At 49.4% G+C, this 66,938-nt stretch overlaps 1 protein-coding gene across 2 annotated transcripts; it reads right to left on the bottom strand.

Moving 5' to 3' along the window:
- Window positions 1–24,410: 24,410 nt before the first annotated feature.
- Window positions 24,411–59,139, bottom strand: SMC1A (structural maintenance of chromosomes 1A). Of its 2 annotated transcripts, none has more exons than XM_075324228.1 (25): window positions 58,907–59,139; window positions 52,785–52,973; window positions 50,850–50,962; window positions 50,518–50,721; window positions 48,234–48,472; window positions 47,158–47,416; window positions 46,929–47,069; window positions 46,756–46,838; window positions 44,957–45,164; window positions 44,668–44,853; window positions 44,403–44,582; window positions 43,694–43,840; window positions 43,465–43,602; window positions 43,260–43,376; window positions 43,077–43,183; window positions 41,736–41,877; window positions 40,076–40,221; window positions 38,311–38,464; window positions 37,773–37,883; window positions 37,529–37,685; window positions 37,048–37,202; window positions 36,825–36,976; window positions 36,671–36,740; window positions 36,463–36,573; window positions 24,411–24,881 (listed from the first exon to the last, which is right to left on the bottom strand). In XM_075324228.1, exons 1-25 carry the CDS (start codon window positions 59,013–59,015, stop codon window positions 24,798–24,800), a joined length of 3,702 nt encoding a protein of 1,233 aa, XP_075180343.1. In that variant the 5' UTR covers window positions 59,016–59,139; the 3' UTR covers window positions 24,411–24,797. The 2 variants fall into 2 exon arrangements, with proteins under 2 accessions (XP_075180343.1, XP_075180344.1); XM_075324229.1 differs by having other exon boundaries at window positions 37,773–37,871.
- Between the last annotated feature and the right edge of the window lie 7,799 nt (window positions 59,140–66,938).

Below are 66,938 nucleotides of genomic sequence, written 5' to 3'. Positions count from 1 at the left end.
TTCAGACCCTGACTGATTTTATATAAACCCTTTCATCCCTTGGCAGTTTTCATTTTTTTGTTTTCAGTTTTTCCTCCTCCCCTTCTTCCAAGAGCCATAAAAGTTTCAGACCCTGACTTATCTTATATTAATCCCTTCAACCCCCAGGCGATTTTCCGTTTTTTCCCTCCCTTTCTTACAAAAGCCATAAAAGTTTCGACGCTCGACTGGTCTGATATGAACCCCTTCACCCCCGGGCGATCATCCGTTTTTTCCTCCCCTTCTTCCAAGAGCCATACAAGTTTCGGAACCCGACTGATTTTCTATAAACCCCTTCAGCCCCTGGGCGATTTTCCTTTTTTTGTTTTCAGTTTTTCCTCCCCTTCTTCCAAGAGCCATAAATGTTTCAGACCCTGACTGATCTTATGTTAATCTCTTCACCCCTTGGCGATTTTCCGTTTCTTTGTTTTCGGTTTCCTCTTCTTCCAAGACCCATAAACGTTTCGGACCCCGACTGATCTTGTATGAACCCCTTCACCCCCCCGGGTGATCTTCCGTTTTTTCCTCCCCTTCTTCCAAGAGCCATAAAAGTTTCGGAGCTCGACTGATCTCATATTAATACTTTCACCCCCAGGCAAAATTCCATTTTTTCGTTTTCGGTTATTCCCTCCCCTTTTTCCAAGAGCCATAAAAGTTTCGGAACCAGGCTGGTCTTGTATGAACCCCTTCACCCTGGGTGATTTTCGTTTTTTTTTTCGTATTTCCCTTCCCTTTTTCAAAGAGTCATAAAAGTTTCAGACCCTAACTGATCTTATTTTAATCCCTTCACCCCTTGGTGATTTTCCGTTTTTTTGTTTTCGGTTTCCCCTCCCCTTCTTCCAAGAGCCATAAAAGTTTCGGACATTGACCTTATATGAACCCTTTCACCCCGGGCGATTTTCCATTTTTTTCATTTTCGCTTTTTCCCTCCCCTTCTTCCAAGACCCATAAAAGTTTCGGACCCCGACTGATCTTATATGAACCCCTTCACCCCCGGGCGATTTTCCATTTTTCGTTTTTTCCTCCACTTCTTCCAAGAGCCATAACTTTTTTATTTTTCTGTCAATATAGGCTTGTTTTTTGCGGGACAAGTTGTACTTTTGTTTGACACCATTCATTTTACCATATAGTGGCAAAAAATTCCAAGTGCGGTAAAATTGCAAAAAAAAGTGCAATTGTTTTTTGTGGGTTTTTTATTTACCTTTTGACTTCCCAGGTCGGTACGACTTCGTAGACACCAAACATGTATAGTTTTACTTTTATCTAAGTGGTGAAAAAAATTCAGAAATTTGTCAAAAAAAATTGCACATTTGTTGCCATTTTCCGCGACTCGTAGCGTTCTAATTTTTCGGGATCTGGGGCTCAATGATGGCTCATTATTTGCCTCTTGAGCTGGCGTTTTTATTTATACCATTTTTGCGTAGATGTGATGTTTTGATCGTCTGTTATTGTATTTTAATACAATGTTACGGCAACTATGTTTTATTTTATTTTTTTTATTTTTTAATATTTTTTAAAACTTTTTTTCACAATTTTTATTTATTTTACTAGTCACCCTAGGGGACTTTAGCCTGCACATCGCTTCTCCTGATCCTGTTAGCCGCACATGTCTGCTGATCAGATCAGCAGCCATGTTCGGGGATGACCGCAGTAACCGGAGGGAGGCAACGTAGGACGTATATATACGTCCTAGGTTCGTGAAGGCGTTATTGACCTTTTCTATGGATTAGTGATCAATATAAGTCCTGAATTACCCTTTGGTGACTTTTTTTAAGCTTAAAAACATGTATTTGGGGCAAAAAAAACTCAAAATGGGGCACCATTTACCTTCTCGAGCCTCTGTGTTGCACTCCCTATTGCTGAGTTAACTGAGAATCCATCAGTTGGCCCACTAAGAGTTTGTAACTCTTTTATCTGTCTTTTTCTGCACTCAACAGCCCACATCACAGTAGAATTCGCAGGGAAATAAAGAGACAGCAAAACGGTTTATTGCCTATGCACAGCAGATCTGAAGATGCCAACCTCGAAAGGGAACTGGGGACTCGTTTGGTTGGTGAGCCGCTGGTTGTTAAACCTTGGTCTATATATTATTTTAGACATTTTTTTATCACTTGCTCAACTTTAATTTCTTAATTCGGTCATCTACCTGTCACGACTTGTAGCGTCAGATCTGTAGGACATACAGTATTTTCCTATCTTGTACCGATGGGACTGTGAGATTGGTTACACCCTCATGGCTCGAGGGCTAAAATTGTGATATAAATTCTTTCTTTCTGTACTCCCGTCTCCGTAATTAATTATTTTTACTTGGAAACTTTAAAAGATGTGATAGTATAATTAGTGCGGCGCAGAGAAAGGCTACAAAGGACAACGCTCAGTCTGGAGGACTCCACATGTGTGCACTCCATGGAATGATCAATGATATCAATGCGTCCTGTGTAATGCATCATGTCTCCTGCGGAGGAGCTGTTGGGACAGTGACCACTCTTTAATCAGCAAATGATAGATCGGACTGGCCCACAGGTGAGCAGGGGATTTTCCCGGTGGGCCCCTCTGCATGATTAGGACCCCCCAACCTCCTATATGACCAGTACTTTGCCCAATCAACTTGATTCACTATATACATACAGTCGGCATCTAATCATTCATTTAGCAAACTACCCTGGTTTTTATATAAAAATTGTTAAGGAGGGTAATCTAATATTTTCATGTAGTTGAATAGTAGTGCCCCAGAGTCAATGTCACTGGTGGTCCCTTGGCAGGCCAGTCTGACACTGGAAATTTATTTTACAATCCTTGTGTATTGATAGTCACCACCTGTCACGCTAGGTATGGGGAAGAACCAAGCGCATGGTGTAAGGGAAGGGAAGGGAAACCCTGAGTCTAGGGAGAGGGAAGATCATGACCCCTGCCCAAACCTACTGCTGGGCCCTGAGGTCCCTCACCACCCTAGATAGGTTCCTCACCTATGCGCCGAGCAGGATACCTGACCCTAGGTATCCCTAATGATAGTCCCTGGGGTCCCTCACCACCCTAGATAGATTCCGCACCTATGCACCGAGCAGGATACCTGACCCTAGGTATCCCTAATGATGGTCCCTGGGGTCCCTCACCACCCTAGATAGGTTCCACACCTATGCACCGAGCAGGATACCTGACCCTAGGTATCCATAGTTCTGGACCCTGGGGTCCTTCATCAGCCTAGATAGGTTCTCCACTTATGCGCCAAGCTGGATACCTGACCCTAGGTATCCCTAATGATGGTCCCTTGGGTCCCTCACCACCCTAGATAGGTTCCACACCTATGCGCCGAGCAGGATACCTGACCCTAGGTATCCATAGTTCTGGACCCTGAGGTCCCTCACCACCCTAGATAGGTTCCACACCTATGCGCCGAGCAGGATACTGACCCTAGGTAACCTTAGTGCTGGACCCTGAGGTCCCTCACCACCCTAGATAGGTTCCGCACTTATGCGCCGAGCAGGATACCTGACCCTAGGTATCCATAGTACTGGACCCTGAGATCCCTCACCACCCTAGATAGATTCCGCACCTATGCGCCAAGCCGGATACCTGACCCTAGGTATCCCTAATGATGGGCCCTGAGGTCCCTCACCACCCTAGATAGGTTCCTCACCTATGCACCGAGCAGGACACCTGACCCTAGGTATCCCTAATGATGGTCCCTGGGGTTCCTCACCACCCTAGATAGATTCCGCACCTATGCACCGAGCAGGATACCTGACCCTAGGTATCCCTAATGATGGTCCCTGGGGTCCCTCACCACCCTAGATAGGTTCCACACCTATGCGCCGAGCAGGATACCTGACCCTAGGTATCCCTAATGATGGTCCCTGGGGTCCCTTGCCACCCTAGATAGGTTCCACACCTATGCGCCGAGCAGGATACCTGATCCTAGGTATCACTAGTGCTGGTCCTTTGGGTCCCTCATCACCCTAGATAGGTTTTGCACTTATGCGCCGAGCTGGATACCTCACCCTAGGTATCCCTACTGCTGGTCCCTGGGGTCCCTCACCACCCTAGATAGGTTCCACACCTATGTGCCGAGTAGGATACCTGACCCTAGGTATCCATAGTGCTGGACCCTGAGATCCCTCACCACCCTAGATAGATTCCGCACCTATGCACCGAGCAGGATACCTGACCCTAGGTATCCCTAATGATGGGCCCTGAGGTCCCTCACCACCCTAGATAGGTTCCCCACCTATGCACCGAGCAGGACACCTGACCCTAGGTATCCCTAATGATGGTCCCTGGGGTTCCTCACCACCCTAGATAGGTTCCGCACTTATGCGCCGAGCTGGATACCTGACCCTAGGTATCCCTAGTGCTGGTCCCTGGGGTCCCTCATCACCCTAGATAGGTTCCTCACCTATGCGCCGAGCAGGATACCTGACCCTAGGTATCCCTAGTGCTGGACACTAAATAGGGAGCAGATGGGATGAACTCTTCATCAACCCCACTAAACAACTATAGAAGACACAAGAAGGACACATAGGGGAAATGCATGAACTACTTATCATTAGATTACACAGGTGGAAGTTCAGCAGAACTTTCAGCAACAATACCACAGAGGAGTACAAGTCACCTGCTTGCAATCTCGGCTTAAAGGAACTGAAAATATCACCAGCACCAGTCCAAAGGAAGGAAGGGGTGTTTAAGCACCAAGGAAAAACTGATAATCAACAGATGGGTGGAAGATGAGCTTCTGCTGGGTCCAAAAGGGAGAGAGATGAATCAGCAGGAAAGCTCCCTATACCAATGAATACTGACAGCAGGAGCAATAGAAAGTCAGGGAGCATTCTCTGCAGACAAACGCTGTGACCTTCTATGGCCAGAAACCATATGACTGTCTGGCACATGTGACACACCACTATACAACATGGAGGCAAAAATTTGACTTCAAAGGGATGGATGGGTCAACATAGACTAATTTAGGACCGCTTCTTTAACAGTGATGAGGAGGCAGGAATTGGTCCGACCCTTCTAGGTGGCAAGAGGCACTTCAGCCGACATGTCGTAATAAGGGACATGCTCAGGTATTTTGGCATTTCTCAATCTGTTGAAGTTCTGGCATAAAGAGGAGATTGGAACAAAGGTTATCTCTCTCTAGAAATATCTGAGAAAAGAGGCGAAACAAAGAGACTTTCTCTAAGGAGAGAACGAGGTGAGTGAGCTGCCGCGGTCCCTCCTTATCAGTCTCCTCTGGAGTGCTCATCAGTGATGAGGGGCCGGGGGTTTTGGGTTTCAGGAGCCCCTGATAGCAACATAACTAGGTCTGAAAAACACATTCAATTGCACCCATCCTTGATTCCGCACCGCTGAAACCAGGTATCCATGTGAACGATTATGGATATTTAAGACAGAAATTAAAGAGTTGGTCTGAGATTAGAAAGTAATGCTATTCATGGGAATGGAGATAAGCTGTAATACCAGACACGGCCAATAAATCGGAGAGGTGCTGTTCCTGGAAACCCAAATAAGCCCCTAAAGTTACAGAAATTAATGTAACTCTATAGTGGTCAGAGCTTTGTTTTCTGATATTGTAAAAACCGATATGATAAGATTCTGGCTGTTTGCAGTCACCACTAGGGGGAGCTTACTGACCCTAAAACAATATGCAGTGAGCTCCCTCTAATGGTGACTGCAGATAGCCAGTTATTATTATTATATTCTATGTCTCACATTTACATTTTTCGCCTTAAAGGGAATCTGTTAGCAGGTTTTTACTATGTAAGCTGAAGACAGCATGCTGCAAGGATTAACACAGAGAATTCAGGGATGGCTGTCTTGTCAAGATCCAATTTTTTTGTTAATTAGCTATGTGTAGGCCAGCATCCCTGCACTGCTCGCTTTCCCCCCTGCAGGGACACCGACTCACTCACCACTGCAGCCGGCCCGCAGCACACTGCCTGGCTTCCCTGTGGTCCTCCACTTGGGTGTTCTCTGCTTCCTCCACCCAGTGCTTGTGCACGCCGCACAGGTCCTCCAAAAGTGCTCCTAGGGCATGCGCTCACACCACTGACCTTCTCTTAAAGTGCCAGCTCATCATTTCCTGGAATGCATCTCAGCCTATCGCTGAGAGGCACTGGGTACTTAAGGCACTTTCTCACTAGGGGAGGTGCCTGAGCAACATGTTTAGTTAGTTAGTGTGTGTTCCCTAGCCAGCTAGTTGTCAGGTCTCCTTAACTACTGTCCGTTCTTGAGTCAGTGTTCATTCCTCCACTCCTGTCCTGACAGTGCCTTGGTACCTGTCTGTCCTGACCATGCTATTGGCCTCAGCCGTCTTGGTGATACCTGTCTGTACCTGTCTGTCCTGGCCGTGCTATTGGCCTCAGCCATCCTGATGGTTCCTGTCTGTACTAGTGACTGTACTTGTCCATTCTGGCCATGCTATCTGCCTTAGGCTACTTTCACACATCCGGTTTTTGCTGTGTGGCACAATCCGGCACTTTGCAGAAAAAATGCAACCATTTTTTTTTTTGCCGCCGGTTGGGTTTTTTCCGCATAGACTTTCATTAGTGCCGGATTGTGCCGCATGGCCTTGCGCTCGGTCCGTTTTTTGCCGGATGCGGCATATTTAGCCCATGCGGCGGCCGGATGTAACGTTGCCTGGCACATTTTTTTGTCCGGAAAAAAAAAACGCATCGCGCCGCATCCGGCCGATGTGGTGCTTTTTCCAATGCATGCCTATGGACGCCGGATGCGGCAAAAAACGCACATGCATTTTTGTGCACTGCGCATGCTCAGTAGCGTGCAGCAACCGGCAAAAACTGGACGGGCCACATGTAAAAACTTATGCAAAGGATGCGTTTTTTTCACCGCATCCATTGCATAGGTTTTAGACCCAGATTTAGCCGCACTGCTAAAACCGGATGTGTGAAAGCAGCCTTAGCCATTCCGGTGACCCCTATCTACATTAGAGACTCTGCCTATCTGCACCTGTGTTCGTCCTTGCTCAGAGAGTCAGCTGCTATAGTCTCGGTCACTGCCCTGGGAATGGCACCTGGTGTCTGCCTCATGGTAGGCGCTTAGTAAAGCCTGTTATGATGAAGGTGACAAGAGCATTGGCAACTAATCTGGCCGCCATCCCCTTACTAACCAACACAACTAGAAGTAGCCGAGGGGTGCACTAACATCCTGTGCACCGCGAACCCAGCCGGAGAACTAACTATCATAAAGGTAGGAAAGATGAATAACTCTCTGCCTCAGAAAATAGACAAGAATAGCAAGCCCCCCACATTCAAAGACTGCGGTGATATAGGAAAAACACAATACACAGGTAGATGACAGGATTAGCAAAAGGTGACGCCCCTGCTGACTAAAATAGGAAAGGACAGGAAAGGGACTGATGGTGGCCAGAGAAAAACCCTGCAAAATACCAACTTCCTGATAGTACAAAAAAGGCCCTCAGATCGCTCGATCTGAACTCCGTTCTATACCAGGTTCCCTTGTCATACCAATGAACAGAAAACAAGAATTATAACAAATTGAACAAGCCACAAACACATGGACCCAAAGGAGCTATACTCCACACAGAACTGCAGGGAGTTCCCCAACAATCCAATGAGGGGGAAAATCCCTGGAAGGAACTAAACTGAAAATAACCACAACAAATGACAAACCCAGATAAGCAAAAGAACCAGACAATAAATAAAGAGCAAGCACTTATCTGGAGTGGATGAGATGTAGAGCAGGATTAAGCAGGCTAGAGATACAAAGAACAACTGACATCCGGCAACAGCCTGCAATCAGACCAGGATTTAAATAGACAGAGAGTTAGGAAAGGAAACACCCACTGCACAACACACCTGATCTCTGTCCAAACCTTTCCTGGCCACCAGAGGGAGCCTCCCAGCAGCCAAGACATAACTAACATTCACAACAAAAGCCCCTCCCACTAAAGGGTAAGGTTGGGTACCCCCTGTGGTCCAGTGGGTCCACTTCGGCTCGCTGCCTTACTATCTCTGCGGCCAGCATTACACTATGTTTGTTTAAGCAGCAGGACACAAGAAGCATTTATCATTGCTCAGACTACAATGCCACATGCACGGCAGTCCACTGATTGACACCTCACGTTCAATCTCTATAGAGAGCCTGGTGTGGGCGGGGCCAGCTCTCTCAGCTCTGCTACATGGCTAAATCTAAAAAATCTGATTATGTCAGAAAGGTTGCAGCCAGTAATCTAAGTGATACATCGTTGAATTCAGGATCTCTTTGCCTACATCATGCTGATCTCAGGTGAGATAACAAAAACTGCTGACAGATTCCCTTGAAGCAGGTCTTTCCTATGTAATTTGAAAGCATCATGATGTGGAGGTGTGCCGCCCCCGTGGAAGCAGCCGAGCTTCTCGGATCCGGGTTCGCGGTGGCTCAAGGGTCTCTGGACCCGGGGGTCGTGCGGCAACTCAAATGAAAGGGGGTATTTACAGGGGAGTTGATGTATAGTTCGTGACGCCACCCGTGGTGCATGGTAATTTGGGGAGTACCGCCGCTGCCGTTGGGAGTACCCGGGTTCATGAAGTGGGGCAGCAAGGTGTCGTAGCCCTCCACGGGTAGGGGGATGCCCTGGGACTCGGTGAGGGGTGCTGTGGGTTGCAGAGGTCACTCTCATACTCCCTCAGTTCATAAGCAGACGCTGATAACCGGGTAAACCAAGTCTCTGAGTACCGCTGCCGCTGCGGGGAGCTTGTCCGGGTCCCGTCCCCTATAGTGCTGCCTGGTGATCTGTGACCTGCCTCCTGGCACTAAGTTTAACTTCAACTTGGTGGCCCAGTAGTATGGAACTAGTCGGGCCTCGCTCCCCACTGTGGCTAAGTGTGGGAGCTTGCTCTCAGGGTTCATGCTTGGGATTTTCTGGACCGTGTTGGATTGGAAAGTCCTATCCCTCTCATTGCGCTAATGCCCCGATTCTGGAGCGGATGGGAACAGATCATAAAGGCTCCGTTCTCCTCAGATGAATTATCGGGTTGCTTGAAGCTACTCCCCAACCTAGGGTCCGTGTACCCCATCGTGCCTTCGGACCCGGACCGGTGATAGTGCTAGGCTGCCAGCTGTCCTCCTTGACAAGTCCTGACACCTTGCAACAATCTCCTGCGACCGGGGGTCCAACTCCTCTAGGCTCAGACCACCGTCTGCAACCTAAACAGCTTCTCTGGGAGCCACCACTCCCAACCTCCTCTGAGCTCCTCAAAGCTCGAGGGCTACTCTCTAACTGACTACAGACTACACTACTCACCTCCCCTCCCTGACCTCCCAGGTGGGCGACTCTATTCCACTCAAGCTGTCCACTGGTGTTCCTTGTGGGTGTGGTGCAGGGTGTATCTAGGATTTGATTTGCTGTTGGAGGTAGTAAAAGGACCTCCCAGAACCTACATGGAATCCTGTGCTGTCAAACAACCTGTCAGCTAGTGCTCAAGGAAACACAGCAGAGCATCTCCAAATGCAAGATGCTCTGCACAAAAGAAACATGTCACTGCCGGCTCTGTAGTTCAGGAAGGCGCAGCAGAGCATCACCTGTGTGCAAGATGCTCTGCACAGAGGAATAATGTCACTGTAGGCTCCATAATTCAGGACGGCGCGGCAGAGCATCACCTGTGTGCAAGATGCTCTGCACAGAGGAATAATGTTACTGCCGACTCTGTAATTCAGGAAGGCGCAGTAGAGCACAACCTGTGTGAAAGATGCTCTGCACAGAGAAATAATGTCACTGCCAGCTCCATAATTCAGGAAGGCAAAGCAGAGCATAACCTGTATGAAAGATGCTCTGCACAGAGGAATAATGCCACTGCCAGCTCCGTAATTCAGGAAGGTGCGGCAGAGCATCAACTGTGTGCAAGATGCTCTGCTCAGAGGAATAATGCCACTGCCAGCTCGATAATTCAGGAAGGCGCAGCAGAGCATCAACTGTGTGCAAGATGCTCTGCACAGAGGAATAATGCCACTGCCAGCTCCGTAATTCAGGAAGGCGCAGCAGAGCATCACCTGTGTGCAAGATGCTCTGCACAGAGGAATAATGCCACTGCCAGCTCCGTAATTCAGGAAAGCGCAGCAGAACATCACCTGTGTGAAAGATGCTCTGCAAAGAGGAATAATATCACTGCTGGCTCTGTAGTTGAGGAAGGCGCAGTAGAGCACAACCTGTGTGAAAGATGCTCTGCACAGAGGAATAATGTCACTGCCGGCTCCGTAATTCAGGAAGGTGAGGCAGAGCACAACCTGTGTGAAAGATGCTCTGCACAGAGGAATAATGTCACTGCCGGCTCTGTAGGTCAGGAAGGCGTGGCAGAGCATCACCTTTGTGAAAGATGCTCTGCACAGAGGAATAATGACACTGCCAGCTCTGTAATTCAGGAAGGCAAAGCAGAGCATAACCTGTGTGGAAGATGCTCTGCACAGAGGAATAATGTCACTGCCAGCTCCGTAATTCAGGAAGGCGCGACAAAGCATCAACTGTGTGCAAGATGCTCTGCACAGAGAAATAATATCACTGCTGGCTCTGTAGTTGAGGAAGGTGCAGCAGAGCATAACCTGTGTGAAAGATGCTCTGCACAGAGGAATGTCACTGCCAGCTCCGTAATTCAGGAAGGCGCAGTAGAGCACAACCTGTGTGAAATATGCTCTGCACAGAGGAATAATGTCACTGCCAGCTCCGTAATTCAGGAAGGCGCGACAAAGCATCAACTGTGTGCAAGATACTCTGCACAGAGAAATAATATCACTGCTGGCTCTGTAGTTGAGGAAGGTGCAGCAGAGCATAACCTGTGTGAAAGATGCTCTGCACAGAGGAATGTCACTGCCAGCTCCGTAATTCAGGAAGGCGCAGTAGAGTACAACCTGTGTGAAAGATGCTCTGCACAGGGGAATAATGTCACTGCCGGCTCCGTAATTCAGGAAGGCGCGGCAGAGCATCAACTTAGTGCAAGATGCTCTGCACAGAGGAATAATGTCATTGCCGGCTCTGTAGTTGAGGAAAGCGCAGGAGAGCATAACCTGTGTGAAAGATGCTCTGCACACAGGAATGATGTCACTGCCAGCTCCGTAATTTAGGAAGGCGCAGCAGAGTATAACCTGTGTGAAAGATGCTCTGCACAGAGGAATAATGTCACTGCCGACTCCGTAATTCAGGAAGGCGCGACAGAGCATCACCTGTGTGCAAGATGATCTGCACAGAGGAATCATGACACTATATAAACTGGTCACATAATGTAATAAAGCAGAAACGTTCAGTACACCACAAAGCGTGTGTGCTGTATTGATTTCCCGAGCTCTTGTAAAAAAAATCTTTTTAATTTGGAGTTCAAAAGGCATAGGAGTGTGTTTTGCTCACAGAATTTGGTGCTAAAATGGCAGTATTAGTAAATGAGTGCCAACGAGTATAAAAATATATTAAAAAATTAATTAGAATATAATTTTTTTTTTTTTTTTTTTGCCGTGTTTTATATTCCCAGTTCATCACAGGTGAGGAGATATTCACTTGGCTCAGATTGATAGTGCCACCAAAACTTGTGCCAACAATGATAATGATGCTCATAAAATGTTTGGGTGGGTTGCTCGACTTTCGGAGATTTGTGCCTATCATATCAAGGATCTATTTGCTGTCACAGTTATGGAATTTGATATAAATAGTAGTGGTGTAAGGTCAGGCCTGTAGGAACTTGAAAAGGAAGTTCTTCGAAAATGTATCGTTCATCCGAATATATTTAAGGATCTGCAAATTATTTTGTCACGGCTTTGTGATTAATTTCTTCACTGCAGGATGTTAAAGCCAACGAGTCCTTATCTATAGATAGAAATGTAGAAGAGGCAAATCTGGGCTTAAAGCAACACTTCAAAAACCCGATTTTGGGTTGTTTTTATTTGACTGACCTTTAACGTGAATTTGAAAGGTATTTTTTATGCAGAAATCTTGAAGATGTGCACGTTGTACACTGAGATAGAAATTTTGAAGTTTTTTAAACAAGAAGTGCTATAAACCCCTGAAGAAGCCGTAATGGCGAAACTCGGAGTAATTTAGTTGAATAATTTGGATTAGATATGGGATTTTAAAGCATTAACCTTTATAGGCAGATTAAAATTCTTTTGTCGTGGTTCCGCTGTGCGGAGCATTTTGCAAACTGGTTATGTTCTGCCACGCTCTCCTCAACTACGGAGCCAGCAGTTATATATTTCCTTTGTGCAGAGCATTTTGCATGTGTTATGCAGGTTGGTTTTCTGCACAAGGTTTCCATGCAGGTTCTGGGAGACGCTTGCTCAGGTGCTCCATGTTTTTGGAAAATTGCTCTGTTTCTTTACTGAGCAGGCTCTCCCAGAACTTTGCTAGTCATGCTTCATGGCTCTTCATTTGTGCTTTTGGGTCCTGATCTGGGCTTTTTGACCCCAGACTGTTTATTGACCCCTATCTGCCTGCTCTCTGTTTTTCTCGTGACCTCCTGGCTTCTGACCTCGGACCGTTACCTGACCACGTCTCTGTCTGCTCCCTGAATGCTATATGTACTCACCTGGAATTCTGGCCATTGGCCTGTTACTGGACTGCATTTCTGCTTACTCCCTGTGTCCTGTTGTGTCTTGGCTCCTGTTTGTGTTCTGATCTTGGCATCTGGACCCCAAACTGTTTATTGACTCCTCTCTGCCTGCTCCCTGTTTTTCTCCTGACCTCCTGGCTTCTGACCTCGGACCATTACCTGACCAAGTCTCCTGTCTGCTTCCTGAATCTTATATGTACTCTCCTGGCTTCTGACCTCGGACCATTACCTGACCAAGTCTCCTGTCTGCTTCCTGAATCTTATATGTACTCTCCTGGCTTCTGACCTCGGACCATTACCTGACCAAGTCTCCTGTCTGCTCCCTGAATCTTATATGTACTCTCCTCGCTTCTGACCTCGGACCGTTACCTGACCATATCTCTGTCTGCTCCCTGAATGTTATATGTACTCACCTGGAATTCTGGCCATTGGCCTGTTACTGGACTGCATTTCTGCTTACTCCCTGTGTCCTGTTGTGTCTTGGCTCCTGTTTGTGTTCTGATCTTGGCATCTGGACCCCAAACTGTTTATTGACTCCTCTCTGCCTGCTCCCTGTTTTTCTCCTGACCTCCTGGCTTCTGACCTCGGACCATTACCTGACCAAGTCTCCTGTCTGCTACCTGAATCTTATATGTACTCTCCTGGCTTCTGACCTCGGACCATTACCTGACCAAGTCTCCTGTCTGCTTCCTGAATCTTATATGTACTCTCCTGGCTTCTGACCTCGGACCATTACCTGACCAAGTCTCCTGTCTGCTCCCTGAATCTTATATGTACTCTCCTCGCTTCTGACCTCGGACCGTTACCTGACCATATCTCTGTCTGCTCCCTGAATGTTATATGTACTCTCCTGGAATTCTGGCAATTGGCCTGTTACTGGACTGTATTTCTGCTTACTCCCTGTGTCCTGTTGTGTCTTGGCTCCTGTTTGTGTTCTGATCTTGGCATCTGGACCCCAAACTGTTTATTGACTCCTCTCTGCCTGCTCCCTGTTTTTCTCCTGACCTCCTGGCTTCTGACCTCGGACCATTACCTGACCAAGTCTCCTGTCTGCTTCCTGAATCTTATATGTACTCTCCTGGCTTCTGACCTCGGACCATTACCTGACCAAGTCTCCTGTCTGCTTCCTGAATCTTATATGTACTCTCCTGGCTTCTGACCTCGGACCATTACCTGACTAAGTCTCCTGTCTGCTCCCTGAATCTTATATGTTCTCTCCTGGCTTCTGACCTCGGACCATTACCTGACCACATCTCTGTCTGCTCCCTGAATGTTATATGTACTCTCCTGGAATTCTGACCCTCGGCCTGTGACTGGATTGCATTTCTGCTTACTCCCTGTGTCCTGTTGTGTCTTCCTGTGTTCTGATCCCGGCTTGTCTGACTACCCTTCCATCCATTCTGCCCGTAAGTAGTGACTAGCACCACACTTTTGATATCTAGGCGAATTGTAGGATGCGTCGTCTTTTACTTTATTTTAGAAACATAAGAGATGAGTAGAATCCTGAGACCTCAAGAAGTTATCACTTGTACTCCCTGGAGTGTAAGCTGTAACATCGTTTGGTAACAGTTCACACAGAGTGGAAGAAACTATTAGTAAGTGCTCATGCCTATATATAATTATTTTTTTAGACAAAAATATTCAAATATACACACCTCAGGAGGTATCAGTATTTTCTCAAAGGAAACCAGGACATGGAACTACTGTGTTTCTCTGAAAATAAGACAGTGTCTTATACTATTTTTTGCTCTGAAAGATGGGTGTTACGAGTGACAGACAGTCATGTGGTTTCTGGCAATAGAAGGTCACAGCATTTGGCTGCGCAAAATGCTCCCTGACTTTCTATTGTACTTGCTGTCAGTATTCATTGGTATAGGTAGCTTTCCTGCTGGATTTTCATGTCTCCCCTGTTGTGAATGTCAGTTATGCTTTGGCTGCTGTGAGGGCTCCCTCTTGTGGCCAGGAATGGTTTGGACAGAGACCAGGTGTGTTGAGCAATGGGCGTTTCCATTGCTAACTCTCTGCTTATTAAATCCTGGTCTGATTGCAGGCTATGCCGGATGTCAGTTGTTCTTTGTACACCAGCCTGCTTCATTCTGCTCCACACCACATCTACCCCAGATAAGTGCTTGGCTCTTTATTTGTTGTTGGTTCTTTTGCTCTTATCTGAGTTTGTCATTTGCTGTGGTTGTTTTCAGTTTATTTGCATGCAGGGATCTTCCCTCTCAGTTGCTTAGCTAGGAAGCTCCCTGCAGTTCTGTTTGGAGTATTGCTCCTATAAGTCCATGTGTTTGTTGCTTCTTGAATTTGTAATGATTCCTGCTTTCTGTTCATTGGTATGACAAGAGCGCCTGGTATAGGACGGAGTTCAGATCTAGCGATCTGAGGGCTTTTTGTACTATCAGGTTTTTGGATTTTTGTAGGGTTTTTCTCTGGCCACCATCAGTCCCTTTCCTGTCCTGTCCTATTTAGTCAGTAGGGCCTCACCTTTTGCTAATCCTATCATCTATCTGTGTATTGTGTTTTCCTATATAACCGCAGTCTTTGAATCTGGGGGGCTTGCTATTCTTGTCTATTTTCTGAGGCAGAGAGTTATTCATCTTTCCCTCCTTTAGAATAGCTAGTTCTCCGGCTGGGTTCGCGGTGCACAGGATGTTAGTTCACCCCTCGGCTACTTCTAGTGTTGATGGTGAGTAAGGGGATGGCAGCCAGATTAGTTGCCAATGCTCTTGTCACCTTTTACCATTGATTTATGGTGGTCTTCCATGGTTCCGGATCATAACACTCCCCCTTTTGGACCCAGCAGGAGCTCAACCTCCACCCAGCTGCTGATCATCAGCATTCTCTTAGTGCTTAAATATCCCTTCATCCCTGGACTGGTGCTGGTGATATTTTTCAGTTCATTCTAGCTCTGGTTGCAAGCAGGTGGCTTGCTCTCACCTATAGTATTGTTGCTGAAGTTCTACTTGTGTTAAGTAGTTCATGCTTCTTCCCCCTGTGTGTCCTTCTTGTCTCTTCTATAGTGATTAGTGGGGTTGACGCAAAGCTCATCCCATCCATTCCCTATTTAGGGTGCAGCACTAGGAATACCTAGGGTCAGGTATCCGGCTTGGCGCATAGGTGCAGAACCTATCTAGGGTGGTGAGGGACTCCAGGGACCAGCACTAGGGATACCTGGGATCAGGTATCCTGCTCGGTGCATAGGAGTGGAACCTATGTACGGTGGTGAGGGACCCCAGGGACCATCATTAGTGATACCTAGGGTCAGGTATCCGGCTCGGCTCATAGGTGAGGAACCTATCTAGGGTGGTAAGGGAACCCAGGGACCAGCACTAGGGATACCTAGGGTCAGGTATCCTGCTCAGCGCATAGGTGAGGAACCTATCTAGGGTGATGAGGGACCCCAGGGACCAGCACTAGGGATACCTGGGGTCAGGTATCCTGCTCGGTGCATAGGTGTGGAACCTATCTAGGGTGGTGAGGGACCCCAGGGACCAGCACTAGGGATACCTAGGGTCAGGTACCCTGCTTGGCACATAGGTGCAGGACCTATCTAGGGTGGTGAGGGACCACGGGGACCAGCATTAGGTTTGGATAGAGGTCATCATCTTCCCCCTTCCCTTACCTTTCGCCGCTCACTTGGTACTTCCCCGTATCTAGCGTGACAATGGGTTAGGGCTTATTTTCAGGAGATGTCTTATTTTTTTCTCCATCCACTCTTATTCTTGAACAAAAAATGTGAAATTGCCCAGTTTTCTCTCCCTCGCCCTTAATGCCGGTCCTGCACACCAACCTGTCTCCTGTTCAGTTCATTTATACTCCTGTAATTAAGAGACCTTTGGTCACATGACTGTGAAGTCACCAAAGGTCCTTAAACAATCTTAACCTCGGAATACAAACTCTGGGGTCCTTAACAGAGTGGAGCCCTGAGAAATTGCGCAGTTTGACTCCCCCCATATCCCTGCTCTGACTGTAACTAGGGTTTATTTTTGGAGTAGGGATTACTGTATACTTCAAGCAGTCTCCAAAAATCCTGTAAAATCATGCTAGGGCTTATTTTTGGGGAAACACAGTAGCTGTATGGTTTGGATCAGAGATGACTCCGATTGTGGCCGTTTAACACCTTGGATGCCTCGGTCAATAGAATACATGGCATTTACGTAGTTATACATATGGAGGAAACTTCTTTTATCATCTAATGAACCATCCATTGCACGATCGTGGAATGCCAATGTGTTGATATGGCTGCTGGGGGTCTAACAATGTTCAGTTCCACCATCTCATTACATGTCTAAATGCCTGTGTGGTCAATACTAAGGACTAGTATATGACTTATTCCTTCCAAAGGACCTGGGAAGATTCGTTATGTGCGGAGGAAAGGCGATTCCGGCAGCTAAATATGAAAGGATTCTTTACAGTTAGAGCAGTCAGACTGTGGAATGCCGACCACAAGGGGTAGTAATGGCAGACATTATAATAGATTTCATATTATATACTATATCTAATATATAAAGCTGAGTGTGTGTGTGTGTGTGTGTGTGTGTGTATGTGTGTGTGTGTGTGTATGTGTATGTGTGTATGTGTGTGTGTATGTGTGTGTATGTGTGTGTGTATGTATGTATGTGTATGTGTGTGTGTATGTGTATGTATGTATGTGTGTGTATGTATGTGTGTGTGTATGTGTATGTGTGTGTGTATGTATGTATGTGTGTGTATGTATGTGTGTATGTATGTATGTGTATGTGTGTGTGTATGTGTATGTATGTATGTGTGTGTATGTGTATGTGTGTGTGTATGTATGTATGTGTGTGTATGTATGTGTGTGTGTATGTATGTGTGTGTGTGTGTGTGTGTGTGTGTGTGTGTGTGTGTGTATGTGTGTATGTATGTGTGTGTGTGTATGTGTGTGTGTATTTATGTATGTGTATGTGTGTGTATGTATGTATATGTATGTGTGTGTGTATGTATGTATGTGTGTGTATGTATGTGTGTGTGTATGTATGTGTGTGTGTGTGTGTGTGTGTGTCGGCTAAAGGAATCCGCACCGTCGCATTTACAATCACGAAATTTTGCACAGACACTCCATGTGACTCAGGGAACGTCATAGACTATGTTTGGGCGGGAAAATTTAACCCCGCGCTTTCCAGTTACGCTACAAAAATCCTGCAGCCATTAAACTGAATGGCGCTGGGAGCTGCAGGCTATAAATAGCAACTGTCAGTGGTTGCTATAGGAATAAAATAAACTGCTAGTATAAGACGCTTATGTGTGAGGTAATAAGATGTCGGTGGTGAGACAGATAGAGAGACAGATAGAGAGAGACAGAAAAAGACAGAGACAAACGGGGAAAGAGACAGGCGGGCAAAGAGACAGAGAGACAGACAGACAGATACAGAGATTGAGACAGACAGACTGATGGAAACAGACAGACAAGGAAAGAGACAGACAGAGACTGGGAGAGGGACAGAGAGACAGTTACTATCTCGTGCAACGCCGGGTACTACAGCTAGTATTTTATATAATAGCTTTTATTCCTTTTTTATTTTTTTATATAAGGGTTGGATGATTTTCTCACTACAAATGACATTGCGGGTTATAAATATTCTAGTAATGGAAAATGTAGAACTGGTGGAGAAAGGTTGGACTTGATGGACCCAAGTCTTTTTTCACCCTATGTAACTACATAAAGCTTACACTTACAGTGCCTTGAAAAAGTAATCATACCCCTTTAACTTTTCCAGATTTTTTTCATGTTACACCCACAAAATTTAATGTATTTCATTGGGATTTTATGTGATATACCATCACCAAGTATATGTGAAGCATAGAGGAAAGGATATCTGGTTTTCTTAATATTTTGAAGATGTAAGTCTGAAAATTGTGCCGTGCCTTTGTACTCCGCTCCCCTGAGTGAATACTTTGTAGGACCACCTTTGGCTGCAGTGACTGCGGTGAGTCTTTTGGAGTCGGTCTCTCCAGCTTTGCTCATCCAGAGGTGACATTTTTGCTCTTTCTTCTTTGCACACTCGCTCAGTGAGATTGGATGGAGACGTCTGTAATCAGCAATTTCCACATCACAGATTCTTAATGGGTTTTCGATCTGGACTGTGTCTGCGCAGTTCACACTCAGGAGTATGTTCTAATCTAAACCCTCCATTGTAGCACTGGTAGGATATTTAGACTGAGACTCTGCCCCAGTCTCAAGTCTTTGCAACTTCTAACGGGTTTTCCTCCAGGATTCCTCTGTATTTAGCTCCATCCATCTTCCCATCAATTCTGACCAGCTTCCCTGCCCCTGCTGAAGAAAAGCCTCCCCATAGTGGGATGCTGCCTCCACCATGTGTGACGGGGAAATGGTGTTTTCAGGGTGATCTGCAGTGTTAGTTTTCCTCCAGGATTGCTCTGTATTTAGCTCCATCCATCTTCCCATCAATTCTGACCAGCTTCCCTGCCCCTGCTGAAGAAAAGCCTCCCCATAGCGAGATGCAGCCTCCACCATGTTTGACTGGGGGATGGTGTTTTCAGGGTGATCTGCAGTGTACGTTTTCCTCCAGGATTGCCCTGTATTTAGCTCCATCTATCTTCCCATCAATTCTGACCAGCTTCCCTGCTGAAGAAAAGCCTCCCCATAGCAGGATGCTACCGCCACCATGTGTGACTGTGGGGATGGTGTTTTCAGGGTGATGTGCAGTGTGTTTTCTGCCACACACACAGCATTTTGGATTTAGCCCTCAAAACTTTGGACTCTTCTGACCAGAGCCTCTTCTTCCACATGCCACGTAGGGGACACAGTGAGAATGAGGAAGAAGCTGTTCTGGTCAGATGAGACCAAAGTAGGACTTTTTGGAAACGTTCACAGATTATGAATATTTTTTCAAGGCACTGTAGTAGGCTGGAATAATACAATGTAAAGTTTTTGCATTATTGTTGTAGCAATAAATATTTTTTTTTGTACATAGAGGTGTGCACATTTTTGCTATGTTTCTTTTTTTGCTCTATGCTTAAGAATATTCAAAGTCCCATAGTAGACCATAGGACAGAAGGGGAAAAAGGCTAAAAATGTAAATACCTAAAACTAATTATTGATATCGTCTTGTGTAACAGCTCAAGCTATAAACCTGGATGGTGAACACTGCAAAAGCTCACAGCGCCCTCTACAGACTAAAGATGGAAGTAACAAATCTCTGTACTGTGACTAATGAAGAGTTAACTAGAATAGGCCATCAATGTCCGACGTATTCGCACTCCTATTTACAGGCATCAATTCCACAGATTTAGCAACATGCCACTAACAATCAGAGTAACTAAACTTTATTTTTTAGGATTTTTATTTTTACAACATGGAAGGTTCTGAAAAACACCACGGTTACTTACCGGTAGCTGGTTTGTCCAGAACCCATGACAGCACCACGTGAGAGAGGGATCCGCCCAGCGAGGACAGGAAACCATTCTGAATAAAAGGGCGGTTACCTCTCCCCTTCGTCAGTTGATTACCGAGAATGAGAGGACCTCCAACAAACGTTAGAACTTACTCCATCACCACGAAACACACACAAACACACCGAAAAGTGTACACCAAGGATGAGAAAGGGAGGGAATATATGGGTGCTGTGATGGGTTCTGGAAAAACCGGCTACCGGTAAGTAACCGTGGTGTTTTCTGCTCACCCATGACAGCACCACGTGAGAGATTTCCAGAGAAACCTATTTAGGGAGGGACCACCGCCTCAAGCACCCATCTACCAAACGAAAGAGCAGCCGAGGAGGATAGGTCCAACCGATAGTGCCGGAAAAAAAGTAGATTGTGAGGACCAGGTAGCGGCCCTACAAATTTGCTCAATAGAGACCTGCGCACGTTCAGCCCAGGAGGTCGAAGATCCACTCACCACCATAGGAATCAAGGGTACCGGTTTTGAAGGCTGTTTCGGAACATCCACAGGACTCACAGGAGCTGCAGAGTCATGAGAGGATCTGCTGTCATGGCTGCCACGGCCCGTCCGACCAGTATCACTCCGGTCATCTGGTTTTCTGCCCTGCTGACGCCGCACGGGAGAGTGCTGCTGCTCATCCGTGTCCATTGCAGAGCCTAGGCACCGGCACCTGACAGTGCCAGAAGAGCAGTTTTAACCAGAATCCTCCGCCTTCCGGTCCCAGGTGAGGCTCCTCCCCGCTGCCCCCACGGTGCCTGGACAGGAGCAGCCGCAGCCCCGAATGGCAGGCCGCACGCCCCTCAGCGTTGCATGAGCACCGCCATCTTTGGCCGGTGACGTTACGCCAGGCCCCCCTCTAGCTCCCAGCATGCCCGCCGCGCACCCGGAAGTCAGAGGCAGCATGGAGCGCAGGGCGGGGAGGAAGGAGCGGCGGACCGGGATCCCACAGACGGCTCCTGCCGCACGCCACCGCACGGACACCAGGACCCCCCAGGGGCAGGTGGACGGCGCTTCCAGCCCCGAAGAACGGTGCTACAGGACTCACCCTGCTCTTCCAGACACCGGACGGGGCTGGGTAAGTAGGCGACTTCTCTTCACCGCCGGTTTTCAGAACGGGGGTCCCCCATCAAGGACAGGAAACCAACTGACGAAGGGGAGAAGTACCGCCCTTTTATTCAGAATGGTTTCCTGTCCTCGCTGGGCGGATCCCTCTCTCACGTGGTGCTGTCATGGGTGAGGGGAAAATTGAGTTCCTGCATTAGGAGTCAATCATGATGTCTGCTAGGAGAAATAGGACCCCGTGTTCGGGGCCACAAAGAGAAATACTTTAATGGTGCAGGCCTCAGTGTAAATTTAGGTCGCGTGGGCAAAGTTTCTTCTCTGTAGCAGATACCACTTACTGTACTTGTATGACACTGATGTATCCGGTGTACTGTACTGCAAACTCTCAGCCCCCTATATACAGTATATATAGGCCCTCATAGCTCTATACAGTGTCATGGCCGCTACAGCTCCTCTATACATAGTATGATGACCCCACAGCCCCCTATATACAGTATGATGGCCCACAGCCCCCTATATACAGTATGATGGCCCACAGCACCCTATATACAGTATGACCCCCACAGCCCCCTATATACAGTATGATGGCCCACAGCCTCTTATATACAATATTATGGCCCCCTGCACCCTATATACAGTATGACCCCCACAGTCCCCTATACACAGTATGACCCTCAAAGCCCCATATATACAGTATGACGACCGCCACAGCCTCCTAGTGTAGAATGGCCACATAATCTCTTATATGGAATATGATGATCCCACAGTCCTCTATACACAGTATCATTACCCCCACAGTCCCCTAGAGAATGATGGTAACATAGCCCCCCCTATATAGAGTATGATGGTCCCACAGCCCTCTATACAGTATGACGACCTCCAGCACCTTATCTACAGTATGAGGACCCCCACAGTCCCCTAGACTATGCTGGTCATATAGCCCCCTATATAGAGTACCATGGACCCACAGTCCTCTGTGTACAGAATAAAAGGACCCACAGCCTTCTATATGGAGTATACATAGCCTCCTATATCTAGTATAATTTCCCCAGAGCTATCTATATACCGTATGATTGACTCATAGTGCTCTATATACAGTATGATGGTCCCACAACCCCTTTACAAAGTATGATGGCCCACAGCCCCTCTATATTCACTATCATAGCCCCCACAGCTCCTCTTTACACAGTATGACACCAAGGCCCCTTATATACAATATGATAGATCCACTGCTCCTTATATACAGAATGACGTGCCCCTCCTCCTGCATACAAGATCATGGCCCCACAGCCCCCTTCATACAGAATGATGTCCCCTACATACAGTATTATGGCCCCACAGCCCACTTCATACAGAATGATGTCCCCTACATACAGTATTATGGCCCCACAGCCCCCTTCATACAGAATGTCCCCTATATACAGTATTATGGCCCCACAGCCCCCTTCATACAGAAGGATGTCCCCTACATACAGTATTATAGCCCCACAGCCCTCTTCATACAGAATGATGTTCCCCTATATACATTATGGCCCCACAGCCCCCTTCATACAGAATGATGTCCCCCTACATACAGTATTACGGCCCCTCAGCCCTCTTCATACAGAATAATGTCTCCCTACATACAGTATTATGGCCCCACAGCCCCTTCATACAAAATGATGTCCCCTACATACAGTATTATGGCCCCACAGCCCACTTCATACAGAATGATGTCCCCTACATACAGTATTATGGCCCCACAGCCCCCTTCATACAGAATGTCCCCTATATACAGTATTATGGCCCCACAGCCCCCTTCATACAGAAGGATGTCCCCTACATACAGTATTATAGCCCCACAGCCCTCTTCATACAGAATGATGTCCCCCTACATACAGTATTATGGCCCCACAGCCCATTCATGCAAAATGATGTCCTCCTCCCCTATATAGTATTGTGGCCCCACAGCCTCCTTCATACAGAATGATGTCCCCTTCCTCCTACATGCAGTATTATAGCCCCACAGCCCCCTTCATACAGAATGAGGTCCCCTTACATACAGTATTATGGCCCCACAACCCCCTTCATACAGAATGATGTCCCCCTACATACAGTATTAGGGCCCCACAGCTCCCTATATACAGAATGATGTCCCCCTCCCCCTACATACAGTATTATGGCCCCACAGCCCATTCATGCAAAATGATGTCCTCCTCCCCTATATAGTATTATGGCCCCACAGCCCCCTTCATACAGAATGATGTCCCCCTCCCCCTACATGCAGTATTATAGCCCCACAGCCCCCTTCATACAGAATGATGTCCCCCTACATACAGTATTATGGCCCCACAACCCCCTTCATACAGAATGATGTCCCCCTACATACAGTATTATGGCCCCACAGCCCCCTTCATATAGAATATTGTCCTCCTACATACAGTATTATGGCCCCACAGCCCCCTTCATACAGAATGATGTCCCCCTACATACAGTATTATGGCCCCACAGCCCCCTTCATATAGAATGATGTCCCCCTACATACAGTATTATGGCCCCACAGCCCCCTTCATATAGAATGATGTCCCCCTACATACAGTATTATGGCCCCACAGCCCCCTTCATATAGAATGATGTCCTCCTACATACAGTATTATGGCCCCACAGCCCCCTTCATACAGAATGATGTCCTTCTATATACAGTATTATGGCCCCACAGCTCCCTATATACAGAATGATGTCCCCCTACATACAGTATTATGGCCCCACAGCCCCCTTCATACAGAATGATGTCCCCCTACATACAGTATTATGGCCCCACAGCCCCCTTCATACAGAATGATGTCCCCCTACATACATTATGGCCCAACAGCCCCCTTCATATAGAATGATGTCCCCCTCCCCCTACATACAGTATTATAGCCTCACAGCCCCCTTCATACAGAATGATGTCCTTCTATATACAGTATTATGGCCCCACAGCTCCCTATATACAGAATGATGTCCCCTATATACAGTATTATGGCCCCACAGCCCCCTTCATACAGTTTCATGGACATCCCTGCAGTGTGGCTCACCTCCTATCCCACCATTTGTTGCATAGCCTCTCTGGTGGGTACAGTCAGTGCCAGACATGCTTTGTGATCTCATTCAGCACTCGGCCATACTGTGACGCCGCCGAAACGGCACCCGGCACGTTGGAAGAGACAGTGCAGAGAGTTGCCTCTGTGCGACTTGGTCTGAAGTCTTAAAATATTGCTCCGGGGACCACATGGTTTCCAAAAATAAACCCTGTACCTCGAGAAAGAGCCGCTAACCCTCGAAACCTAAATCCTATTGATATTGTATTATTTTACCATAATAAAATGGAAGCAGAAAAGTTTTCAATTTCTTTATTTCAAAACATTTGGACACGTCGGTGGCGCAAAAATACGTAAGACACTAAAATGATAAAAGGCATCATAGACATGATAGTAAAAGCTGTAGAAAGCATCATCTAAAAATGGGAAGAGTCCGCGCTAAACACAAAAACGCCACAAATCTGAGGATAAAGGGTATATAAAAAAAAAAAAAAAAAAAAAAAAAAAAGGATCAGATAATTACACCATGATGAAAGTAAAAGAAAGTCGGAGGGAGGAGCAAGTTCTGTGGTTCTTCAGGATTGCGGCCCATAAATTCGGATACATGATATCACGGATCGGGGAGAACGGGGAAAGTCATGATAAGTTAAAGAAGTAGAAAACGTCCGGACGGGGATTCGCCCTTCACTGATCGTTCGGATTTGGGTTGGCATCAAGGTATTTGGTCAAATCGAATGTCAGGACCTTGCTGATCACACAGTCTCCTTGCTGCAAAGACAGAAGAAAAAGGAGCCATAGACATTATATAATGTAAACAGCAGCATTTCTATATCTGCAAGACAAGAACTGCTGCCAAAAAGATCCATAGAGGATTACCTTGGTGCCTTTGGTTTGGCGAATACCCAAATTCTGTTCCATGGGTCTTGGAGTTGCGAGTGACTTACATAATTGTCACCAGTAGGAGGCAGCAGAGAGACATTTTGCATTTATCCTATCCCAAAGAGCATTGCTGGAGCAAAGACTTAAAGGGACTGTCCAAACCAAGCACAGGCGCTCAGCTCACCCTTGGTTGATTATCCAGACCAAGCACAGGTTCTCAGCGCACCCTTGGATGACTGTCCAGACTAAGCACAGGCGCTCCGTGCAACCTTGGATGATTGTCCAGAGAAAGCATAGCTCTCAGCGCACCGTTGGATGACTGTCCAGACCAAGCACAGGCACTCAGTGCACCCTTGGATGACTGTCCAGACCAAGCACAGGCTCTCAGCGCACCCTTGGATGACTGTCCAGACCAAGCACAGGCACTCAGCGCACCCTTGGATGACTGTCCAGACCAAGCACAGGCTCTCAGCACACCACTGGATGGCTGTCCAGACCAAGCACAGGTGCTCAGCGCACCCTTGGATGACTGTCCAGACCAAGCACAGGCGCTCAGTGCACCCTTGGATGACTGTCCAGACCAAGCACAGGCACTCAGCGCACCCTTGGATGACTGTCCAGACCAAGCACAGGCTCTCAGCGCACCCTTGGATGACTGTCCAGACCAAGCACAGGCACTCAGCGCACCCTTGGATGACTGTCCAGACCAAGCACAGGCTCTCAGCGCACCACTGGATGACTGTCCAGACCAAGCACAGGTGCTCAGCGCACCCTTGGATGACTGTCCAGACCAAGCACAGGCGCTCAGTGCACTCTTGGATGACTGTCCAGACCAAGCACAGGTGCTCAGCGCACTCTTGGATGACTGTCCAGACCAAGCACAGGTGCTCAGCGCACTCTTGGATGACTGTCCAGACCAAGCACAGGTGCTCAGTGCACCCTTGGATGATTGTCCAGACCAAGCACAGGTGCTCAGCGCACCCTTGGATGACTGTCCAGACCAAGCACAGGCGCTCAGTGCACCCTTGGATGACTGTCCAGACCAAGCACAGGTGCTCAGCGCACTCTTGGATGATTGTCCAGACCAAGCACAGGTGCTCAGCGCACTCTTGGATGATTGTCCAGACCAAGCACAGGCACTCAGTGCACCCTTGGTGTAGCCGAATAATTGAGTGCACTTTCCTCCTATATCTCCGCCCTCCTCTGGCTGAACTGAAGTGTTTTGCAACTCCAAGAGCTCACTGTACGCCTGTGCTTGGCTTGAACAGTCATTTATTTCATTTGCAGACCGGAATGTGACTTTTTTTTTTACATATACCGACTTTGGCTGAAATCCGGAGTAGAGACAAAAGTATTCACCCCCTTCTATTGCATATGTGTAACAAGGAATTGGAATATTAGAGGGGACCCGACGTAAATCAAACGAGACAAGTAAGAAGTTTTGATGAGGGTTCCACTAGTGTATAGCCTCTGATGTGAGAGTATTGGAAGTGATATGCGAATGACCCTCTGCTGCGAGCGTCAGACGAAAGTCATGTGACTGTGATTCGCTCTTGCGATCAGATCACAGCTGAGGAGAGGGAGGGAGCACTATCTCCCCATCTCCTCCGCTGTCGGTCTCCGCGTACATATGACATGTGAGTGCAGTGCAATGTTTCACACGCTCCCATAGACTTGTATGGGGGCGCATGAGCCGAAACTCGCTGCAAAACGCAACATGCTGAGATTCATTCCGCAAGCCGCTATGGCATGAAAAATCAAATCGCAGATGGACACTGCCCAATAGTTTTGCACAAGTTTTAGAGCAATCCAATGTTTTATTGGATTGCACTTGTTCGTGCAAAACACAAGTGGAACTGAGGCCTAAAAGTAAGACCCCCCCGATGATCACTAAATATATGGGGAAGTGACACTACTCCAAGGCGGACTCTCTGATGAGTTTGTCTTCAATTTTTGAAGAAACTTAGCATTTTTGCCCCTTTATTTTAGACCCCCTGACCCTCGCCAATCAAAGCTTTGCATATGTCTAAGGTTTGAAAGTGCAACTAATCTTTAAGAAATAAAGTTACCGTATTTTTTGGTTTATAAGAATCACTAAATTATAAGACGCACCCCAAATTTACAGGGAAAAAAAGAAAAAAGAAGGATTCCTGTGAGGCAAATCCTGGGATATGAAGAGGAATTGTGACTTCCAGTCATAATCGCTCTCATCACTCCATGGCCGTGCCCCCTCCCTTCTTGTTCTCAGATGTCCAGCATCTGTGAAGGCGTCACCTCCTAGCCACACATCCCAGGGCCATCTCCTGTGATATGGAAATTGGATGATTGGGGAACACTGGACACAGGATGACTCCCTGCCGTGACCCTGTGGTAGGGGCTGCTATCTAATTAGCAAGGCTATGGAAGTATCCAGACAGAACGACTCCAGTAAAAAATGGTTCATATCTCGCAAGCCATATTTCCGATAAATATGGCAACCATAAAAATGGTGTCTCCGCATGCGGACGATGCTGGCACACCCTTTTTATGGGAGCAGGACCTGGGGAAATACCCCAGGCGTGATATCAGCCAATGGGGAACTAGTAGACAAGTCATGAGTCCTCTCGTTCTGTAGCTAAATTCATAGCTGTCACAATGAGAGCGTTGGCGTCCGCCTACGACGCTCCCAGGCAAAGTTATGGCCCATATTCCATGTTGGGATATTGTCCATAACTCAAGCCAGGGGTGGAGCAGTGCTCCCTCTGAGGTCACTAAGGTAGGAGGGGACCTGGATTTGCCCAGGTTGATAACCCTACTTCGGCCATTTTCCAGGGTTCTTTCGCTGGGGGTCACGTGTAGGAAACATCTGTGGGAAGGATCCTAGAAACCTGGTCTACAGCGCCCCCCTGTGGCCAGACGCACAAGGTAACTGCTGGAACTGTGTATGCCTGTTTGTAAAACCGTGCTTTATCTGTAACTGTACTCTGACATATGTATATTCTGTAGATTCCCTATTGTATATATTGTAGTTTCTAGTGTGCTTTAGGCTGATTAAATTATATAATTAATCTTGGGCTGTTCTGTTATCTCGATCGTGAACCCCACGTCTGTGTGTTCGGCTAATCGTTACCGTGAAGCGGTTGGTGGCAGCGAGTTGTGCCAAGGATTATTGTGGGGAGGCCAGTGAGATTCGGGGAGGTTTTATATATTCCGCCCGCGGAGGTCGGGGGAATATATACCCTACTCTCACCGGGGACCCTTCAATAATCGGCATAAGTAGTATAGCGGCCTCCTTGCTTATTGTCGGGCAATTCCATAATTGGCCTGACTATAAGAGGGGCGCTAGAGAGCGCGTCACGTGCTCTGCCTGTCGGTCGGGAGGTATAAAGGAGGGTTGACTCCTGCTTGTTACCCCCCGATCGTGACGTACTGGTAGCCAGCGCGGGGGATTTCTGAGTGACCCCCCCGGTGGTTCGTGACATATTGGTGGCAGCGGTGGGATCGAGATAATAGTGTGTGTGAGTGTGAGACCCATACTCCCAGACACTAAAGACTGCCTGCAGCAGCTGTGGCTGCTGGGGTCTTCAGACTAGCTCAACACTAGAGTGTCAGAGTGCAGATACTGTAAGGTGTGTGGAGGCATCAGGTGTCAGTTCTGTGTCTGACCAAAAGTCTGCAAGAATGGCTGATGGCACCAGGAGCAGAGCTATGCAACTGGCCAATGCTAAGGCAGGAGCCGAAGAGAGGGAGGACGGTGCTGTGGACAGCAATGAGGAGGTTGACCACGAGTCCTCCAAGAGCCCGACGCCAGAGAACAGCTCTGCAGAGGACATTGCACAACCTGGCAATTATGGACAAGATGAGGAGCAGCTCACCCAAGGGTCCTCAACGAGCCAGATGCCAGCCCTCCGCTCTGCAATGGACAGTGAATCACCAGGCTCCGCAGCGGGCCGCAGATCACCATGTGCCATTCCACCGAGCCTGGGAGGCTCGGATAGCCTTCTTCAAATGGCTATGGCCCTACTCCAGGCTGGAGACCGGGAGGGCTACAAGGAACTCCTGGCAGAGCGCAGGGCCGAGCGGCAGGCAGCGCGTGAAGAGCGAGAGCGAGAGCGACAGGCAGACCGTGACCACCAGCTGCATCTAGCCAAGCTCCAGCCCTCATCAGCCACACGTGACCTTCAAGACACCAAACTTCCAAAGGTCCGTGTTGAGGACTTCCCAGTGCTGGAGAAGGATGGAGACTTGGACTCTTTCCTGACTGCTTTTGAACGGACTTGCCTGCAGCACCATCTGGACAAGGATCAGTGGGCCAAATACCTGACCCCCTGTCTAAGGGGTAAGGCCCTGGATATCCTTGGGGACTTGCCTGCTGAGGCAGATCAGGGCTACGACACCATCAAGCGGGCCCTGATCCAACAGTACAACCTCACTCCGGAGTCCTACCGCAAGAAGTTCCGGACCCTGCAAAAGGGACCAAAGGACTCCTGGGCTGACCACCGGCGGGCACTTGCCCGAGCTGCCGACCACTGGACCCAAGGCCTGCAGCTTTCCACCGGACCGGAGATCCTGGACTTGTTCATCACGGAGCAACTCTTGTGGAACTGCCCTGAGGATCTCCGCCAGTTCATCCGAGACCAGAAGCCAAAGGGGTCCACGGCTACAGCTGCCCTTGCCGATGACTACACCAACAATCGGGCTCCTGAGGCCAGGAGAGCAGCCACCAGCAGCACCTGGAGAGGGGGTAAGATGAATTCTGCGACTGCCCCACCTGCCCCTAGACTGCAGGGGGTGTCCCCCTCAACCCCCCTCTCCAGGCCCGTGGCAGAACCAAGACGGTGCCACCAGTGCAACCTACCTGGACACTTCAAGGCCATGTGCCCTCAGCGTCCCAAGGCCCCGGCTCCGTCCCCGTCCCAAGGGCCGCCCAAGGTGTATTGTGTGGGTGGGGGTGGTGGTAGGTCCCTGGACAGCTTCCAACCTGTCACCGTCGGCCGGTCTGTGACCATAGGACTGCGAGACAGCGCCTCGGAGGTGACTCTGGTACGGCCTGAGATGGTGTCCCCCCAAGACTTGATCCCTGGAAAAACCCTCGCTGTCTCCGGGATTGGAGGCATTGACCCGGCGCTGCCTGTTGCTGGCATTTATGTGGACTGGGGCGCAGGGCGAGGGGTGAGAGAGGTGGGGGTAACTGATCGGATCCCTGCAAACGTGCTACTTGGGACAGATTTGGGGCAGATAACCTCCCAGTTTGGGCCCCCCCCAAGGGCTGAACCTTCAGCCAGTACTGACGTGCCTCCGGACAATGTTAATGTGTATTCTATGAATGATGTGAGGGAGGGGGGAGTGAACTCTGATACTTCTGCTTGCATAGACACCATAGACACACACACAGCTGCAGCTGTGACAGGGGAGGGGGTCAGAGAAAGGTGTGACAATGCCTCTACAAGTAATCAGCCTGTGAGCTGGGATCTGTTGCCCTCTGCAGGGATAAGCAGAGAGCAGGGTGCTGCAGGGGGAGGACCAGTGTGTGGGGTGGGGGCTACCACGGCAAATGTGGGGTCCCCAGAGATTTCACAGCGGGGTTCTGTTGCTGCAGGAGGGGAACAGGCAGGTGAGATTGGGGCCGGTCCAGGAGCGGAAGTGCTCCCAGGTAAGATCTCGGTGCATGGTTCCCCCACAACCGGGGTGTCAGGAAGCCAGGTAGGTCTGCCTGAACCGGCGACTTGGTCAGGAACGGAGGAGGAGCAGGCACGACCCACGGTCGCAGCGGCTGTGGCCGCTGTCACCCGCAGTGGGAGTGCTGGAAGCCAAGGGGCCTCCCAGAGGTCCGATAGCTCTTCCCCTTCTGACCCAGTGGCAGCCGAGTCAGGTGGAGGCCAGGACACAGGTCCCGGGGTACTGACCGAAGATGTGACAGTCTCGTCGATTCTGGCCACATCTAGTCAGGGGTTTCAGGCAGCGTTAGAAGCTGACGACAGCCTGAAAGCTCTTAAGGAGCAGGCGGCACAGCCTCCCTCGGACTCGGACCCGGAGCGAGTGGTCTGGGACCAAGGACGGCTGTACCGGGCCACGGTCCAGCAGGGTTCACCGGAGGCGTGGCCCAGGGACCGACAGTTGGTGGTACCCTATCCGTTCCGGACGGAGTTGTTGCGGATCGCACATGAGATTCCGATGGCCGGACACCTAGGGATCGCTAAGACCAAGGCCAGGTTAAACCAGCATTTCTACTGGCCAAAAATGGGGGCCGATGTGGCTGCCTACTGCCGTTCGTGTGAAACCTGTCAGAGAGTGGGGAAGGCGGGGCCACACCCCAAAGCCCCACTAGTATCTCTGCCAATCATCGATGAGCCTTTCAGGAGGGTGGCTGTGGATCTGGTCGGCCCGCTGGCCATCCCCAGCAGCTCCGGGAAACGCTTCATACTGACGGTAGTGGACTATGCCACCCGGTACCCAGAAGCAGTGGCCTTGTCGTCCATTCGGGCTGACAAGGTGGCCACCGCATTGCTGGAGATTTTCTCCCGAGTGGGTTTTCCCCAGGAAATGCTCACTGACCGGGGGACCCAATTCATGTCCCAGCTGATGGAGGCCCTCTGTAAGCAAGTCCAGGTGCGACATCTGGTGGCCAGCCCGTACCATCCACAGACTAATGGCCTGTGCGAGCGGTTCAATGGCACCTTAAAGCAGATGCTTAAGATGTTGGTCGACTCCCACGGGCGTGACTGGGAGCGGTATCTCCCACACCTGTTATTTGCTTACCGGGAGGTTCCACAGGCCTCAACAGGATTCTCACCGTTTGAGCTCCTGTACGGGCGACGTGTGCGGGGCCCCCTGGCTCTGGTGAAAGAGGCTTGGGAAGGGGATTTGGCCACCCCTGGAGTGTCGGTTATCGAGTATGTCATGCGCTTCCGGGACAAAATGCAGGCCTTGACGCAACTGGTACACGACAATATGGCTCAAGCCCAGGCCGATCAGAAGCCTTGGTACGACCAGAACGCTTGTGAGAGGACCTACCAAGTGGGTCAAAAGGTGTGGGTACTGGTCCCCGTACCACAGGACAAGCTTCAGGCAGCCTGGGAAGGCCCATACCTCGTGTACCAGCAGCTCAACCCTGTAACGTACCTGGTCACCCTGGACCCTGCCCGTGGAAGGCGGAAGCCCTTCCATGTGAACATGATGAAGGCACATCATGAGCGGGAGGCATGTGCGCTCCCCGTGTGCAACCTGCCCGAGGAGGGAGAAGCGGAGACCCTCTTGGATATGCTAGCCCAGGTTAGGGCAGGCGGATCCATTGAGGATGTGGAGGTTGGCCACCAGCTCTTGGAGGACCAACGGTCCCAGCTGTGGGCCACCCTACACCCCTTCCGGGGGTTGTTTACCAACCAGCCCGGAAGGACTGACTTGGCTGTCCATCACGTGGACACTAGGGATCATCCCCCGATCCGGCGTTCAGCATATCGGGTCTCCCTGGAGGTGCAGCAACACATGCGCCAGGAGATTGACGAGATGCTGAAGCTGGGGGTGATCCAGGCATCCAACAGCGCTTGGGCCTCGCCTGTAGTCCTCGTCCCTAAGAAGGACAGAACCACTCGGTTCTGCGTGGACTACAGGGGGCTCAATGCTGTCACGGTCGCCGATGCGTACCCAATGCCACGCATCGATGACCTGCTCGATCAGTTGGCCGGGGCTCAGTACCTGACCATCATGGACCTGAGCCGGGGATATTGGCAGATCCCCCTGACTCGCAAGGCCAGGGAACGCTCTGCCTTTATTACCCCATTTGGACTGTACGAGTCCACGGTGATGCCATTCGGGATGAGGAATGCCCCTGCCACCTTCCAGCGGATGGTCAACACCCTGCTCAAGGGACTTGAAGGGTACGCGGCCGCGTACCTGGATGACATTGCCGTCTTCAGTCCCACCTGGGAGGACCACCTAGAGCATCTAGCACAGGTGCTCAGGCGGATCCACCGGGCAGGTTTGACCATCAAGCCGGGAAAGTGTCAGCTGGCCATGAGCGAGGTCCAGTACCTCGGTCACCGGGTAGGTGGGAGAACACTGAAGCCCGAGCCTGAGAAAGTGGAGGCCATCGCATCCTGGCCCACCCCCAGGACCAAGAAGCAGGTGATGTCCTTCTTGGGGACCGCTGGGTACTATAGGAGGTTTGTTCCATGCTATAGTAGCCTGGCAAAGCCCTTGACGGACCTCACCAAGAAGAAGCTGCCCTCTGCAGTCGATTGGACAGTGGACTGCGAGACAGCCTTCCGGGCCCTAAAGGACGCCCTGTCCAGCCCGCCCGTGCTACAGGCAGCCGACTTCACGCGGCCGTTTGTAGTACAGACCGACGCCAGTGACTTCGGCCTCGGTGCGGTGCTCAGCCAGGTGGACTCTGCGAGCCAAGAGCACCCAGTCTTGTACCTGAGCAGGAAGCTGTTACCAAGGGAAGTGGCCTATTCCACGATGGAAAAGGAGTGCCTGGCCATAGTGTGGGCCCTGCAGCGTCTGCAACCCTATCTATACGGGCGCCACTTCATCGTGGAGACGGACCACAATCCCCTCAGCTGGTTGCACACCGTCTCTGGGACGAATGGGCGATTGTTGCGATGGAGCCTTGCGCTCCAGCAATACAGCTTCACCATTCGCCACAAAAGGGGCCGTGACCACGGTAACGCAGACGGGCTGTCCCGACAAGGAGAGGTCGCGGACGGGCGCACGGGGGAACACCGGAGTGTGCTGCCCCCTAGCGCCCTCAAAAGGGGGGAGGTGTGAGGCAAATCCTGGGATATGAAGAGGAATTGTGACTTCCAGTCATAATCGCTCTCATCACTCCATGGCCGTGCCCCCTCCCTTCTTGTTCTCAGATGTCCAGCATCTGTGAAGGCGTCACCTCCTAGCCACACATCCCAGGGCCATCTCCTGTGATATGGAAATTGGATGATTGGGGAACACTGGACACAGGATGACTCCCTGCCGTGACCCTGTGGTAGGGGCTGCTATCTAATTAGCAAGGCTATGGAAGTATCCAGACAGAACGACTCCAGTAAAAAATGGTTCATATCTCGCAAGCCATATTTCCGATAAATATGGCAACCATAAAAATGGTGTCTCCGCATGCGGACGATGCTGGCACACCCTTTTTATGGGAGCAGGACCTGGGGAAATACCCCAGGCGTGATATCAGCCAATGGGGAACTAGTAGACAAGTCATGAGTCCTCTCGTTCTGTAGCTAAATTCATAGCTGTCACAATGAGAGCGTTGGCGTCCGCCTACGACGCTCCCAGGCAAAGTTATGGCCCATATTCCATGTTGGGATATTGTCCATAACTCAAGCCAGGGGTGGAGCAGTGCTCCCTCTGAGGTCACTAAGGTAGGAGGGGACCTGGATTTGCCCAGGTTGATAACCCTACTTCGGCCATTTTCCAGGGTTCTTTCGCTGGGGGTCACGTGTAGGAAACATCTGTGGGAAGGATCCTAGAAACCTGGTCTACAGCGCCCCCCTGTGGCCAGACGCACAAGGTAACTGCTGGAACTGTGTATGCCTGTTTGTAAAACCGTGCTTTATCTGTAACTGTACTCTGACATATGTATATTCTGTAGATTCCCTATTGTATATATTGTAGTTTCTAGTGTGCTTTAGGCTGATTAAATTATATAATTAATCTTGGGCTGTTCTGTTATCTCGATCGTGAACCCCACGTCTGTGTGTTCGGCTAATAGTTACCGTGAAGCGGTTGGTGGCAGCGAGTTGTGCCAAGGATTATTGTGGGGAGGCCAGTGAGATTCGGGGAGGTTTTATATATTCCGCCCGCGGAGGTCGGGGGAATATATACCCTACTCTCACCGGGGACCCTTCAATAATCGGCATAAGTAGTATAGCGGCCTCCTTGCTTATTGTCGGGCAATTCCATAATTGGCCTGACTATAAGAGGGGCGCTAGAGAGCGCGTCACGTGCTCTGCCTGTCGGTCGGGAGGTATAAAGGAGGGTTGACTCCTGCTTGTTACCCCCCGATCGTGACGTACTGGTAGCCAGCGCGGGGGATTTCTGAGTGACCCCCCCGGTAGTTCGTGACAATTCCGTTTTACAATCCAGTGGTCTCTTACCGGGGTAGGGGGGATGGCAGCGGTGGTGGAGCGGGGTCCCAGGAGGCAGGGGCGCTGGTGAAGCAGGGCAATGCTGCGGGCGTCCCAGAAGCTGTGAGGTGGCAACTTCCAGAAACTGTTAGCATTGCAGGCTTCAAAAAAATGGCGCCCTAAGTCAGCGCGTGCGCAAATTGAGCTATCTGCTCAATGACAAGCTGAGATCTCATCTGTGCACATGCCACCTCCGGGCGCCATTTTCCTTAAGTCCACTGCTGGGAGATCAATGGTCCGGAGGAGACACATGCGCCGATGAGATCTTAAGCAGAGCGCGCCATCTGTGCACGCGCCGCCTACGGGTGCCATTATTTGAACCCCACACCGCCAACATTTTCAGGATTCCCCTACCTTACAGCCCACCGCACAGGCCCCAGCACAGGCCTCAGCATAGGCCCAGCACAGCCCGCCGCAACAGGCCCCAGCACAGGCCCCAGCAGAGCCTGCCGGAACACGCCCCAGCACAGCCCGCCGCAACACGCCCCAGCACAGCCCGCCGCGACACGCCCCAGCACAGCCCGCCGCGACACGCCCCAGCACAGCCCGCCGCGACACGCCCCAGCACAGCCCGCCGCGACACGCCCCAGCACAGCCCGCCGCGACACGCCCCAGCACAGCCCGCCGCAACACGCCCCAGCAAAGCCCGCCGCAACACGCCACCAGGACAGCCCGCCGCAACACGCCACCAGGACAGCCCGCCGCAACACGCCACCAGGACAGCCCGCCGCAACACGCCACCAGGACAGCCCGCCGCAACACGCCACCAGGACAGCCCGCCGCAACAGGCCCCAGCACAGCCCGCCGCAACAGGCCCCAGCACAGCCCGCCGCAACAGGCCCCAGCACAGCCCGCCGCAACAGGCCCCAGCACAGCCCGCCGCAACAGGCCCCAGCACAGCCCGCCGCAACAGGCCCCAGCACAGCCCGCCGCAACAGGCCCCAGCACAGCCCGCCGCAAAAGGCCCCAGCACAGCCCGCCGCAAAAGGCCCCAGCACAGCCCGCCGCAACAGGCCCCAGCACAGCCCGCCGCAAAAGGCCCCAGCACAGCCCGCCGCAAAAGGCCCCAGCACAGCCCGCCGCAAAAGGCCCCAGCACAGCCCGCCGCAAAAGGCCCCAGCACAGCCCGCCGCAACAGGCCCCAGCACAGCCCGCCGCAACAGGCCCCAGCACAGCCCGCCGCAACAGGCCCCAGCACAGCACCTACCTCCTGCGACCCCTCTTCACCACCTCCTGGTAAAATACAATCAGGTTATAAGATGCACCCCTCATTTTCTTCCCAATTTTTTGGGGAGAAGAAGTGCATCCTATAATCCAAAAAATACAGTATATAAAACCCTAGAAAAGTAATTTCTTACCTCGGGATATACCCCGACCAAGCTCTCCGCCTTGGTGTAAAATTCCTCCTTGAGGGAAATGACAATTGCTTGGAAGCAAGTCATTGACTGTTCCTTGATGTAATTGGCCACCTGCAAAAAAGACAGAAGACACAGTCACGTGCCGTGTGGACGATCCTCGAGCCGATGGATGACGCAGTCATGAGAAATGACTTGAGACGTTCCTCACCTTTCCTATGTTGGTGTTATCCAAGGCAGCGTCTATTTCATCCAATACGAAGAACGGGGACGGTTTGTAACTGAGGATCAACGTCAAGTCTCAAATTAGTAGGCCGTAAATATACAGACCCTTCTCACCCAGCAGAGCGGGGGTTATCCTTTACCTGTGAATAGCAAAGAGCAAAGCGAGCGCGGCTACAGTCTTCTCTCCTCCGGACAAGTTGTCCATTGGCCTGAACCGTTTCCCAGGGGCCACGCAGTTATAGTTGATGCCATCTAAGTAGGGTTCCTCGGGGTTTTCTGGCCCCAGGAAAGCCTGTGTGTGATCGATAAACCATTAGGGACCAGATAAAGGACAGATTTAGAATTACTGAGGATGGTTGTTACCTGGGCACTGCTATTCCTGGACAGCGCTTTGTAGATTTCATCGATATTGGTTGCGACAGACTCAAAGCAAGCGTTGAACCGGTCAAACCGCTCTTTCTTGGTCTGCTCAAAGGCCTGCTTTGCTTTTTTCGCTCGCTTACGAGCTGCTTCGAACTCTAAAAGAGGAGATTTGACGGAGTGGTTAGTATAAGATGTCAATGTATGGTTGTCTGGGCAGCGCAACGCACGCTTTCCCTCTAAAATCAGCATTAGAGATGGTGAAAATCGAGTCACAGGACCATGTCAGTGGTCAGATCTTTGGCAACCGCCTGGTACTTGGCCAGCCTCTTCTTTAGATTAGCCAACATGGTGCAACACGTCTTGCCAAGCCCACCAATCAAAAGAAGAGACGCGGATATCATCCAGAGGCGACAGACCGCTATCCAAGGAGATGAACCAGGCCGTACAAATCGATTCGAGCCAACTCTACTCAGCACCTTACCGTCAGACGTCTCCTGGAACTTGTCCCTGACGCTCTCCAGCTTCTCCATTGCCTTCATGTTGGGGGCAGAGATACGCTGCAAAATGCTCTGCTGCTCGTTCAACTTCTGCTGCAGAGCCGTCATTTCTTGCTTAATGTCATCGTCTGCCACAGCATCCTGCAAAAAAATACCAAATATTGCAATATAGGTTGTCCGGGACAATATTTACAAAAATCGGACCAAGAGGTCCCAACAACTGCAAACCTTGAGGTCTTCAGAGAGCTCGGTGTAGTCGATCTCGATTAAAGCCTCCCGGGCGTACACGTTGGAGGACCTCTGCGAGCTGCTGACCGATTCCTCACCCTGCGATCCACCCTTACAAAAAAACATAATCAGTCTTGTAGGAAACAAGAACCACCCGGACCACCATGCCGGGTATCGGACAAAAATGTGACAAGATCAAAGAGTTCTCCTGACTGATGGCGACCTACCAGAAAACCGGGGGTGGCGCGAAGGAGCTCCGATTTTCACGGCTCCTTCGTTCCACTCCCAGTTCCTGAGAGATCGCCATGGGATGGAAAATATTGTGGCTTTGTGTGAACAGAGAAAGGACAGGAGATTTGGAAAAGATGCTAAGAAGGGGGAAAGCTGAAGGAAGGTAGTAGAAAAGCTTCAAAGAAGAGATCGGCGGAGAACTCAGCACGCTGCACCCTGTAGCGGCTTTCATCTCCCTATAAAAAGCCGCCATCAGATTGGGGAGCACAAACCTGGAGACCGAGGCCCTTTAAAGTTTTGTTCTCACCTCTTCTTGGCTGATGTCGTCCATGGTGCCCTTAGAGAAGGGCAGCTTGATATCCTGCATCTTGCAGGCCTGCAGCAGGTTGTGCCGATCGCTGCGCTTCTGCTCCAGTTTGGTCTCGATGGCAGTGACTTCTTTCTGCAGGTGCGTCATCTCCCTGAGAGATCAAGAAAATGCACTATCGATCACCAGGACGCTCATCGAGGATCATCTAGGTACTTTAAGGGGGAGAAAATAGTGTCCCGGACACTGTATGTACGTATGTATGATATATACACACACACACCATAGTTTTCAGATTATAAGACGCATTTTCCTCCCAAAAATGTGGGAGGAAAATGAGGGGTGCATCTTATAATCCGAATGTAGCTTTCTAAGGGGTGCTGGAGATGGGTAGCAGGAGGCAGGGACGATGCTGTGCTGCGGCGGCTGTGCGGGCTTCAAATAATGGCGCATGTGCAGAAAGAGCGCTCAGCTTAAGAACTCAAATGCATCTGCGCCACCTCCAGACCATTGATCCCCAGCAGCGGACTTAAGCAAAATGGCACTCGAAAGGGGAGCATGCCAAGATGAGATTTCCACTTGTCATTGAGCCGAGAGCTTTATCTGCACACGAGCCGACTCCGGAAGCCATTTCTTTGAATCAAGCATCGCTAACAGTTTCTGGATGTTCACTGGCTCACAGCGAGCATCTGGGACACATGCCACAGTATTACCATGCTCCATCACCGCCCCAGCCTCCTTTGACCCCGCTCCACTGCCGCCCCTCACTTCTGTGACACTGCTCTAACACCGCCCCTGCCTCCTGTGACCCCGCTCCACTGCCACTCTTGCCTCCTGTGACCCTGGCTCCACCATTGCCCCTGCCTGCTTTGACCCCGCTCCACCACAGCCCCTACCTCCTGTGACCCTGCTCCACCATTGCCCCTACCTTCTGTGACCCCTGCTCCACCACCGCACCTGCCTTCTATGACCCCTGGCTCCACCACCGCCCCTGCCTCCTGTGACCCCACTCCATCACCGCCCCTACCTCCTGTGACCCCACTCCACCACAGCCCCTGCCTCCTGTGACCCCGCTCCACCACAGCCCCTACCTCCTGTGACCCTGCTCCACCATTGCCCCTGCCTTCTGTCACCCCTGCTCCACCACAGCCCCTACCTCCTGTGACCTTGCTCCACCATTGCCCCTGCCTTCTGTGACCCCACTCCACCACAGCCCCTGCCTCCTGTGACCCCGCTCCATCACCGCCCCTTCCTCCTGTGACACCGCTTCACTACTGCCTCTGTCTCTTGACAGCTCCCCCCAGAAACACACCACCGGATTATAACAGACCCCATAGCCTACAACCTGCCGTAACCCTCAGTCTGATACAGCGCCGCACGACCAGCTCTGTCCTCACCTACTGTATCCTCATCTATCCCTTGTAGACTGAGTTCTCGCGGGCAGGGACCTCTATCCTCCTGTACCTGTCTGTGCCTTGTATTGTTTATGATTATTGTACTTGTCCCTATTATGTACACCCCTTTCACATGTAAAGCGCCATGGGAAAAAACGGCGCTATAATAAATACATTTTTTTTTCCTTTTGTTCCCCTCTAAATTTGTGGTGCGTCTTATAATCCGATGCATCTTATAAAACGAAAATTACGGTATGTAGATACAAAACACACTAAGAGATTTTTTATATATATATATATACACATACACACACACACATTTTTTAACACACACGTGAGCACTGTCTACCATGTCTTCTATATATACTGACTTGTTCGCGCCCCCCAGCTTCTTTCGGATATCTTCCATGTTATGATTCTTGTCATTGACTTCAGACTTTTTCGCCAAGTGTTGGTTTTTCAGATCCTGTAGCTGAGCCATGGTCTCATCAATGATTTTCATGTGTCTTGTCTCCTCCTAGATAACACAATAAAACCAAAATCAACACAAGGTCTCCATGGTTGAGACCAGGGCCTTAAGGCCCCGTCACACTAAGCAACATCGCTAGCAACATCGCTGCTAACGAACAACTTTTGTGACGTTGCTAGCGATGTTGCTGTGTGTGACATCCAGCAACAACCTGGCCCCTGCTGTGAGGTCGTTGGTTGTTGCTGAATGTCCTGGGCCATTTTTTAGTTGTTGCTGTCCCGCTGTGAAGTACAGATCGCTGTGTGTGACAGCGAGACAGCAACAACTAAATGTGCAGGCAGCAGGAGCCGGCTTCTGCGGAGGCTGGTAACCAATGTAAACATCGGGTAACCAAGAAGCCCTGTCCTTGGTTACCCGATATTTACCTTTGTTACCAGCCTCCGCCGCTCTCACTGCCTGTGCTGCCGGCTCCTGCTCTGTGCACATGTAGCTGCAGGACACATCGGGTTAATTAACCTGATGTGTGCTGTAAGTAGGAGAGCAGGGAGCCAGCGCTAAGCATTGTGCGCTGCTCCCTGCTCTGTGCACATTTAGCTGCAGCACACATCGGGTAATTAACCCGATGTGTGCTGTAGCTAGGAGAGCAAGGAGCCAGCACTCAGTGTGCGCTGCTCCCTGCTCTCTGCACGTGTAGCTGCGTGCGCTGGTAACCAAGGTAAATATCGGGTTGGTTACCCGATATTTACCTTAGTTACCAAGCGCAGCATCTTCCACGCGGCGCTGGGGGCTGGTCACTGGTTGCTGGTGAGCTCACCAGCAACTCGTGTAGCCACGCTCCAGCGATCCCTGCCAGGTCAGGTTGCTGGTGGGATCGCTGGAGCGTCGCAGTGTGACAGCTCACCAGCAACCTCCTAGCAACTTACCAGCGATCCCTATCGTTGTTGGGATCGCTGGTAAGTTGCTTAGTGTGACGGTACCTTTAGAGATTTGTCTTGTGGTTACGTGGGGCTGGATCAGTCTGGAGATGCCATCTAGCAGATAGTCATCCAAAATCTACCCTTCATTAATTCATAGCGTTAAAAGGCTCAGCCCATGACACCAAGGTATAAGTATATCCCACCAAGAACCATAAGTGACCCAACCCTTCCATTCATTATGGTTAGCTAAAAGGATATATCCCTCCAAGAACCATACGTGACCCAGCCTGTCCATTCATTGTGGTTGGCCAAAAGAATATCCAACCAAGAACCATAAGTGACCCAGCCCATCCATTCATTGTAGTTGGCCAAAAGGATATCCCTCCATGAACCATAAGTGACCCAGACCATCCATTTGTTGTAGTTGGCCAAAAGGATATCCTTCCAAGAACCATACGTGACACAGCCAGTGAATTAATTGTGGTTGGCCAAAAGGATATCCCTCCAAGAACCATAAGTGACCCAACCCATCCATTCATTGTGGTTGGCCAATCATCTCGTGTTCATTAGAGAGATACCTGACTGGCTTCCATCTAAAAATGTGTCCCTGTGTAGAACGCTCTACAGAGGACAACCAGCACTCACCTTTTTCAGTTTTTCTATTTCATTCTCGTCTTTCTTCACCGACTGCTCCCACGTCTGCACCTTCCCCTGATCCTCTTTCAGCTGATTCTTCTCGTAGTCAAGTTGGATCCCCAGACGGGTCTTCTGATTCTCGAACTCCAACCTGCAGAAAGACCATCGAATTATCACCTACCACCTAAAAATCAGGGGTCCTCATCCGAAGGCTCCAAGTTTTTGCCAAACTATAAACTCTTAGTGTTATCGTTTTGCAACGCTAAAGCGGGAAGAGTAAAAGTTCAAAGAAAGGGGCTTCCACCCCCGTATGTATTTTGGGCTCAAAATTATTTTTTCCATTGGGTTTCATTAAAAATTCCCCTGTGCTGTCTACAAAATGCGGCAACTCAGAATCTGTCAGCGAGCTCTTGTTCTGAAAGGAGATTGTAGCTTTTAGTTCTTCATTTCTGAGCACAGACCACATCAAAGTTGAATGTACTGGGAAGAAAGCCAAACTTTTAAGGAAACCCAATAGCAAAAACGATTAATCAGCCTGAGTAGAAAATAAAAATATGTTCCCAAAGATGGACAATTCCTTTGACAATTACTAGAGTAACAACCCTGGTCGGTGCTCTCTGGCCTTGGACAGGAGCTGGGTGAATTTCCCTAGGCTTGAAGTATGATTAGCCGGCCTGGCGAGATGTCACCTTTGCGCACAGATGACGCCATGCCAGGCCAGCGAATCAAATGTGGACATGGGAAATCTGGTAGCGCTGGAAATTTGAGCAGTTACTCTCCCCGGCCAGGGGACATGGATCGTAGAGATCGGCTCAAAGTGTCCCCATGGCCAGGAGGGATCGTAGAGATCGGATCAAAGTGTCCCCATGGCCAGGAGGGATCGTAGAGATCGGCTCAAAGTGTCCCCATGGCCAGGAGGGATCGTAGAGATCGGCTCAAAGTGTCCCCATGGCCAGGAGGGATCGTAGAGATCGGATCAAAGTGTCTCCATGGCCATGAGGGATCGTAGAGATCGGCTCAAAGTGTCCCCATGGCCAGGAGGGATCGTAGAGATCGGCTCAAAGTGTCCCCATGGCCAGGAGGGATTGCAGAGATCGGCTCAAAGTGTCCCCATGGCCAGGAGGGATCGTACAGATCGGCTCAAAGTGTCTCCATGGCCAGGAGGGATCGTAGAGATCGGCTCAAAGTGTCTCCATGGCCAGGAGGGATCGTAGAGATCGGCTCAAAATGTCTCCACGGATCGTAGAGATAGTCTCAAAGCGTCTCCACAGGCCAGGGGGCACGGATCGTAGAGATCGGCTCAAAGTGTATCTTACGGAAAGACCTACATCGGCTCCCGGACGGGATTACCTCTTCTTGGCGATCTCATTCTGCCTCTTGACCTTCTCCTCCTCGAACTCTCTGATGTTTCGGACCCCGATCTCCATGCAGAATTCTTCAAACACCTCATCTTCCACCTGGTAAGCATGAGCAGACATTAGCCTGTGGTCCAGGGGACGCCATTGTACTCAACAGTGGAGAGCCGCTACTAACCAGATTCATCTTCTCCTTCAGATCCTTCATCTCCCTCTCGCGGCTCTGGATGATCCGCTTTATGTCATTGATTCGAGGGCTGAAATTCGCCAACTCGCTCTCCAGCTTGGATTTTTCCTGGATACACGGAAACAAACAAGTGACCATCTCACTACAGATAATACCGTGCCAATGGGTAGCATAAAAACTGGGGTCTGTCTGGTACCTGCATGTTCATGGCCAGATGGCGGGTTTTGGTCTGCTCCAGGTCACTCTGGGAATATTTCAGCCTCATCTGCAGACCGTGCGCCTGGGACTGGACCTGTCGCAGCTCGGCCTCCTTACGTTTGGCTTTCATTTGCTCCTTTAAGAGAGAATAGAATAGTCTTGACTGATCTGTGACACTTCGCCTGTCAGATCACATCATCCCGGCTACAAGGATCGTTACTCCGCACCTTCAGCTCCTCCGTTAATCGTTCCTTCTTTTCCTTCAACTTATCCACCGCTTTCTCATCCCATCTTCTCGCCTTGGCTTTTAAGTCGCTGGCACCTCCAGAGATCACACCGGACTTCTGGAATAAGGTCCCGTCCAGAGCGACAGTCTGCAAATCAAAAAAGTAGAAAAACAACATTAGAACCGGAAACACAGAAACAAGAGCGGGCCCCATAGGATATAATGGGGACGGTAGCGGAAACGCAGACACGAGAGCGGGCCCCATAGGATATAATGGGGACAGTAGCTGAAACCCTAGACACGAGAGAGGACCCCAAAGGCTATAACGGGGACGTACCGAAAACGAAGACACCAGAGCGGGTCCCATAGGTTATAATGGGGACGGTAGCGGAAACCCAGACACGAAAGCGGACCCCATAGATAATCTTGGGGACGGTAGCGGAAACCCAGACACGAGAGCGGGCCCCATAGGCTATAACGGGGACGTAGTGGAAACCCAGACACAAGAGTGGGCCCCATAGGATATAATGAGAACGCACCGGAAACACAGACACGAGAGCGGGCCGCATATGTTATAATGGAAACGCACCGGAAACACAGACACGAGAGCGGGCCCCATAGGTTATAACAGGGACGTAGTGAAAACGCAGACACGAGAGCGGGCCCGATAGGTGATCCTGTCTGTGGTGCAGGCATTACAGAACACTTACCTTGTGTCTCTGATGTCCTCCGAAGGCGATCCTGCGAGCGTCCTCCACATTATCGCACACTAGGGCGTTCCCACAGGCGTACTGCAGCGCCTTCTTAATATGCGGCGGCTCGTATCGGATGACATCGATGACCAGTTTCGCCCCTTTCAGCTCTCGCAGCTTCTCATCAGTTGGTTTCACCTGAAGAAATAAGATGCAGTAAGTGAAGGGCAGTAATGACAAATGCAGAATATTCCCTACAGATTAGAAAGGCTTCTTCCAATACCTCCAGGTAATCCAGAGGGAGGAAGGTCTCCGGCTCCCCGCGCTGCTCCTTGATATATTGGATACAATCCCGTCCGGTCTTTTCAGAATCAACAATGATGGCGTCCATGTTCTTTCCCAGCACCTTAGTGACCGCGATCTGGTACTTCTTCTGCGTGGGCTGGCAGAGGTCGATCAGGCGGCCATACTGGAGAGATAAATTTACTGAGTTATCATTACCGCCCTGTAGCCTTTACACCCCACAGGGGGGTCTCCAGCATATTCATCATCGCCCGGCGCCCACCACTGACCACTGAGCCCGGATACAGCCGCTTGATGCTCTCCATGATCTCTGCTTTGCGCTGCTGTCGGCTGCTTTCTTGACGATCGATCCTAGCGTCCCCGAGCTGCTCCATCACTTGGTTCAGCTCCTTGTTGATCTCGTCAATCCTTCTTTTCGCCATTTCCACTTCGTCTGTTAAAGTCTCTTCGAGATTCTTCTGCTCTTCTAAAGACTGCCTAAAAAAAGAGCAACAAAACAAGGTGAAGCGCCACTTCTTCCATGGCCTAGTACAACTCTTACATACATACTCCATTGAAACGCAAGGGTGTCAGAAAAGAGACCCCCCCAAAGTCCAAGCTGCTCCAAAAACAAAAAGGGACTCTTGCTCTGAAGTGCACACCCTGTCCATGATGATATCCTAAGGATATGCCATCAATGTAAAAGTAGCAGACAGCCCTTTTAAATATTGATCAGACATTGATGACCTATCCTAACGATACGCCATAAATGTAAAAGTAGTGGACAATCCCTTTAAATATCGATCAGACATTCATGGCATATCCTTAGGATAGGTCAATGTAAAAGTAGCGGACAGCCCCTTTAAATATCAGACATTGATGACCTATTCTAAGGATATGCCATCAATGTAATGTAGCGGACAACCCCTTTAAATACCGATCAGACATTGATAACCTATTCTTAGGCGGGCTTTGCACGTTGCGACATCGCAAGCCGATGCTGCGATGTCGCACGCGATAGTCCCCGCCCCCGTCGCAGGTACGATATCTTGTGATAGCTGCCGTAGCGAACATTATCGCTACGCCAGCTTCACATGCACTCACCTGCCCTGCGACCGTCGCTCTGGCCGGCGGACCGCCTCCTTCCTAAGGGGGCGGGTCGTGCTGCGTCATAGCGACGTCACACGGCAGGCGGCCAATAGCGGCGGAGGGGCGGAGATGAGCGGGATGTAAACATCCCACCCACCTTCTTCCTTCCGCATTGTGGCCGGTGGCAGGTAAGGTGAAGTTCCTCGCTCCTGCGGCTTCATACACAGCGATGTGTGCTGCCGCAGGAACGAGGAACATCGTACCTGTCGCTGCACCGGCATTATGGAAATGTCGGAGCCTGCACCGATGATACGATAATGACGCTTTTCCGCTCGTTCATCGTATCATCTAGGATTTACACACTACGACATCGCAAGTGACGCCGGATGTGCGTCACCCACCGACATCGCACCTGCGATGTTGTAGTGTGCAAAGCCGCCCTAAGGATATGCAATCAATGTAAAAGCAGTGGAAAACCCCTTAAAATATCAGACATTGATGATCTATCCTAAAGATAGCCCATCAATGTAAAAGTAGAGAACAGCCCCTTTAAATATCAATCAGACATTGATGACCTATCCCAAGGATATGCCATCAATGTAAAAGTAGTGGACAATCGCTTTAAATATCAATCAGACATTGATGACCTATCCTAAGAGGATAGCCCATTAATGTAAAAGTAGTGGACTACCCCTTTAAATATCGATCAGACATTGATGACCTATCCTAAGAGGATAGCCCATTAATGTAAAAGTAGCGGACTACCCCTTTAAATATCGATCAGACATTGATGACCTATCCTAAAGATACGCCATCAATGGAAAGGTAGCGGATAACCCCTTTAAATATCGATCAGACATGGATGACCTATCTTAAGGATAGGCCATCAATGTAAAAGTAGCGGACAACCCCTTTAAATAGCGATCACACATTGATGCCATCAATGTAAAAGCAGTGGACAACCCCTTTAAATATCCCAATAACACATCGGGCTACCCACTTGCTGGTTGCAATGTATTCCTCCAGCTTTTCTATTCTCTTCTGGTTTTCTTCGATTTCCCGCAGCTTCTGCTTGATTTTAGCCTGAAAAAACAGAACGCAGTCAAGACACAAGTCCCAAAGCCGTGAGCTTCTTAATGTGGCACCAGCCAAGGCGGCAGAATATCGTCATACTTCGGTCTCCACTTTCTTCCTCTCCTCCAGGTCGAGGCGATCCTGATCAGCTTTCTGGTCCCGGTTGAATTTCTCCAGCTCCTGGGCCAGTGTTGCGGCCCTCTTGCTGGCCTCCTCCTTCAGACGGTGATACTTCTTCACCTGGAGGACAAAAAGTAAAAAATAGAGTAAATCACAGTAAATTGTGGGGAAAAAGTAAAAAATTAAATAGTATGGAAGTCTCCATTACCTGGTTTTCTTCTAATGTAAGATCCCGACCTTGGCTCTGGCTTTCCTCCTCCATCCTTTCTTCGAACTCTTGCCTGGCCTTCTCCACCGACTGCATCTCCTTCTCCAGCTCATCCATGTCCCCCTTGCGCTTCTTATATTGCTTCTGGGCGTTCTGAAGAGATTTCTTGGCCGCTTCCAACTTCTTGATCTTGTGGGAAGTGTTCTCCTTGGCTTTGATATATTGTGGACGCTTTTGGTTCAATTCGGCATCCTTCTCCCTGTCGGTGGAAGAAGAACCGCATGTAATCAAAGCGAGACTGTATCATCTCAGACAACCCATCACACCAAGGAGGGGTAAAGAAAAGGAGACGGACTCCCGGAAGAAGCCCGCCCAGACGAGACGGACTCCCGGAAGAACGCCCGCCCAGACGAGACGGACTCCCGGAAGAACGCCCGCCCAGACGAGACGGACTCCCGGAAGAACGCCCGCCCAGACGAGACGGACTCCCGGAAGAACGCCCGCCCAAACGAGACGGACTCCCGGAAGAACGCCCGCCCAAACGAGACGGACTCCCGGAAGAACGCCCGCCCAAACGAGACGGACTCCCGGAAGAACGCCCGCCCAAACGAGACGGACTCCCGGAAGAACGCCCGCCCAAACGAGGCGGCCTCCCGGAAGAACGCCCGCCCAAACGAGACGGCCTCCCGGAAGAACGCCCGCCCAAACGAGACGGACTCCCGGAAGAACGCCCGCCCAAACGAGACGGACTCCCGGAAGAACGCCCGCCCAAACGAGACGGACTCCCGGAAGAACGCCCGCCCAAACGAGACGGACTCCCGGAAGAACGCCCGCCCAAACGAGACGGACTCCCGGAAGAACGCCCGCCCAAACGAGACGGACTCCCGGAAGAACGCCCGCCCAAACGTGACGGACTCCCGGAAGAAAGCCCGCCCAAACGAGACGGACTCCCGGAAGAACGCCCGCCCAAACGAGACGGACTCCCGGAAGAACGCCCGCCCAAACGAGACGGACTCCCGGAAGAACGCCCGTCCAAACGAGACGGACTCCCGGAAGAACGCCCAAAGGAGACTTACTTGATTTCCTTCTCTATGGCTTGCTGTTCCCGCATCATCTTGCCCAGCTCCTTCTTCTTGTCCTTTAGTTCTTCTTCCACCTTGTCCATGTGCTTCTTATCCTTATCAATCTCCTTGTTCTTATTTGACAACTCCTTGTTCAACTTCTCGATTTCAGACTCGTTGTGGTAAAGCTTGAAGAGCTGCATTTGGATTTGGGCTCGTGCCACCTCATCCTTGAGTCGCTGGTACCGCTCCGCCTGTGTACAGAAGAACGGGATTAGACTCTATCCTTACCATATATATCTCACATCTGGTGCAAAAATATGTGTAGATACTTATGGCACCCAATCAGATGTGTACTGTTGCTGATCAGTCGCATATACTTAAAAGGGAATCTGTCAGTGGGATTTCACCCCCCAGACTATTTATATGCTCATGTAGCTCTTTCAATGACAAGTCCAGCAATACCTTTACATGGCCGATCCCTTCCTCCGTTACTGAGCAATCAGTGTTTGAACTGATATGCAAATGAGGCTGAAGAGCTATGGTAGATCTGAAGACTCCGTCACTCCAGCTCTATTCCCAGCTCAGAGCTGACTCATCCTGTTTGACTGACGGTTCTTTTTCTGAAGTTATAGAGCACAGTGTCAATCGAACAAATGAGGCTGAAGAGCTATGGTAGATCTGAAGCCTCTGTCACTCCAGCTCTATACCCTACTTAGCGTCGATGACTCCTGTTTGACTCACTGCTCTTTTTCTGAAGTCACACAGCATAGAGTGTCAATCAAATGAGGCTGAAGAGCTATGGTAGATCTGAAGCCTCTGTCACTCCAGCTCTATTCCCCACCCAGCGCCGACTCCTCTGACTGCTGCTCTTTTTCTGAAGTCACACAGCATAGAGTCTGTCAATCAAATGAGGCTAAAGAGCTATGGTAGATCTGAAGCCTCCGTCACTCCAACTCTACCCACTCATCGACTTCTCCTGCTTGACTGACGGCTTTTTTTCTGAAGTCACACAGCATCCATCGGTCAATAAAACAAATGAGGCTGAAGAGCTATGGTAGAGCTGAAGCTTCCGTCACTTCAGCTCTATTCAGCTCCTCCTTTTGAATTGAAAGCCTTTATGTTGTTTGACTCTAGACTAAAAACCAGTCAATCAAGCAAAATGAGGTGGTGTTGGGCAGGGAATAGAGCTGGAGTGACAAAGTCTTCAGATCTACCATAGCTTTTCAGCCTCATTTGTTTGATTGACAGACTATGCTGTGTGACTTTAGGAAAAGTGCGGTCAGTCAAAGAGGAGGAGAGTTGGCGCTGAGTGGTGAATAGAGCTGGAGTGACTGAGGCTTCAGATCTACCATAGCTCTTCAGCCTCATTTGCATACTGACTCAAATGCCAATTTCTCAGTAACGGAGGAACGGACTGGTCATGTAAAGGTATTGCTGGATTTGCTTTTGCTAGGGCTACATAAGTATATAAATAGTTTGGAGGGTGAAATCCTGCTAACAGAATCCCTTTAAATAGGGCAACCGTTGTCCTAAGCAGTCACATACACAGACGACTGTGAGAGGCTTTAGTGAGTGATGGAAGGATGCGCTTATCACCTCCACAGATTGGTGACTGTGTGACGGTAGCCTGGGCTATAGATTGTTTGTTCAAATGTAATAGGATTATCTGTGTATGTAAATAATCAAAATATAGATGTCATTGCATAATTATCTGTGTGTCTATATGACAATAGCACAGACGCCATAATATGATTCTAAGCTGTACGGTCAAGAAAGAGTTAACAAAGGACAAATGTACAAACAATGAAAAGAGAAGGTATTCATGCTTATCAGTGGTTTCACACAAAGAGAGAATGTATTATCCATGGGATGAAATGTGGGTTTCCATGTGCCTATGCACCTCCCTGTACTGCTTTGATGTGTGTGTGCAAAGATAGATTGATACTTTTGTACATGTCTGAAGGCTGAAATGTAATGCTGATATCTGATCCATTGAATACACGAACCAGTCGTATATACTGGCTCAAAGAGTGAACACTTTCTGTGGTCATTGCTTCTCAGTTATTTATTATATCTGTACACATAGCTAATTTGGACCCGTCCTTTGGATTTGCCCTGAACAAAGACTACATTAGCAGTCTTACCTAAATTTCTCCCTTGACAATTGCACGGAAGTAAAGGGGCGGTTGTGGTCAATCTCAAGACGTAACGGTCACAACATGTACAAAAGTAGCTAAACATGACCTCTCCCTTTTCACAGGCCAGCAATTCAACAAAGAGCGTAGAAGACACCGACCTCCTCTTTCTCCTGTTTCGCCTCCTTCCTCTCGGCAGCAATGTTCTTCTTGCGGTGATAGTTGAACTGCGTGTCTTCCTCGGCTTTCACCATCTCCTTCTTCAGCTTGTCGTACTCCTGCGCCAACTCCCCCGACCGGCTGATCTCCTCAAACAAGGCTGTACGTTCCTTGGGATTCTTCATGGCGATGGACTCTACGGCCCCCTGTACGAAGTGAGCGAAGAGTGACAACCAATGAGGAAGGAGAGGGGTCTCAAGGAGGTTATTTAACCTTGACAATCTGGCGGTGACGGCCCCGGCCTTCCCTGTTTAGTGCCAAGACCCCCCCTTACCTGGAACACCAAGAAGTTCCTGGCTTTAATAAGGATCCCGAGCTTCTCCAGCTCGTCGCTGTATTCTGCCAGCTGTACGGCTTTGCTGTTGATTCTGTATTCAGAGGAGCCGCCTGACAAGAAGAAAAGCAAGACAATTAAACACCGCTGATGCTTCAAGATGGGCAATGCTATCAGAAATAGAGCCATGATCGTAAATAACACTATTGGCCCCTAATTTACAACTGCACGGACTCCAGAGCTGAAATCTTTCATTCTGGGAAGTTTAATCTCTACCCAAGACATCCGGATAATTAGGATGACAAATTGTCCCAACCTATTATAAAGGCTCATCTCTAGGAGGTTACGGATGTGTCTGGTGACGAGCTCATCAACTGATTCTAATGACAGTGAGCAGAAGTGTGAGTGCAGCTCTGAAGCAGCATAATGTATTTAAAAGGGAACAAGTGACTTAATAAAAACGCTATTAATCTGCAAATTAATAATGATTTTAACCTGCAGTTTAAGCCCCGCTACCGGGAGGTAATAAAATTAAATCCTCCTAGCATCATACGGCTTCCCGACATAGAGTTGGTGCCAGCTGTGCCCCCCCTTCCAATAGGCTGTAACCCCCTACCGCAGGCTCTAACCTCCCACCCCTCTTCCTGCAGGCACTAACCTCCCCCGTTTCTTCCCGCAGGCTCTAACCTCCCCCCCCCTTCCCGCAGGCTCTAACCTTCCCCCCCTCTTCCCGCAGGCTCTAACCTACCCCCCTCTTCCCGCAGGCTCTAACCTACCCCCCTTCCCGCAGGCTCTAACCTCCCCCCCCTCTTCCCGCAGGCTCTAACCTCCCCCCCCTCTTCCCGCAGGCTCTAACCTCCCCCCCCTCTTCCCGCAGGCTCTAACCCCCCCCTCTTCCCGCAGGCTCTAACCTCCCCCCTCTTCCCGCAGGCTCTAACCTCCCCCCTCTTCCCGCAGGCTCTAACCTCCCCCCTCTTCCCGCAGGCTCTAACCCCCTCCCCCTCTTCCCGCAGGCTCTAACCCCCTCCCCCTCTTCCCGCAGGCTCTAACCCCCTCCCCCTCTTCCCGCAGGCTCTAACCCCCTCCCCCTCTTCCCGCAGGCTCTAACCTCCCCCCTCTTCCCGCAGGCTCTAACCTCCCCCCTCTTCCCGCAGGCTCTAACCCCCTCCCCCTCTTCCCGCAGGCTCTAACCCCCTCCCCCTCTTCCCGCAGGCTCTAACCCCCTCCCCCTCTTCCCGCAGGCTCTAACCCCCTCCCCCTCTTCCCGCAGGCTCTAACCCCCTCCCCCTCTTCCCGCAGGCTCTAACCCCCTCCCCCCCATCCCACAGGCTGTAACCCCCCTTTCTCGCAGTGACTGACAGCTGGGTCTAATGATGAGTGTGCTGTCAGTCAGTGCGGGGGTGGGTATGGGGGTGGGGGGAGTTCTTCTGGTTACAGCTGCCCCTCACTATACACACTGAGCGGCAAAAGAGCCTGTGCCACCTTTATGACTGGAAGCCGAACGCTGTCGAGAGGAACAAAGCTCATTTTGTCCCGGCAGCGGGGCTCTAAGTATCGGCGCCGGGCAGGTGGTTCAAAAAACACTGTCCCGTGCCGCCCTCTTGGTCTTGATTGACTGCGCAAGTGTTGGCATCTTACAACAGAGCTGAACTCTCGCACCAAACCACTGTGCCAAACTCTTCCTGCTTTGGGCACCATCATCATCACATGGGTACGCCAACAACATGCTGCCCAGTGCAGTGACAGTACCAGGCATCAGTCTTCTGTGGTGAGAGCTCAGTGCTGAACATGGGAAAAGTTAGAACAAGCCTCGCCAGGCTGAGGACCACCCAATATCAGAAGAGTGAGGGTTAGGACCCCCAGTGGAGAGGTGGTAAGAGAACTGCTCATCAGAGCCCCCTACAGGATCCCCCGGGTATTTCTGCCCGCCATTACCAATGATATGCCTGGCAAACACTTTCTCCTTGCCGGCGTCCTCTTCGTACACCATGCTGACGAAGGCCCGGTTTGCAGCAGGTTTCCCCACAGGAGCTCCATGGATGAGGTCACGGAGGGTCTTCACTCTCAGGTTACTGGTCTTCTCCCCCAGCACAAAGCTGATGGCGTCCATAAGATTGGACTTTCCTGGAGAGAAAAAAAAAAAACCAAAAAAGTAAGAATTTGCTAAAATCCGTAAGGACGGATCAGAAACTGGCAGAGAGGAGGAGAGCGTAAAGAAGCAGAACATGACAGCCATGAGCCCGACACGTATTCGGCATTTAAATGGCCACGCGTGGTCCCCGGATGTCACTATCGGATCTGCCCCCCATGTATGTGCCATAGATTTTCGATTATTTCCTTCTGCTGATAGCAATGCACAGAGGCTCTAGAGCTCGCTGATGAATTCTCAGTTAACTCCTGGCGATAGCAATGCACAGAGGCTCTAGAGCTCGCTGATGAATTCTCAGTTAACTCCTGGCAATAGTAATGCACAGAGGCTCTAGAGCTCGCTGATGAATTCTCAGTTAACTCCTGGCAAGAGCAATGCACAGAGGCTCTAGAGCTCGCTGATGAATTCTCAGTTAACTCCTGGCAATAGCAATGCACGCAGGCTCTACAGCTCGCTGATGAATTCTCAGTTAACTCCTGGCAAGAGCAATGCACAGAGGCTCTAGAGCTCGCTGATGAATTCTCAGTTAACTCCTGGCAATAGCAATGCACAGAGGCTCTAGAGCTCGCTGATGAATTCTCAGTTAACTCCTGGCAATAGCAATGCACAGAGGCTCTAGAGCTCGCTGATGAATTCTCAGTTAACTCCTGGCAAGAGCAATGCACAGAGGCTCTAGAGCTCGCTGATGAATTCTCAGTTAACTCCTGGCAATAGTAATGCACAGAGGCTCTACAGCTTGCTGATGAATGCTCAGTTAACTCCTGGCAATAGCAATGCACAGAGGCTCTAGAGCTCGCTGATTAATTCTCAGTTAACTCCTGGCAAGAGCAATGCACAGAGGCTCTAGAGCTCGCTGATGAATTCTCAGTTAACTCCTGGCAATAGCAATGCACGCAGGCTCTACAGCTCGCTGATGAATTCTCAGTTAACTCCTGGCAATAGCAATGCACAGAGGCTCTAGAGCTCGCTGATGAATTCTCAGTTAACTCCTGGCAATAGTAATGCATGCAGGCTCTACAGCTCGCTGATGAATGCTCAGTTAACTCCTGGCAATAGCAATGCACAGAGGCTCTAGAGCTCGCTGATGAATTCTCAGTTAACTCCTGGCAAGAGCAATGCACAGAGGCTCTAGAGCTCGCTGATGAATTCTCAGTTAACTCCTGGCAATAGCAATGCACGCAGGCTCTACAGCTCGCTGATGAATTCTCAGTTAACTCCTGGCAATAGCAATGCACAGAGGCTCTAGAGCTCGCTGATGAATCTCAGTTAACTCCTGGCAATAGTAATGCACGGAGGCTCTAGAGCTCGCTGATGAATTCTCAGTTAACTCCTGGCAAGAGCAATGCACAGAGGCTCTAGAGCTCGCTGATGAATTCTCAGTTAACTCCTGGCAAGAGCAATGCACAGAGGCTCTAGAGCTCGCTGATGAATTATTATTATTATTATTATTATTATTTATTTATAGAGCACCATTGATTCCATGGTGCTGTACATGAGAAGGGGGTTACATACAAAATACATGTACAAGTTACAGTAGACAGACTAGTACAGAGGGAAGAGGGCCCTGCCCTTGCGGGCTTACATTCTATAGGATTATGGGGAGGAGACAGTAGGTGGGGTGTAGGTGGGGCGGCAGCTCCGCACGGTGGTGGGGCGGCAGCTCCGCACGGTGGTGGGGCGGCAGCTCCGCACGGTGGTGGGGCGGCAGCTCCGCACGGTGGTGGGGCGGCAGCTCCGCACGGTGGTGGGGCAGTGGCGTCATTGTAGATTATAGGCATTTCTGAACAGATGAGTCTTTAGGTTCCGTTTGAAGTTTGCAAGTGTAGTAGATAATCTGACGTGTTGAGGCAGCGAGTTCCAGGAGACTGGGGATGTTCGGGAGAAGTCTTGGAGACGGTTGCATGAGGAGCGAATGAGAGAGGAGGAGAGAAGGAGATCTTGGGAGGACCGGAGATTACGTTTTGGAGTGTAGCGAGAGATTAGTTCAGAGATATATGGAGGAGACAATTTGTGGATGGCTTTGTAAGTCAGTATTAGTAGTTTGAATTGGATACGATGGAAGATTGGGAGCCAGTGAAGGGACATGCAGAGAGGAGAAGCGGGGTGGTAGTGAGGCGAGAGGTGGATCAGTCGGGCAGCAGCATTAAGGATGGACTGGAGAGGGGCGAGCGTGTTAGCAGGGAGGCCACATAGGAGGATGTTGCAGTAGTCGAGGCGGGAGATTATGAGAGCATGCACTAGCATTTTTGTAGATTGAGAATTGATGAAGGGACGGATTCTGGAAATATTTTTGAGTTGAAGACGACAGGAGGTGGTGAGGGATTGAATGTGTGGTATGAAGGATAAGGCAGAGTCAAAGGTCACTCCGAGGCACCGAACTTTGGGTGCTGGGGAGAGCGTGATGTTATTAATTGTAATGGATAGATCAGGTAGAGAGTGTAGGGGAGATGGAGGAAAGATGATCAGCTCAGTTTTGGCCACACTGAGCTTTAGGAAGCGAGAGGAGAAGAAGGAAGATATAGCAGATAGGCACTCGGGGATTCTGGACAGCAGAGAAGTGACATCTGGACCAGAGAGGTAGATCTGAGTGTCATCGGCATATAGGTGGTACTGGAAGCCATGGGACTTTATGAGTTATCCCAGGCCAAATGTAAAGATAGAAAAAAGTAATGGTCCCAGGACAGAGCCTTGAGGGACACCAACAGAGAGAGAACGGGATGAAGAGGTTATGTGGGAGTGGGAGACAGTAAAAGTGCGGTTGGAGAGGTATGAAGAGATCCAAGAGAGGGCGAGGTCTCTGACACCAAGGGAAGAGAGGATCTGTAGTAGGAGGGAGTGGTCAACAGTGTCAAAAGCTGAGGATAGGTCTAGAAGTAGGAGTATAGAGAAGTGGTTGTTAGCTTTGGCGGTAAGTAAGTCATTTGTGATTTTTGTCAGGGCAGTTTCAGTGGAATGATGTGGACGGAAGTCGGACTGTAGGTTGTCAAAGTGAGAGTTAGAGGAGAGGTGGGAGGAAAGTTCAGCATGGACGTGCTGTTCCAGGAGTTTTGAGGCGAATGGGAGTAGCGATATGGGGCGATAGCTGGTAGTAGAGGTTGGGTCGAGGGAAGGTTTCTTTAGGATGGGTGTGACTGTTGCATGTTTAAAGGCAGAAGGGAAGGTACCAGTTGTTAAAGATAGGTTGAAGAGATGGGTTAAGGCTGGAATTAGGATAGTGGTGAGGTTGGGGAGGAGGTGGGTTGGGATGGGATCACGTGCGCAGGTGGTGAGGTGCGCTTTTGAGAGAAGATGTGCAAGCTCTTCTTCGGTGATAGTGGAGAGGAAGTTTATGGGGGAGGAGCAGTGGTCTGTTATATGAAAGGGTTGTGGTGGTTGAGCAGAAAAGACTTGTCTGGTTTGGTCGATCTTTTCTTTGAAATATGTGGCAATTCTCATTTAACTCCTGGCAATAGCAATGCACAGAGGCTCTAGAGCTCGCTGATGAATGCTCAGTTAACTCCTGGCAATAGCAATGCACAGAGGCTCTAGAGCTCGCTGATGAATTCTCAGTTAACTCCTGGCAATAGCAATGCACAGAGGCTCTAGAGGTCGCTGATGAATGCTCAGTTAACTCCTGGCAATAGCAATGCACAGAGGCTCTAGAAGGCAAACTGTGAATTTTTTTATGTCGCCCAATAGCAAAAATTATTATTTTAGCCAAAAATGGACAATCCTTTTAATATGTTGTATGTGACTCGTATGATGGTCATTTCGTAAACAGAATTGTGATTGGCCGCTGCTGAGGTCACATGACTCATTATCACTGGCCAGTGCTAGTGTGATGGGCAAGTGACCTTGGGTCATCAGTATCAGATCAGTGGGGGTAATGACCCCAATCACTGGCCAGTGTGCACTGATTGGCTCTATACCGGTCATGTGATCTTCCCATGGATCATCGGTATCAGACAGGTGGGGGTCCGACATGCAGATCCCACCACTGATCAGCTGTACTTTGCTCTGGAAGTGGCCGAATGTGAACACGGCTCTATAAACAGAAGTGACTAGGAGCGGATCTGCAGTACCCGGCCGCGGCCACTAGGGCCTAAATGCAGCCATACTATTCACTGTTTACATTGGCCGCCTCCAGAACTGAGAACAGCTGAGCTGCGTGTCGGACCCCCATGGATACTGATGACCCGTCCTACCATCGATGGGGGTGAATATGTAGATTTTACAGGAGCAGCAATATGGGGGGAAAATACACGGCGGATATTGTCCTGCGCTGCAGACGATATCTGCAGAATATCAATTTATGCGGCGGATTTGCAGATTTCTCTCTTTGCAATGGAAATCTGCAGTGGATCAGTTCTGGTTTTGGGCAAAAAGACAAGCTCCATGTGCTTTACTCACCCTTCCCAGGTCCAACACTCAGTCTCCACTGCTGCAGCCAATCAGTGAGCTGATGGGTCATCAATATCAGATGAGTGGGGGTAATAATAATCATTAACCAGTGCCGGTGTGACGGGTCATCAGTATCCATGGGGGTCCAACACGCAGCTCAGCTGTTCTCAGCCAATGTAAACAGTGAATAGTATGGCTGCATTTAGGCCCTAGTGGCCGCAGCCAGGTACTGCAGATCCGCTCCTAGTCACTTCTGTTTATAGAGCAGTGTTCACATTCAGTAACTTCCAGAGCAAAGTACAGCTGATCAGTGGTGGGATCTGCATGTCGGACCCCCACCTGTCTGATACCGATGACCCATTTAAAGGTCACTTGACCGGAATAGAGCCAATCAGTGCACTCTGGCCAGTGATTGGGGGTCATTACCCCCACTGATCTGATACTGATGGCCCAAGGTCACTTGCTCGTCACACCAGCACTGGCCTAGGAGTCATGTGACCTCAGTAGCAGCCAATCAGAAAAAAATTCAGTTTGCCTTCTAGAGACTCTGTGCATTGCAATTGGCAAGAGTTAACTCAGAATCCATCAGTGAGCTCTGGAGCCCCTGTGCATTGCTATCAGCAGAAGGAAATTACCAATAAACCATCAGTGAGCTCAAGATCCTCTGTGCATTGCTATCTGCTGGAGTTAACTGAGCCCCATCAGTGAGCTCTACAATCTCTGTGCATTGCTATCTGCTGGAGTTAACTGAGGTCCATCAGTGAGCTCTACAATCTCTGTGCATTGCTATCGGCAGGAGTTAACTGAGGTCCATCAGTGAGCTCTACAGTCTCTGTGCAATGCTATCGGCAGGAGTTAACTGAGATCCATCAGTGAGCTCTACAGTCTCTGTGCAATGCTATCGGCAGGAGTTAACTGAGGTCCATCAGTGAGCTCTACAATCTCTGTGCATTGCTATCGGCAGGAGTTAACTGAGGTCCATCAGTGAGGGCTACAATCTCTGTGCATTGCTATCGGCAGGAGTTAACTGAGATCCATCAGTGAGCTCTACAATCTCTGTGCATTGCTATCTGCTGGAGTTAACCGAGATCCATCAGTGAGCTCTACAATCTCTGTGCATTGCTATCTGCTGGAGTTAACCGAGGTCCATCAGTGAGCTCTACAATCTCTGTGCATTGCTATCGGCAGGAGTTAACTGAGATCTATCAGTGACCTCTACCGTTTTTCTGAGCTCCTCTCAGCTGATTTATGACATCAATGCTGAATGTGCAAAAAAAAGTTTGTAGCAGCCAAATGAAGCAAAATGTTTAATGGGAACTACAAACATTTTTTTTTATCCCCAAATACTCGCATTTAAAGGGGTTGTCTCTAATGGTGGACAGCCCCTTTAAATGCAACAATAACGCTGCAGCCTGTTCAGACTATGTGGGTGTAAATAATCGCTCCATTCCCTGACAGCAAGCAGAAACCATGCATAGCTCCCCATGGCGCCCGCTGGGGGCAAATCTTCCCCGTATCCTGCTCTTACCGGATCCATTGGGGCCGATGATGGCGGTGAACCTGCGGAAGGGCCCTATGATCTGCCGACCCTTGTACGACTTGAAATTCTCAATCTCAATTAACTTCAGGAAGCCCATGATGGCGGCGGCTCGGGCTGCGAGCTCCCGGTGTCCGCGGCTCCCTCCGGAAGTAGCGACAATCCGGGCCCAGAGGCCGCCAATTCTCTGCACTGCGAGCGATGCGCGCCTGCAAGTGACGTCACCAAACTGCGCGAGTGGGCGGAGCTTCGTCACATAAACATGTGTCATTACTGTACAAAGATGTCGCCAGCCTGGAGCATGACCGCCATCTTGTTGGTAGGTTGGAGGTCAAGTTGTCATAGTGACTGACCTATTAATAAAATGTACACATACATTACCATACTGCACCTATATACTACATACAGTACACATACATTACCATAGTGCACCTATATACTACATACAGTACACATACATTGCCATACTGCACCTATATACTACATACTGTACACATACATTACTATACTTCACCGATATACTACATACAGTACACATACATTACCATACTGCACCTATATACTACATACAGTACACATACATTGCCATACTGCACCTATATACTACATACAGTACACATACATTACTATACTGCACCTATATACGACATACAGTACACATACATTACCGATTACCATACTGCACCTATATACTACATACAGTACACATACATTGCCATACTGCACCTATATACTACATACAGTACACAGACATTATCATACTGCACCTATATACTACATACAGTACACAGACATTACCATGCTGCACCTATATACGACATACAGTACACATACATTGCCATACTGCACCTATATACTACATACAGTACACATACATTACTATACTGCACCTATATACGACATACAGTACACATACATTACAATGCTGCACCTATATACTACATACAGTACACGGACATTATCATACGTACCGCACCTATATACTAGATACAATACACAGACATTACCATACTGTACCTTTATACTACATACATTAAACAGACATTACCATACTGCACCTTTATACTACATACAGTACACAGACATTATCATACTGCACCTATATACTACATACAGTACACAGACATTACCATGATGCACCCATATACTACATACAGTACACGGACATTACCATGATGCACCCATATACTACATACAGTACACAGACATTACCATACCGCACCCATATACTACATACAGTACACATACATTACCATACTGCACCTATATACGACATACAGTACACAGACATTATCATACTGCACCTATATACTACATACAGTACACAGACATTACCATGCTGCACCTATATACTACATACAGTACACAGACATTACCATACCGCACCCATATACTACATACAGTACACAGACATTACTATACCGCACCCATATACTTTATACAGTACACAGACATTACCATACTGCACCTATATACTACATACAGTACACAGACATTACCATGCTGCACCTATATACTACATACAGTACACAGACATTACCATACCGCACCCATATACTACATACAGTACACAGACATTACTATACCGCACCCATATACTTTATACAGTACACAGACATTACCATACTGCACCTATATACTACATACAGTACACAGACATTATCATACCGCACCTATATACTACATACAATACACAGACATTACCATACTGCACCTTTATACTACATACAGTACACAGACATTATCATACTGCAGCTACAGAGCCTTGAATAAGTATTCACACCCCGTGAACCTTTCCACATTTCTTCCTGTTAAACCACAAACTTATATGCATTTTATTGGGATTTTATGTTATAAACCAGCACTAAAAAGAAAGAACTTGCAAAGTGTAAAGGAAATAATACCTGGTTTTCTATATATTTTAAACATATAAATGTGAAAATTGTGATGTGCATTTGTATTCAGCCCCCTGGAGTCTGATATCCCTAAAAAAAATCCTGAGTGAACAGTTTCCTCCATCTAATTAATAAATTGAGTCCCAGTATGACTAAAGGTGTTCTGTGAAGGCCTCAGAGGTTTGAGAACATTAGGGATAAAAACCAAGGAACACACCAGACAGGTCAGGGATAAAGTTGTGGAGAAGAGTAAAGCAGGGTTAGGTTATAATAAAATAGCCCGAGCTGTGAACATTTCACAGAGCACTGTTCAATCCTTGCCATGTGCGGCACAACTGCAAACCTACCAAAACATGGCCGTCCACGGAAACTGACATCCCAAGAAGGAGACCACTAATTAGAGTAGAAGCCAAGAGGCCCATGGTCACTGGAGGAGCTGCTGAGATCACAGCTCAGAGGGGAGAATCTGTGCACAGGAAAACTATTAGTTGTATCCTCCACAAATCTAGTGTTTATGGAAGAGTGGCAAGAGAACGTCAGCCATAAGAAGTTCATTTGCAAAAAAACATGTAGGGGACACAGTGAGCATGTGGAAGAAGGGGCTCTGGTCAGATGGGATCAAAGTAGAACTTTTTGGTCTAAATACAAAACACAATGTGTGGTGGAAAACTAACACTGCACATCATCATGAAAACACTATCCCCACGGTCAGACATGGTGGTGGCCGCATCCTGCTGTGGGGAGGCTTCTTGTCAGCAGGGGCAGGGAAGCTGGTCAGACCTGATGGGAACACAGATGGAGCTAAATACAGGGCAAACTGGATGAAAACCTGTTGGAGGCTGCAAAAGATCTGAGACTGGGGCATAGGTTCACCTTCCATCAGGAAAACAACCCTAAACATCCTGCCAGAGCTGCAATGGAGGGTTTAGATCAGAGCATATTCATGTATGTGAGCGGCCCAGTCACAGTCCAGACCCAAATCCCGTCTGTGACAAGACGTGAATATTGCTGATCACAGACGTCTCCATCCAATGCGAGAGCGAGTGTGCAAGGAAGAAGGGCAAAAATGTCACCTTTAGATGTGCAAAGCTGGAGACACATCACCCAAAAGACTCACCGCAGTCACTGCAGCCAAAGGTGGTCCTACAAAGTATTGACTCAGGGGGGCTGAATACAAATGCAACAGAGCAGAAAAATGGAAATATAAGTACAGATGTGATCCTATGTGAAAGCTTTAGGAGGAGGACCTAAAGACTTTACTCGCTTTGTTTGTTATGTTGGGGGGCTCTTTTCTTAAAATGGAAAACCCCTTTAAGCTTTTGTTCTGTTGACTCATCTTGTTTAATGGGTGGAAATACAAAGTTCTTGACATTTCTTTCTTCTTTTGTTCTTAAGAATGGAGGATTGTTTAATTCCATAGTTTAGTGCTTGTTGCTTAGGAGGTTACATGCACTACTCGCCTTGGAAAATGGCCTCCTCTGAAGTCTATCATAGGTGGTCGGTTTCCTAGGCAGAGAGCGTGCTCTTCTATATGTTGCTCTGACGTTTCGGCGCTCCCATTCTCTTCCAATGCTGCAGAGGAAAAGTCATCTCTGCTTGCAAGAGCACAGTTCTGACTGAACAGTCAATGCTCAGGAGCACGGTGCTCCCTGACAAGCAGGAGGCAGGGGAAGACTGTGCTCCTGAAGATAGAAGTAGAGCTTTGCATATATAGAGGCTTAATTTCATTTCAATGGTGTTACATTATCATTTCTGTAAGTGACCTATCCAATGGTGGTGGTGGGGGGTCCGATCACTAGTATGCCCCCAAATCTCATGTCTATTTACTGCATTATGCATGACCACAGCTCCACTCATTCTCTATGGGAGCGGTGTAGACCTTAGACGTGGCACTTTAGGACCCACATAGCATGTTGGGACCCCCAATCTTTGAATTGAAGACACAGATGTGAGTAGATGTTCTCTGTGGTGGTGGGGGGGTCTGACCACTAGCATGCCCCCCGATTATGAGGGTCTCATGTCCGTTTACTGCACTAGGCATGACCATAACTCCATTCATTCTCTATGGGGGCGGTGTAGACCATAAAAGTGGCAATTTAGGACCCACATAGTACTTTAGGACCCCCAAACTTTGAATTGAAGGGGACAGATGTGAGTAGATGTTGTCTGTGGTGGTGGGGGGGTCTGACCTCTAGCATGCCCCCCAATTATGAGGGTCTCATGTGCGTTTACTGCACTAGGCATGACCATAGCTCCATTCATTCTCCATGGGAGCTGTGTACACCATAGAAGTGAAACTTTAGGACCCACATAGCACTTTAGGACCCCCAATCTTTGAATTGAAGGGAACAGATGTGAGTAGATGTTGTCTATGGTGGTGGTGGGGGGGGGGGTCTGACCACTAGCATGCCCCCCCATTATGAGGGTCTCATGTCAATTTACTGCACTAGGCATGACCATAGCTCCATTCATTCTCTATGGGAGCTGTGTAGACCATAGAAGTGGAACTTTAGGACCCACATAGCACTTTAGGTCCCCCAAACTTTGAATTGAAGGGGACAGATGTGAGTAGATATTGTCTGTGGTGGTGGGAAGGTCTGACCTCTAGCATGCCCCCCGATCACGAGGGTCTCATGTCAATTTACTGCTCTATGCATGACCACATCTCCATTCATTCTCTACGGGAGCGACGTAGACCATAGACGTGGCACTTTAGGACCCACATAGCACTTTAGGACACCCGATCTTTGAATTGAAGGGGACAGATGTGAGTAGATGTTGTCTGTGGTGGTGAGAAGGTCTGACCTCTCGCATGCCCCCTGATTATGAGGGTTTCATGCCCATTTACAGCACTAGGCATGACCATAGCTCCATTTATTCTCTATGGGAGAAGTGTAGACCATTGAAGTGGCACTTTAGGACCCACGTAGCACGTTGGGACCCCCAATCTTTGATTTGAAGGGGACAGATGTGAGTAGATATTGTCTGTGGTGGTGGGAAGGTCTGACCTCTAGCATACCCCCCGATCACGAGGGTCTCATGTCAATTTACTGCTCTATGCATGACTACATCTCCATTCATTCTCTATGGGAGCGGTGTACACCATAGACGTGGCACTTTAGGACCCACATAGCACTTTAGGACACCCGATCTTTGAATTGAAGGGGACAGATGTGAGTAGATGTTGTCTGTGGTGGTGAGAAGGTCTGACCTCTCGCATGCCCCCTGATTATGAGGGTTTCATGCCCATTTACAGCACTAGGCATGACCATAGCTCCATTTATTCTCTATGGGAGAAGTGTAGACCATTGAAGTGGCACTTTAGGACCCACGTAGCACGTTGGGACCCCCAATCTTTGATTTGAAGGGGACAGATGTGAGTAGATATTGTCTGTGGTGGTGGGAAGGTCTGACCTCTAGCATACCCCCCGATCACGAGGGTCTCATGTCAATTTACTGCTCTATGCATGACTACATCTCCATTCATTCTCTACGGGAGCGGTGTACACCATAGACGTGGCACTTTAGGACCCACATAGCACTTTAGGACACCCGATCTTTGAATTGAAGGGGACAGATGTGAGTAGATGTTGTCTGTGGTGGTGAGAAGGTCTGACCTCTCGCATGCCCCCTGATTATGAGGGTTTCATGCCCATTTACTGCACTAGGCATGACTATAGCTCCATTTATTCTCTATGGGAGAAGTGTAGACCATTGAAGTGGCACTTTAGGACTCACGTAGCACGTTGGGACCCCCAATCTTTGATTTGAAGGGGACAAATGTGAGTAGATATTGTCTTTGATGGTGGGGGGTCTGACCTCTAGCATGCCCCCCGATTATGAGGGTCTCATGCCCATTTACTGCACTAGGCATGACCATAGCTCCATTCATTCTCTATGGGAGCAGTGTTGACCATAGAAGTGGCCCTTTAGGACCCACATAGTACATTAGGACCCCCGATCTTTGAATTGGGGTGGGTCAGATATGGGTAGATGTCTGTAAAATAACGATTCACTTTCCAGATGTAATAGAAAAGTATTAAAAAGTCTAAGAAAAGTCTAAGATGATCAGAAGACATGGGAAAATTCTGAAGATTTCTGCTTCTTGCAGGTTACATGTAGGTGGGTGTGTTCCCTGAATTGTTGCCTCGTTGTGTAGAAGAAAGGGGGCATTGTGTTCCAGGTTCTTACCTTTCCCTGACGTTACACCCACCTTTATTCAATTTTAATTTCTATCACAATGGCCGACCTCCTTAGGCTGTTTTCACACTTTGCCGCCACAATTGTGCAACAATTTATCAAGAATCACTCTGTGGTTTTGTCAAAAATGCATTGTGTGTTATAAATTAATGAAATCCAGAGCTGCATTCACAATTCTGCTGGCTTCAGAGCTGAACTCTCCAAACATTTCTTGCTGGATCAGTGTCTGAATGGCGCTTGATATGGGGTCTGTGTGCTGTACGGTGACTTTCTGTAGGAAATCTCCTACATCTTCAGTCAGGATGGCTGGTCAGATTTCATAATCTTCTGGTGTGAATTGTCCTCTATAGTTGAATGGGTCACATTGACTGACCAGCACCTACGGCGGCAAGAGTTGCCGACAGAAGACACCCAAGGATCTCCTGTTGGCAATAATGTGGGCACATAACTTTTTTCTTCAAAGGGGCAGAGATGGTTTCAAAAAAGCAAAATCCGGCACATTCACCTGCTCCAAAGTCACCGTCTTTGGCCACCTCACCGCTAAGACCTACCTTTGTTCTTATGGAGACCTCCAAAGAGGCCTTGAATGGACCCATGGAGGTAAGCTAGTGGGCATGTCTGAGTTATTTGAACCAACTTTGTCACCTGCACATTGTGTGTTAGGACTGCTGATAATCTCGCGCATGCGCTCAACGCCCTGACTATTGGGGCATGCTCATCCCGGATTCTTAGGCACATTGTGTGTTAGGATTGCTGGTAGTGTCGCACATGCGCACAACGCCCTGACTATCGGGGCGTGCTCATCCCGGCTTCTTAGACACATTGTGTGTTAGGATTGCTGGTAATCTTGCGCATGCGCACAACATTGTGACTATCGGGGCATGCTCATTCTGGTTTCTTAGGCACATTGTGTGTTAGGATTGCTGGTAATCTCGCGAATGAACACAATGACCTGACTATCGGGGCATGCTCATCCCAGCTTCTTAGGCACATTGCGCGCTAGGACTGCTGATAATCTTGCGCATGCGCACAACGCCCTGACTATCTGGGCATACTCATTCTGGCTTCTTAGACACATTGTGTGCTAGGACTTCTGGTAATCTCGCGCATGCGTACAACGCCCTGACTATCAGCGTATACTCATTCTGGCTTCTTAGACACATTGTGTGCTAGGACTGCTGGTAATCTCGCGCATGCGCACAACACCCTGACTATCTTAGCATGTTCATTCTGGTTTCTTAGGCACATTGTGTGTTAGGATTGCTGGTAATCTCGCAAATGTGCACAATGCCCAGATTATCGGAGCATGCTCATCCCGGCTTTTTAGGCACATTGTGTACTAGGATTGCTGGTAATATCGCGCATGCGCACAACGCCCTGTTGGGGCATGCTCATCCTGGCTTCTTAAGCACATTGTATGCTAGGACTACTGATTATCTTGTGCATGGGCACAACACCCTGGCTATCGGAGCGTGTTCATCCCGGCTTCTTAGGCACATTGTGTTCTAGGACTGTTGATAGTCTTGTGCATGCGCACAATGCCTTGACTATAGGGGTGTGCTCATCCCAGCATTTTAGGCACATTGTGTGCTAGGACTGCTGGTAATCTCGCGCATGCGCACAACGCCCTGACTATCTGGGCATGCTCATCTGTTACGAGGGGGACCCGGGGAAGCGTGCCAAGATGGGAAATGGACTGCTTCCGCCGGTCAAGGTCCACTGTGCGGTGTAAGGGACCGCCGCTATGGTGGGTGAAGAGTGAGCGGGTTGCTGCTAGCGATCGTCTGGAATGTCACAGACGATCTATGTACACCGATCTGCCCTAACCCGTGAGGGTTGTATGGCACAGATCTCACGTCTCGGTGTACCTGTTGCACGGGGAAGCACAGAGGTGCCCACGCACGTGTGCCAGTGGAAGTCACGAGAAT

This window comes from Anomaloglossus baeobatrachus, chromosome 9 (genome assembly GCF_048569485.1).
Source record: "Anomaloglossus baeobatrachus isolate aAnoBae1 chromosome 9, aAnoBae1.hap1, whole genome shotgun sequence".
NCBI lineage: Eukaryota > Metazoa > Chordata > Amphibia > Anura > Aromobatidae > Anomaloglossus > Anomaloglossus baeobatrachus.
Note: the sequence above shows the minus strand (reverse complement) of the source record. Positions and strands in the feature narration are given on the sequence as shown.

Excerpts from the sequence above, each read along its gene's own strand:
- SMC1A (XM_075324228.1), bottom strand. The coding sequence starts at position 59,015 with ATGGGCTTCCTGAAGTTAATTGAGATTGAGAATTTCAAGTCGTACAAG. Across the intron at positions 38,465-40,075 it reads AAGCTGGGGGGCGCGAACAA|GGAGATGACGCACCTGCAGA; the intron begins GTCAGTATATAT and ends TTGATCTCTCAG. Across the intron at positions 36,977-37,047 it reads CCAGGAATAGCAGTGCCCAG|GCTTTCCTGGGGCCAGAAAA; the intron begins GTAACAACCATC and ends GATCACACACAG.